Source organism: Podarcis pityusensis (assembly GCF_964106645.2).
Source record: "Podarcis pityusensis genome assembly, chromosome: 9".
NCBI classification, from domain to species: domain Eukaryota; kingdom Metazoa; phylum Chordata; class Lepidosauria; order Squamata; family Lacertidae; genus Podarcis; species Podarcis pityusensis.
In genome coordinates this window covers 62,359,964-62,420,911 of record NC_138034.1, presented here as the reverse complement: position 1 = coordinate 62,420,911, position 60,948 = coordinate 62,359,964, and the positions used below count along the sequence as shown (strand labels likewise).

At 45.0% G+C, this 60,948-nt stretch overlaps 3 protein-coding genes across 4 annotated transcripts; all 3 read left to right on the top strand.

Moving 5' to 3' along the window:
- Nucleotides 1-269: 269 nt before the first annotated feature.
- LOC308485224 (uncharacterized protein) lies at nt 270-11,216 on the top strand. 2 transcript variants are annotated; one of them, XM_081020772.1, is made up of 6 exons: nt 270-346; nt 1,507-1,597; nt 2,982-3,032; nt 7,398-8,234; nt 9,141-10,057; nt 10,136-11,216. In XM_081020772.1, exons 2-6 carry the CDS (start codon nt 1,538-1,540, stop codon nt 10,692-10,694), a joined length of 2,424 nt encoding a protein of 807 aa, XP_080876898.1. In that variant the 5' UTR covers nt 270-346; nt 1,507-1,537; the 3' UTR covers nt 10,695-11,216. The 2 variants fall into 2 exon arrangements, with proteins under 2 accessions (XP_080876898.1, XP_080876897.1); XM_081020771.1 differs by having other exon boundaries at nt 9,141-11,216.
- A 1,932-nt stretch (nt 11,217-13,148) lies between these two features.
- Nucleotides 13,149-26,616, top strand: LOC308485581 (uncharacterized protein). Its single transcript, XM_081021442.1, has 6 exons — nt 13,149-13,199; nt 15,456-15,620; nt 19,171-19,241; nt 19,417-19,464; nt 20,304-20,654; nt 22,564-26,616. Exons 3-6 carry the CDS (start codon nt 19,179-19,181, stop codon nt 24,562-24,564), a joined length of 2,463 nt encoding a protein of 820 aa, XP_080877568.1. The 5' UTR covers nt 13,149-13,199; nt 15,456-15,620; nt 19,171-19,178; the 3' UTR covers nt 24,565-26,616.
- A 4,129-nt stretch (nt 26,617-30,745) lies between these two features.
- Nucleotides 30,746-48,277, top strand: LOC308486008 (uncharacterized protein; the record flags this gene model as incomplete). The annotated part of the gene is made up of 5 exons (XM_081022233.1): nt 30,746-30,856; nt 30,947-31,073; nt 39,368-39,468; nt 43,934-44,002; nt 46,124-48,277. 5 exons carry the CDS (start codon nt 30,746-30,748, stop codon nt 47,735-47,737), a joined length of 2,022 nt encoding a protein of 673 aa, XP_080878359.1. The 3' UTR covers nt 47,738-48,277.
- Between the last annotated feature and the right edge of the window lie 12,671 nt (nt 48,278-60,948).

Genomic DNA, 60,948 nt, shown 5'->3' with positions numbered 1-60,948 from the left:
CTGGGTCACCGTGTCTGCAGGCGGCTGATTCTATATATTTAAGAGAGGCTATAGTGGCTTGATGTGAACTTTTTAATTAAGTGGAGGGAAAGCAGTCTAGTCACACTGGAACCAAGTTGATTTTCGGGCCCCTGAAAGCCTATCCTGTTAAGGAAAGGTGGGTGGTTAATATGTACTTCACCACCAAAGTTCCATCTTGCAGCGCCCCGAGAGCAATGATTGGTTAGTATCCTCCCCAATCGGAGTTTAAATTTCAGGCAGGTTCAAAGGTGAGGGGCAAAGCTTCGTCCAGAGTCGGTGAGGTGGATTCGAGGTCCAGAAGATAGTGTCTGTCTTGGAGGTCAAGGTAAGAACTCACTGTGTCAGCTGGTTAGTTTTGCTATTTAAAAATGTCTTGAGGTGCATTCGGGCTTAACAGATTCATTGTAGCATAAGGCTTTGTAGACTACTGCCTAATCTGAATCAAACTATAAGATGAAACATCGCTAGGAATCACCCAGATGGGTGAAAGTGTGAGATGACTTAGGAGGAAGCAGGAATCATTTTCTTATTCAGCTGGTCTACTCAGTGTTATCTTTCTAGGAAAAGATAACTCACCATGAATGCCTCACTTGTTCTCTTAGAATGCCGATGGTGCCCACCTGAGATGTGTTGGAACTGAGTTCTGGCAAGTTCTGGCTGGGAAAAACAGCCCTGGGTTTCCAAAGGGGTTGCAAGAAATAGATTGCAGTTTGAATGTAGAATTCCTAATATATATTAATATTCTCTCCCCCCCCCCCACATATCTTAGGGAAATATTCCAGATCTTTCATCTTCTCCAGTCCACGTGCATGTTAAAAGGAAAAGTAGAAAACACTGTTTGCATTGATGTTTTCTTACGTATGAGAGTCTTCAATTACAACAGAGGAAGTTTCTCGAATTATAATTGCTTAGAAAAGGCTAGCCTGTGCCACAAAGCTTTGTAAGTGCAATGCAGGAAATAATTCTAGTCTTGTTTGGGGCAGCGGTGGAGCTAATAGACCAACAATGCAAGCAGGAGAGTTTATTCTCCTCCTCCTCCTCCTCACTGGTTGCATACAGACCTTACATTCAGAGCACTTGCGAAGCACATTAAAGCACATTACTTCACCCAAAGAATCCAGGGAACTGTCGTTTGTTAAGGGTGCTGGGAATTATAGCTCTATGAGAGGCAAACGACAGTTACCAGGATTCTTTGGAGGAAGCAATGTATAAGCTCCAAATCTATATTAAATGGCAATGTGGGCAACTCCCCAGTGAGTTTCTTGGCTAAATGAGGATTTGAGCTTTGGGCTCCAGTTCCTCATCTGACATTGAAACTACTACAAGAAAGAAAGAAAGAAAGAAAGAAAGAAAGAAAGAAAGAAAGGGAAAATTGAAGATAATTAAATTACACCTGAACAATACACTAAGCAGTGCGTACACCATGGTACATGTAGCAATGTGTGCTTGGATTTATAATTCACTGAATGATCTGTTTATTTGCAGCCCCATTTGTAAGGTCAGGCTGTGCCTGCCTATGAAGATGAAGAGAACAATTGTGTTTCTTTGCATTGTTGCCGTAGCCTGGGCAGCCCCAGTAAGTTCTTCTTAATGGCTTGCGTATATGTCAGACATGTCCACGGGCACGAATTAGCCGTCAAATGGGCGCATGCAGAGATGGAAGGGAATATATTCTTACGTGAAAGCAACGGTTGTTGGGCAGAAGAACTCACAGGGCACATTGTACTTAAAGACAGGTGAACAGTGCATGGAGTTGCTTGAGAAACATGCGTGGAAGATTCCAGCATGGGGTCTGAGCAGCGGCGTCATTAACGCGGCAACAGGCCAGAACTCTGCACGTGCAACTCTGCACACGCAAGGCACGCTGTGGCCTAGAAACTTTCTCACGCTGCAGTAGGGCTCACAAAGCATGTGCAAAAAGCCACCAGCCTGGCATTCAACAGCAGCAGTTGCAGACTTGAGGGCTTGCTGATATGACAACCCTAATTCCCTAGGAGGGAGGAGAGGCTGAGGCTGGCACCCAGCACAGTCACTAACTGCCCCTCCTCCCAAGCCATACCTCCCCCTACCCAGAACCGCTGTAATTGGGCCTCCCTTGCTCTCCCCCATGGCTCTCCTCCTAGGCACATCCCACCAAGTGCCCTTACAGCCAGTGAAAAACCGTTGAAACACTAAAAAAAGAATTTCAAAGGCTATTAAATTTAAAAACAAGTTAAAAGAGGAAGCCCTCTCTGCTGAGCAGCAGCAGCAGTTCTTATGAAGCACGTGTTAAGGAGAGGTAGGTAGCTGTGTTGGTCTGATGCAGTCAAAATAAAAAAATTAAAAAATAGTCCAGTAGCACCTTAGAGACCAACTAAGTTTGTACTGGGTAGGGTGATACCTCTGGTTACGAACTTAATTTGTTCCAGAGGTCCGTTCTTAAGCTGAAACCGTTCTTATCCTGAGGCGTGCTTTCGATAATGGGGTCTCCCACTGCATGCATGCCTCCGGCACACAATTTCCGTTAGCATCCTGGGGCGAAGTTTGCAACCAGGAGCAGCTATTTCTGGGTTAGCGGAGTTCGTAACCTGAAGCGTTCGCAACCAGAGGTACCACTGTATAAGCTTTCGTGTATGTGAAGAAGAGTGCCTGCACACAAAAGCTTATACCCAGTACAACCTTAGTTGGTCTCTAAGGTGCTACTGGACTATTTTTTTAAATTTATTAAGGAGAGAATTGACTCAAATTACAAATGCAAATTATTTTTGGTGGGACATTCTCAAATTAAATTGGTCCTTTTTCCATAGCCTCTTTAGTTTAAATCTTTCCCTCCTCCCGTTTTGCAGAATTTTCTGTGTCGTTACATAAATTCCCACTACACATCAGACCAAAAAAACCCACCAATCTTGATATTCTCTGTTGGTTAATTTTAAAAAAGTGAGCTTCGATTGCCTTTTCAACTTTGTTTTCTGATTTAAAAGCTCTCACAGAGTGAGCCAAGGGACAACAACAGTAGCATCGGGAGAAATCAGGTGAGTTCATCTTTGCGAAATTTCTTGGCTATGTGATTTGATTCTGCAAAGTTGAATCAGATTTCAGATTTCCTTTGACATGTATTCAAGATCCACTGCTCCTAGTAAGGGCTTAACCATATTGCCCCCTACTATGAGCAAATGGGGAGCCCAACTCTCTCATTCCAAATGCAACATAGCACATAAGGTATAGCCTGGGCAGAGAGTTACTCCAGGGCTGACCCACCCATGAGGCAAGGTGAGGCAACCGCCTCTGGCGGCAGAATCCACAGGAACAACTGATCCTGATGTAGCTCTTTATTCCTCCCTTGTTCCTGATGTAGATCTTCACTCATGCACTGGAGGTGGGGAGGGGGGATTAAGGCACCATTTTGTGATTTGCCTCAGGTGCCAAAATGTATTGGGCTGGTCCTGGGTTACTCTGAACATTGTAGCTCTGTGAAGGGAACAGATATCCTCTAACAACTTGTAGCACCCTTAACAAACTGCATCTCCCAGAATTCCTTGGGGTGAAGCCATGACTGTTTAAGCAATATAACAGTGCTTTAAATGCATGGTGAGGATGCGACCCTACTGTGCTCCCACAATACTCTGGCTGGTTTGTTGCAGATTAAGATGGAGTGGTGAACATTTGGATTATTCTAAGTCTGAGGACCACAATTCCTTCTTACATACCAGTGTTGGGCAGTGGCAGAGGCAAAACGGGGAAGGGTTCCCTAGAAAGAGGGAAACCATGATTGTCCAAGCGTTATAACAGTGCTTTAAATGTTATACTGTGTATGCAGCCTAATAATGGCAGCTATTCCTCAGTGAAATAAACAAGACGATCAGGTGATGCTATCTTTACACCCAACCGTGTCGTTTTGATCCTGCACTCCTTTGAAATCTGACATTCCGCCCAGGCCTAACTTGGCACTTCCTGAAAAACTAATATTTAAAGAACAGCGGTTTTCCTGTCTGTGCCAAATTAAGCTCCCGTTTTAGCTCTTGTCACAGGTGCCAGCATGTGGCCTGAAGCCTTGAAAACAGCCCACCCACCCACCATTGTCGCTGTCAATTAAGGCTAAGCAAGATCAACAGCAGTCAAGCAAAACGTGTCAACTCCTTTTATTTCTGGTCACCGGGGAGTGACCTCTAGCAGAATATTTTTAAAAAAAATGTGTTAGAAAAGGTTTTTTTGAAAATGCATTGACAAATATGTTGCTTGAAAAGTTATAGGAATGGGTAATAGAATGTGACAGATAGACAGGTTTTGGTGTTTTCTTAAAAAAGGAATTGAAAGAGCAATTGGATTATGGACAGAAGACCACAAACCCATCTTCCCCAAATTTAGGCAACCTATTCTTCCTCTGTAGATTTCTGAAAATGATAGCTAAGAGGGTTAGATCACCTCTGGCCATCCTGCAATTTGAAAACTGGTTGGCACCCTGCTCTGAAAAGCATTTAAAGACATGCTAGCCCAGGGGGTCAGCAAACTTTTTCAGCAGGGGGCCGGTCCACTGTCCCTCAGACCTTGTGGGGGGTCGGACTATATTTTGAGGGGAAAAAATGAATGAATTCCTATGCCCCAAAAATAACCCAGAGATGCATTTTAAATAAAAGCACACATTCTATTCATGTTAAAAACACGCTGATTTAGAAGGTGATTGGGCTGGATCTGGATCTGGCCCCCGGGCCTTAGCTTGCCTACCCATGTGCTAGGCTTATTCCAAGAAGAAGGGGAGGGCCCTCCCTAGCCACACCCCCTCAGAGCATCACTGTTGACAGTTGTATTGCCCCTCCATGTATTGGGGGCTGAACTTTCTGCCGTGGGGAGGATTCCCTGCTTGTGGCAGATCCCCACAATTTAGAACCCTGGAAGGTCAGGATTCTAAACCACACGAGGGACCTACACAGGTAGAGAAGGCTCCCTGAAGTGGCATGTAGAGGAAATACCCCCAAAGAGACCTATTTATTTATTTGCATTGATTTAAGATCACCGTCTTAGGTTCCAGTCTCCTTTTGCATCAGATTCGTTTGTGAGACCCTTTCCACCGTGGCACCTTCAATATGGAATTTTCTCCCTGGGCAACTCCAACAAGCCCTCTCTCATTGGAAGTGATTTTATTCAGGAAAGCCTTTTAGGATACATTTCCCTTCCCCCTCACTCCCATTGCCTCCAGGAATTGTTTGACATCTCTCTGGGCCATCTGCGGGCTCAAGCCCTCCTGTCACATGACTGCCACGGACCACATTATGACTGCCACCGCATGGTGCAATGTCAATTCTTTCCCACATAGTCTCAGTAACACAAAGCCAGCCTTCAACTGAGTATTGCATGGTTCTTGCTTGGAGTCTTCCCACTTTTCTTTGAGCAAGGGTTGCCGCTCTGTGGTAGGACAGCTGCTTTGTAAGCATAAGGTCTCTGGTTCAACCCTGGCATCTTGTGCTGGTCCCAGGGAGGGGGGGGGGTTACCGTGCGGCATGGTCTGAGGCCGGTCCTAGGTCGAGGGTATGGAGGCTGTCCGTCAAGGGCGAAGCGGAGCCGGGCATGGTCAGGAACTCTGGAGGAGCAGGACAGGGTGCTGGCAGGAACAGGTTACCAACAATGTTGCTCCCGCAACCTGGGACTGGGCTGACTGGCCTTTATTTCCTCTGAGGCCAGGGGCGGTCCCAGCCCACAGGTGACTCGCCTCTCCTGGCCTTAAGGCGAGCACTCCTTCTGTGAGAACTTAGTTCCCTCCTCCTCTCTGCCCTGAGCCTCTGCAGCTCCGGAGAGGCTGGATGGTTACTGGACCCAGAGGCAACCTCACCTTCCCCTGACAGGGCTGGGAGAGGAGCACCTGCAGGCAATGGGTCCTTGATCACCTCGGGAGCCAGAGCGGATTCAGCTGGTGTCTGCTCCTGAGGATCCAGCACAGGTGAGGGCCCTTCAGGTTCAAGCCCCTGCCCCAGCTCAGCCGGCCCTGGAGGCAGGGACTCCTGTGCAGGCTGGGACTCCTCAGGTTCAGCTTCTGAATCAGATTCCCAGGCCATCACAGCGATGTTATTCAGGAAAGCCTTTTAGGATACGTTTCCCTTCTCCCTCAACCCCATTGCCTCCAGGAACTGTTTGACATCTTTCTGGGCCCTCTGTAGGCTCAAGCCCTCCTGTCACATGACTGCCACGGACCACATCTCCAAGTAGGACTAGCAATGTCCAGTGAAACTCTGGAGGGCCACTGCCAATCACTGTTTGAAACTCCTATTGTGCCGGAATCTCCACTCGGCCAAGCTGATAAAGCTCACCTTCCGGCCGAGTCCTTCGGAATCGCCCTCCAACGAATAATTAACGACCTGAGCCTCTGATAAGGCTCCAAGGCACGTTCCCCAATTCAGCAGAGTTTCAAAGCAGCAGAAGTGATGAGATTTATGGCTACATCGCAATGCTTTATTTCTTACTACACAGACATCCTCTCTCTGTGAGAGCAGAGAGCAACTGAAACAAAGGAGCAAAGGAACAGCGAAACCAGTATGTCACATCCGCCTCCCTTCTCCCGTGAGACTTCCTATAGCTTGGACTGTCTCTGGAATGTAAACAGAGCCTTGTGACTCTAAGCAGCTGCTCAGTGGCAAACAGAAACTAACATATTGTTCTAGGCGCGTTTTGTGACAGGGAATTTCATAAACACGAGCAGTTTCTGAGATTTGGGTGCAGTACTGCGCCTAAGATTTCACATTAAAACTGCCACTGCTGGTACTGAGAGTGTGGGAGGAGAAATTCCTTCCCGCTAGACTTCCAGTAGATCTAGGGGTCATCTTATACACAGAAAAATACAGTAAGGTTTGTGAACTGGACACTCAAGGTGGGTGTCTCTGCCCTAAATAGGCCCTAAATACGTGTTGATTCTGGTGCCAGAAAGATATATTTATATGAAGGAAAGGGGGCGTAAGAAGAATCCAGGGCTTGTCTGCAGAGTGGAAGGAAAGGAGGACCTTTTTCTGCCTCCCCACTTCCAGCCACTCTCTGAAGACTGGAGAAGAGACCCTCTTAAGAATATTAGGGAGGCGGGCAAGGGAAGCATGGCTTTGTGTTTTGCAGTCTTCTGGTGAGGACTAGATCATGTGAAAAATGAACATAAGATTTTAGCTGCAGTTCATTCACTTTCAGCTTTGTATTCTTATTATAAAACAGTGTGCCTAGACATTTTGCTGTTGTGCCCATAACCTGGGTTTAAGGTGCACTTTAGCTCCTAGCTTTCATATCTCTGTTTCTAACATTTCTGCTAGTGGAGACAACATTGAGCTAGGAGGACCTATGACTTGACTCAGTGTAAGACAGGTTCCTATGTTCCCTGTTCATTTCTGTTCAGTTCCTGCTTCCTGATTATGTGTTTCTCTCCATAGGATGAATCAAACGTGGGCCATACCAGCAAACACGATGGTGCAGAGAATGACGAGGGATTTTATGAAAGTGGAAACAGTGGAAATACCAGTGGAAATACCACTGGCTGCATCAACAGAGGAGATGTTGGCCATGAAGAATGTGAAAGAATCGAATCTGCCACACAAAGAGATATAATCAATGGAGCTGATGATTTAGTGAATGCTCTTGGAAATGTTGGCAGAAGACCTGAGAGCATCCCTAGTCATGCCACAACAAATGGAAGCAGAGAAAGGGATGTTACTGGAGAGGGAATCCTTAGGGGTAACTTGGAAGGTGGAAACTCAAGTGATGCCAGTCGCGGGACTGGAGATGGGAGTGTTGATTATACCATCCGAACAGACCTTTCGACAGTCACTCAAAATGATGATGGAAAGGAAAACCACATTGGTAACATGGTTGCAGAAGGATATGGTGGCACCCCAGGAGACCAGAGTAACAACATCCAAGGCCTAAATGGTGCAGGTGGAGGTGGATATGCAAATGCTGCACCTGAAGGAACTATAACAAGAGCATCTATGATAAATATGGTCCATGGAGAAAGCATTCACTGGGCGGATGTTAATGAAGCTGGCAGTGGTAATGGCGGAGATCCAAGTGAAGAAGGTTCTAGCGATGGCTGGGGGGATGGACGTGATGAAGACACGACAGCTCTGGGGGGAAATGAGAGAGGGAAGCATAGCAATCAGACTTGCGACAATGACAGAGATGTTGGTGGAGATGCTGCAACCAACGGAACTGTGGAGCTGTGCCTCAAAAAGAAACAGAATAACACTCTAGATTCAGAGGGTGTTGCTACGGTGAGTTGGGACCCATGATGGGGCAATGTCAAGTAGAGAAGGAGCAGGTGGGAGGAGGCCGCTGAACTATTCTGCCAAGCCCTGCCTTTGCCCCTGCCACCCCTCTCATTTCTGCACTCTGAGACTAGAAATAAGTAGAGCAGTAGAGCAGCTTGAGGGAGGGGTTGCAGGAACCAAAAGTTGGAGCCGGGGGAAGAGTTTAGCACTGCCTCCCAGCAGCTGCTTCTCTGCTTGGAATTGCCACTTTATACCATTTTAGCACAACCCTCTTCTCAGATGCCATTCTCCTAGTGGACAATTGTTCACTACAAAACAAAAACAAAACAAAAAATGAAGGCAAATCTCCCTTCCCATCTGGAAGGGTTGTTGTGGGGCTTTAAGCCCCTTTGCCTTCGGTTGTGGGTCCTGATCCAGATCCCGCTACCTGCACTGCAGCAAAAGCTCCCATTTACAGTGGTACCTCGGGTTAAGTACTTAATTCTTTCCAGAGGTCCTTTCTTAACCTGAAACTGTTCTTAACCTGAAGCACCACTTTAGCTAATGGGACCTTCTGCTGCTGCCACGCCGCTGGAGCACGATTTCTGTTCTCATCCTGAAGCAAAGTTCTTAACCCGAGGTACTATTTCTGGGTTAGCGGAGTCTGTAACCTGAAGCATATGTAACCTGAAGGGTATGTAACCCGAGGTACCACTGTACTCTAATGAGAGCTTCCCTCCCTCAATTGCAAACAGCAAGTGCATGGGCCCAGTCTGGAGTTGGGCTCCAGTGGGGGGCAAAGGGTTCAAGCCCCTTCAATCTACACCAGGGCCCCCCATCTGCCTGCAGTTTAAAATCCATTCATGGAATTGCTAACTGAATGATTTCATTTGGGATTTGCTTGCATTCTCCTTTCCTTTTGGTCTCCAGGGCGCTGGCGGTAGCAGTAACGGATCAGTTGTGAACCACGCAGATGGCAGCAATGTGAATGATACTGGCAGGGATGGGACCCCTGACAACAGAGAGGCCATGGATGGGCTTCCCAATGCAAGCAGCTCTCAGGACGCCAGTGAAGGTCGCCTAGAGGATGCCAGTGACCACGAGGACACCAGCGAAGCCGAGAGCAATAGCGTTTATAGTTTGAGTTCTGAACTCATGCAAGGGGACGAGCCCGACAAAAGCCCTGAGTCTGAAGGCAGCCAGCAAGAAGCGTCAAGTGAGGCAAGCGATGGGGAGGACTCAGAAGACGAGTCTCAGGGAGAAGAGGAAGAAAGTGCCAGTGAGAACGAGAGCAGTGAGCAGGCCGAGAGCAACAGCGAAGACAGTCAGCCGGAGAGCAGCGAGGGTGACGATCAGTCAGACAGCGGCGACAGTGACAGCCATCCAGACAGCAGCCAAGGTCAATCTGATAGCAGCAGTGGGAGCGAGTCAGAAAGCAATGGAGAAAGTGAGTCTGAGAGCAGCAGTGAGAGTGGGCCTGACAGTAGCAGCCAAAGTGATGGCAAGGCTGACGAAAGCAGCAGTGAGAGTGAGTCGGATAGCAGCAGTGGGGGCGACAGCAGCAGTGGGAGTGAGAGTAGCAGTGAGAGTGAGAAATCCAGCAGCGAGAGTGAGAGTAGCAGTGACAGTGAGAGTGAGAAGTCCAGCAGTGAGAGTGAGAAATCCAGCAGTGAGAGTAGCAGTGAGAGTGAGAGTAGCAGTGAGAAATCCAGCAGTGAGAGTGAGAAGTCCAGCAGTGAGAGTAGCAGTGAAAGTGAGAAATCCAGCAGTGAGAGTAGCAGTGAGAGTGAGAAGTCCAGCAGTGAGAGTGAGAAGTCCAGCAGTGAGAGTAGCAGTGAGAGTGAGAAGTCCAGCAGCAGCAGTGAGAGCAGTAGCAGTGAAAGCGAATCTGATAGCAGCAGTGAGAGTGAAAGCAGCAGTGAGAGTAGCAGTGAGAGTGAGAAGTCCAGCAGCAGCAGTAGCAGCAGTGAGAGCAGTGAGAGCAGTAGCAGTGAAAGCGAATCTGATAGCAGCAGTGAGAGCAGTAGCAGTGAAAGTGAATCTGATAGCAGCAGTGAGAGTGAAAGCAGCAGTGAGGATGACAGCGAATCTGATAGCAGCAGTGAGAGTGACGCCACATCCGAGAGCAGTAGCGAGAGTGACAGCAGTGGTCCATCGGACACCAGCGAAAGTAGCAGTCAAGCGGGGAGCAGTGAAAATGGCAGCCAGTCAGACACTGATAGCGAGGACGGTGGTGAGTTAACGGGCAGTGAAAGTGAGAGCGATTCGGCAAACCAACCTGACGGCGATAGTGAGAGTGCACCTCTGAGTGCGGAAAATGGTGCTGCCAGCGACGGTGCTTCAGATACAGCGGAAATGGCAAGTGACGATGAATCTGTAGCAAGCGAGGAGAGTGACAGTGATGCTCAGTCAGAAGGTGGAGACACTGAGAGTGAATCCATAAGTGAAGGCAGTCAGAGCAACGACCTAACCAGTGATTATTAACGCAAGGTTGAGGAAGGATCAAATTACGGCAATGGGAGCGCTCATGATGGCGGAGGAAGACTGGACAATGACACAGAAGCCAAGCCAACAGGCCGAAACATATTTGTCAGGAAGTTACCACCACAAGATCTCTGTATAAGTGTGATTAGGATCAGGGTCAAGGTTGAATTGGGGACACATTAGCAGGAAAGCTGCCCCAGTCCTTATAGTCGCAGGGGATCAAAAATGCTGTGTTTATACATTTTTGAGTGCTGCAGTTTTGGTTGCAATAAATTATATGCCTTTGCACAATGGGTATTCAATTGTTGGTAAACAGATACAAAAGCCCAGGTTCTGATACACATGTTCATTCATCAAAGACCTCCAGGGTTGGTTCTTATAAGTGTTATTCATTACTTGGCTGCAGCATCCTGACTTGCATGTGTGAATGAAACATTGCAAATAGAATTCCTGGTAAACACCACCTGGCCCGTTTTTTTTGGTTTACTTGTTCAATATCATGGTTCTTAGAAGATTATAAATGTGCCCTGTGTGTAAACTGTAAAATAAATTATTATTTTTCATGTTGTTTCATATATTTTTCTTGGGAATGGCCCACCCAGCTTTTACTCTCTGTTTCAAAAGGAAATCAGAGAAAGGGATGCTATTGAGCCACATCAATTTAAGACTGTGCAGGAGGCAATCGTGTTTTGCCTTGAATCCAGTGGTTGAGTTCCTATTTACAATTGTACATGAGTAAATATACTACTTTATATAAACATCATTTGGTCGCAGGAAATGTATTTTCAATTTGCAGCCTTGTACAGCCACATTTCAGTGAGCGCCACAACTGAACAAGAACAACAAGAGTTCTTGTTATTTAACTTATAGGCCACTTACATGCCCAACTGGCTTTTAACGTGTTCACAAACAGGAAATCAATCCAATAACATTAATATACATTTAAAAATCAGTTAAAACAATAAAATCACAAGTTCAACTCAAGGGAATGCTTCCTAAAGAGCCGGTGGAATGCCAATGTTGATAGGACCTCTAATATTTCAGCAGAGAAGGCATTCCACAACACAGGCACCACCAATGAAAAAGCCTGCTTCCATGCTACCACAGGCCAATAATCATCAGGCAATGGCAAAATTAAACAGGTTTCATATGCTGACTGTAGGAAGATTCACCCCGCCCCCCAGGTAAGCTGGTTCAGAGTTATTTAGGGGTTTGTATGTAAGTAGCTGAACCTACCACTACTGGTGTGTTGGTGGCTAGGGGAATTTTTTACATTTCCTGAACTTTCCAAAGTATGTCAAAAACATATTGTTTCACGTTCCTCTTTTCCTGAGCCCTGGTCAGGAGGGATAGCTCTGCTTCCCTTTGAAAGATAGAGTAGATTTACAGAGGTACCTCAGGTTACATATGCTTCAAGTTACATACACTTCAGGTTACAGACTCCGCTAACCCAGAAATAGTACCTCGGGTTAAGAACTTTGCTTCAGGATGAGAACAGAAATCGTGCTCCAGCGGCGCGGCAGCAGCAGAAGGTCCCATTAGCTAAAGGGGTGCTTCAGGTTAAGAACAGTTTCAGGTTAAGAACAGACCTCCAGAACGAATTAAGTACTTAACCCGAGGTACCACTGTATATACAAATGGACAGGTTGAGCAGGTATTGCGGACCTGCAGAATCAAGCACACCAGCAGTGCTTTCCAAAGAAACCCCCCTTCATTCCTCAGTTCAAAACAGCTCTGTGTATTACAAAATCCAAAATGGGATCTTGGGTAGTCAACCCCCAGGCTACTTGTCCACTTAGCACCAGTACTGTCTGCTCTGATTGGCAGTGGCTCTCCAAGGTGTCTGGTTGATGCCATTCATGCGGTTGTGGCTCAGGTGGTCAGGTGGGTCTGTTGTCCAGGATGGGGATGGGGCAGGGCAGCTGCAAGGTTTGGGGTGTGGGGATGCACCAATTTTCTTCCAAGTTTTGCAATGCAGTTTTCATTGACAAGTAACATGGGTAAAAATGCATGTATCGGGGCAAAACGTGCATATAATGAGTGAGAATGACATGCAAAATATTTTATACTCAGGGAAATTGCTTTGCAAAATGCATATAGTAGGCAACATTGCATACAAACCTGTGTAAGGGGGAAATTTGCACCTGGATCCTGAAGGATTTTTACGAGGGCTTTCAAAGTGGTGTGGAATTGTGGAGGTCTACATTTAAGTCTGGAACAATAAAAATGGATGGATTTGGCCACTCCCAGAGCCTCAGGTGGAAGTCCCACTTGGAAGCAATGCATATGCCCCCTTTATGCCAGAGACAAGTTTGTGAAGTTTTTGTTTTCTTAAGCACTTCTTCTTAGCAATTTATATAAAGCTTGGTTTCTCAAGCAAGCTTGGAGAAGCCCTTCCTGGCAGCTATTCCTAACATTCCTTGTGGGTGTCACGAGGAAATGGCTGAGCTGAGTGTGAGGAAGTGGGGAAGCTGTAGTTGCCGTCATGGATTTTCTTCTGCTTGGGTAAGCTTTCTCTGCCTCCAGTCCCTCATGTCTCACTAACAGGATGTGGCAAGGTTTTATTTAGGTCCGAGCTGGGCGCAGTCATTGGTGTATGTTTCCCCAGCACCTCTTCATAGGGATAGACAGTATTATTTCTGGTCTGTGTTGCTTTCACATGATTTCATGTCCAAGTCCGTTCCGGCCCATTTCCATGTTAATCCGTGATCCGGTGGAAACTTACACTCGGATCAGCCCATTAATTTGGGAGGATCAATTCACAGCAGAACACGCAAAGAAAACTACCTCTATATAATGCCACTATACACATCTATGGTGTGACCGAATAATAATAATAATAATAATAATAATAATAATAATAATAATAATGTAATATTAATAATTTGTAACTTTTACCTTGCCCATCGGGTTGCCCCAGCCACTCTGGGCAGCTACCAACAGAATATAATCATTGGAGAATAAAAATATAAAGGTAAAGGACCCTTGGATGGTTAGGTCCAGTCAAAGGCGACTATGGGGTTGCGGCGCTCATCTCGCTTTCAGGCCAAGGCAGCCAGCGTTTGTCCACATTCAGCTTTCTGGGTCATGTGGCCAGCATGACTAAACCGCTTCTGGTGCAACTGGACAGCATGACAGAAACCAGAGAGCATGGAAACGCCGTTTACCTTCCCGCCACAGGTACCTATTTATCTACTGGCACTGGTGTGCTTTCAAACTGCTAGGTTGGCAGAAGCTGGGACAGAGCAACGGGAGCTCACTCTGTCGTGGGGATTCAAACTGCCGACCTGGAGGATACAGCTCTTGGAATACTGTGTACAGTTCTGGTTGCTTCACCTCTAAAAGGATACAGTAGACTTGGGAAAGGTTGAGAAAAGGGCAAGCAAAATGATCAGGCATATAGTAACATAGCCTAAATATTAAGAAAAGGACTAAAGAAAGACTATAATAGCTACCTATTCTGGTAGGGGGCCCGTGACAACGCATCAAAATAATATTGATTTGATCTTGAAAGAAAATTGCAATCAAGCTTTCTTAGTTCAGTGTTATCCCACTAGAGTGCATGAACCAGAAACCTCCAAGTACGAAGCTTTCTGTCAGTTAGCATGTCGCAAGTTCCTGCCGACTCCGGATCCTAGTAGAATATTCGCAAGTAGCCGAGGGACGCGGGTGGCGCTGTGGGTAAAACCTCAGTGCCTAGGACTTGCCGATCGCATGGTCGGCGGTTCGAATCCCCACGGCGGGGTGAGCTCCCGTCTTTCTGTCCCAGCTCCTGCCCACCTAGCAGTTCGAAAGCACCCCTGAGTGCAAGTAGATAAATAGGTACCGCTTTATAGCGGGAAGGTAAACGGCGTTTCCGTGTGCTGTGCTGGTGCTGGCTCGCCAGAGCAGCTTCTTCACGCTGGCCACGTGACCTGGAAGTGTCTCCGGACAGCGCTGGTCCCCGGCCTCTTAAGTGAGATGGGTGCACAACCCTAGAGTCGGACATGACTGGCCCGTACGGGCAGGGGTACCTTTACCTTTACCTTTAGCCGAGTAGAAGCATAAATATTGCTTGTTGTTGCTCTTGTGAGGCCTCACCCCACCCCAATTTTGACTGCCTAGGGGCCTCCACAGGGTTTAATCCAGCACGGTGTCTACCGCACACTGAAGAGACAACCTACTTTTCAGTTTGAAATTTTAAGCTGAGTCTGAAAAACGGCTTGCCTCTTCCACTGCCTAAGCTGTCACAGCAGACATGCTAAAGAAACTCCTAGCTGGGCGCAAACTTCTTTCCCTTGGCATCTATAACATGCCAATTGGTTGTATCACAGCTGCAAAGGGCAAATTCAGCAGTTTCATTTCAGTGTTGCAGCTGTTCTAAGCATCCTCCCACATGGTGGCTGTAAGGCGAGAAGATATGGTAGCCCACAGATCTTTTTATGCTAAAGACGGTTCTCGGAAGCACTTCGGTACAAACTGTCTACTGGTATAATACATATATTAGCAGGAAGCGAGTCCGACTGGGGATGACAGCACTCTGGGTATAAATGTGGGTGACACTGCAATTGTTTACACTCATAAACCTGCAGGCATGAGAAGTGGCATAAATTTAGAAATCCAAATGAACCCTTAGCAAGATCCCTCATTAAATGCAAACTGGTCTAGTCATTTTGAGAACCACAGCTTATTTTTAGGGAAAACGTCCATTTGGAGGCAGAAGGGAAGCGGGGGCGGTCTGGATGCCTGATGACACCTTATGACATCACTCTCTTCCTCAAGGCTGCTGATTGGTCCTTTTGTAGCTGAAGCAGAGTTTAAATTCGTGCACCGTCATAGAAGATGTCAAAAACTGGTGTTCAAGAAGTGGATCTTAAACTGATGTGCTTTGGGGAGCAATTTTGAAAAAGGAAACCCTGGAGCAACCTCATTGAGACAGACACAAAGGTAAAATCTTAAATTATTTTCCTTTTTCCAATGTTGTTAAGAGTTAAAGCCAGCACAGGGGACACCTGCTAGAACTTAATGAGAAGTCTTAAAGATGTGGGAGATTAATGAAGAAGCATTAATGAATGAGGAAAAAGGAGACTGCTAAGTCCCTGTTCTCATTATCTGATGTTTATGAGATTTATGCAAAAAGGGGTCTTTAAATCATTTTGATACTCATTGAACAATGGATATGAGTGTTTTATAAAAATGCAAATTTGGATGAATGTGGAGACAAAACAATAAATTGGGAGCTCTTGCCTACAAACTTTGCCTCCAAAATACAAGTTCTGCGTGTCTTGCTGTTAACCAGAAGGTTGGTGGTTCAAGCCTGCCCATGGATAGCTATGAGGAGGAGTCCTGCATTGGACTAGATGACCCCTGAGGTTTCTTCCAATGCTACTATTCTGTAATTCTGTAATATTAATGCCATGTTTGCTAATAATACGTACCTGGTTTCCATTATTTATTATTGAAATATGTGTGGCCCCCCTGGCTGAACAAGGCTTAGGGCTGATTTGTATGCATCATCTCTTGATATTTCATCACTTCTTATCTAATCATTTGATGAATCTCAGCATGGTGTCACCATTCAAAAGGATTGTGCTTCCATGTTTATCAGGCGATACAAAAGCTCCAGCTGCAGTGATGCTGATGAATCTCTGATAGGAGATCGATATGCTACACATGCACCAAGAAGGAAAAGGCCAGCTCCAAACCACAGTGCAAGGGCGCATGTACACTTATCGCTAACAGTAGTGACTGGTGCCCATCAGCACCAGTAAGGCAAAAGGCAGGGAGACCAACAGTAGGGGGAGCCAAAGCCAACAATAGACAGTCACCCCCGACAAGTAAAAAAAGTGGGGAAGTGCCCCTTCTCCTAATAGTCCACCATCCAGGGATCATTAGTCCCAATGTGTTTTGAGAATACTGTGTGCAGGTGATCACTTATCTGGAGCTGCTGCAATTGTTTCCCCAATGTTGTTGTCTTCGAGGTAGCATCTACAGCTAACTGTACATAGGTATTGTGTGTGGTTGTGTGAACAGGAATGACCTGGGGGGGATGGTTTACTTTCCTAATTGCGTTTGTTCTCTTTATTTTATACAACTCAATCGTGAAATTTACTAAGTCATGCTTCAATCGACTTAGGGTCATTCTTGTCCATTTCTTTTGGCGGGGGGAAGCTTAGCACTTAAAAATAAAGAAGGCACATTATTTATTTATTGCATTTATGTACAGTGGTACCTCGGGTTACATACGCTTCAGGTTACATACGCTTCAGGTTACAGACTCCGCTAACCCAGAAATAGTACCTTAGGTTAAGAACTTTGCTTCAGGATGAGAACAGAAATCATGCACCTGTGATGCGGTAGCAGGAGGCCCCATTAGCTAAAGTGGTGCTTCAGGTTAAGAACAGTTTCAGGTTAAGAACGGACCTCCGGAACGAATTAAGTACTTAACCCGAGGTACCACTGTACTTCCTTTTCTACAAGTCACTCAGACATGGTTCTCCCTCTCTGCAATTAATCCCCAAAACACCGTGCCTTAGCAACTCTTATCTTTGGACATAGACTTGGGCTCCACACTGCATCGCGGAGAACTAGCATCCTTCCTACTGACCACAGCTCAATTAGCAATAGCTCCACAGCGGAAGAACCAGACTGAAATACCCCGGAACATATGGGAAAATAATATCTGGGATCCAGCAATGTCTGAGTGCCTTACCAAACACAGGGGGACAATTAAAGGCATAACAAATAGGGACACCTTTCAAGAGACGTGGAACCCCTTTCTTTAACTATGTTAAGGACCCAAATCAGGACTTTGTTATGCCAGCCGCTCAATATTCTCAGTGGAGAAGTTACGTTAAGTAATATGTTTGAAGATTGAATGTGTAAGTTTATGTCTAAAGTCAATGGATAGGGCAAACATCATTAGAGGCATTGCTGGACAAGTGTTTAATGTTTAATGGTGTTTAATGGTTCTTTTATTGGTTTAAAAACCAATAAAATTTGTTTTTTAAAAAGAAATCAGCCCCCACCAGCCTGTGAGGTAGGTCAGGCTTAGAGGCAATGACTGGCCCAATGCCACCCAGTGAGCAAATGTGAATCCTGGTATCCCAGGTCCGAGTCCAATACTCTAACCATTACAGCACACTAGTTCTTATGAGTGCTTATGTGGATGTGTGAGATATACCCTTGTTTCTTTCACATACTTAGGAAACAGAATTTACCGTATTTTTCGCTCTATAAGACGCACCAGACCACAAGACGCGCCTAGTTTTTGGAGGAGGAAAACAAGAAAAAAAATATTCTGAATCTCAAAAGCCAGAACAGCAAGAGGGATTGCTGCACAGTAAAAGCAGCAATCCCTCTTGCTGTTCTGGCTTCTGGGATAGCTGCGCAGCCTGCATTCGCTCCATAAGATGCACACACATTTCCCCTTACTTTTTAGGAGGGAAAAAGTGAGTCTTATAGAGCAAAAAATACAGTATTTATTAAACAATCCTTTAAATACTATTTCTGTAGTTTTTAGGGGCGGGGTGTAGTGAGTCGCCTATGAGTCATACCAAAATGCAGGTGTTGGGTCCCGATTCTCTGTTTCCCTCTCAGCCTTTTCAGGGGTACCGTTTGAAGTGTTATGAACGCACGGTGGGACACAAAGCAATGATGGCTCTATATGTTTTATTTATTCAGCAGAATTTGTACGCTGCTTCATTGCAAAACCCCCAGAGCCGTTTATAATAAAATATACTTCCACTACTCAGAAAGGCAGTCAACATTCTGTGCACAACCACTAGATTATGTGCAGGAGGACACATTTTGCAAACGAAGTTCCAGACGTGCCCTCTCTATCAAAACGCAGTTTTGTTTGTCCATGTGGTGTGGTTTAAAGTGCAGACCACAGCCAGACCGATACATTTTGGCACCTGAGGCCAATTGCAAAAGAATGCCCCCTTCCCTACCACTACCAGAGAAGAAGGGTTGAGTGAAGATCTACATCAAGAACGGGGGCGGGGGAAATAAAGATCTACATCAGGATATGCTGGCCCTGGGGATCCTGCCACCTGAGGTGGTCGCCTCATTTTGCCTCACGAGTGGTGCAGCCTGTGTGCTCAAAACACATGAAATAATAATTGCCTGGAAAAATAAAACGTACATGCAAATTTGGTTTTCCACTATCGTTGCATAGTTGCACATCATACATCGTTTTAGCAAGCAACACTGATTTGTTGCTCTAAACTGGCATGAAATTGGCAGCTGGCTGCGTGTGGGTTGAATCCACTTGCTAGCAACATGCAGTGGGCCATTCTGCTTGCTAAAAGAAATGACTAACCTTAGCAAGCCTGGTCTAGGCCTTTCTGCATAAACCAGCCAGGTGTGTACTCTGGCACCAGCATGGTGAAAAGGAGCAGTGATGAGGGACTCTTTACCATCTCTGACCTAAAAATGGCCAATACAGTTGCTGCTCATTCTCTATTTTTACACACTGCTTTTGATGTTGTTACAGAAACTAAAATGAATACGAAGAGGACGGCACTCTTGTTTATCTCCCTCTGGGCTCTATCCTGTGCTCGTCCTGTAAGTATTTTTTTAAAAAATGCATTGCAACACTGACATTTTAAACATGTTTGGTTTTAAGTATGTCCTCAGCTCACCCGCTGAAATCAGCAGGATATAAAAACATGTAACTTCAACTGGCTTGTGTCCTTTGTGCTGACTTTCTTCTGAATAATTTCTCTAATATTATATCCAGGTATCCAGACACCTAGGTGCACATCACAGGAGCTCTGAGGAACATTGGGTAAGCAGGCCATTGTGCTTTCTCTTTCATCAAATGATGAATTCTGCTACAAAATTGTTTTAGAAGTCAAAAACAGGAAAGAACTCTCCCTAGTACCACTTGAGATCATCAAGTTACATTGAGTGCAACACAACCAACCCCAAAAACAATTTCCCTCAGATTTTGAGTTGTGCTGTGGATGAAATCACCTGGCCATCTGCTGCACTAGAATTATTTAGGCAGCATTTCTTGCCCTCCTCCTTGGTTTTCCCAAGTGTTGCCTTTTGTTGTCTGTCACACAGCCCACTGATGACCACTGAGGCAAGCTAGAACTCAGCCCTCGATAAAAGCAAGTCTTTCTTTGCTACCAGTTGCTGGGGAGCAGCTTCCACTTAGGTCTTCTGAGGCAAAGGCTCAATACATTCTGCTGCCTGAGGCAGATCAGCAAATGGTGGCTCCTCCCAAAGTCAAGGTGCATAGTACCCAAGGACATCCAAGTTATTCTGGTACCTGAGGCAGAAAATCCCAGGAGTTGCCCCACTTTACCTAATGATAGGGCCAGCCCAGCAAAGGAGTAGGTCACACAAACAAACAAAATTTGTTAGAAATACACCTGTGCACATGTGCCCCTCCAAATGTTGTTGGCCTTCAACTTTCATTAGCCTAGCCACCATGGCCAATGATCAGGGATGACGTAAGTTGGAGGATGAAACAGCTGGAGCGTTAGGGGTGGCTGATATACTACCATGTAATAGGAGCCACGCTATTTTTGACATTTACTATAATATAACAAAGGCATAAGAACAGAAGCAACAACAAAACTGCAACCAGGCATTCCTTAATGTCCCTCTTTTGTACAGGCTACAGCAATTGAAGGAAGCTTGAATGAGGTAGCTGATTCCACAGATGTTAGTGATGAAGATACAGAGAGCAGGCCAAGCACAAGCATGGAAAACGGAAGGAAAGATGTCAGTGAACGTGTGAGCACTAGCCATGAGAGCAGTGAAGGCAAGAACTTCATCAGGAAAGTTTCCAGTGGAAGCCTAGAGAGCTCTTCAGAAGATGACCATGAATGGATCACTCGGGACAATGATGACGGCAATTATTTCAGAGTCCACCACCAGACAGTTCAGAGGAAATGGGCAGATGACAAGGACTACCGTGACCATGGGGACAGTTCTGATGATCAGTCTGCTGACGGAACATCTCTGGTAGGTATTTAAAAGGTTACCGTATAAACCTTTGAATTGAAGTAGCCAGAATTATTTCCCCATCATAAGCAGCTGAAAGTTCAGTCACCTCAATTCAGTCGGATTCAGTAACATGAATGTTCATAAACTCATCCCAGATCATTTACTGTAGGCATGAAAACATCTCCGTTCTTGCATTATTCTTGTGGTCTATGCTGCTCTGAATTCCACTCCTTCTGAATGTTGGATTAAAAGGAGACCTCTTCATGTACTATTTGCATGAAGGGTAGCCCTACATACAACAAAGGGTGGGGCTGTGCTGTTAGCCCCACCCCTGGACCAGCACTGTACCCCATTCTTCTACAATCCTTTCCTATACAATGTACCAACATTTCTGTCCTCCTTTTTGATGGAGTCCTTTTTGGTGAATTGGTGTTGCCTGTGTGGTACAGCAAGGTGATGTTCCCAATGCAACCCACTCTCTTCCTGCTCCCAGATCCTATGCTGTCCCTTGAAGCTTAGGCTTGAGCACTTAGCTCCAAACTCCCCTGCCTGCATATAATGTTTGATCACAGCTCCCGCTTCAATAGCTTCACTCCCTGGTGATGTTCCCACCTCATTTTTCCTCTTTAGTTTCTTACGCCTTACCTTTCTTTCTCCCCTACCCAATTGCCAAGTCTCTCTACATACTAACAGCTACTTTCCCCACCCAGCCTTGACCTCCATCTGGCTGAGTCACAGCAGCACACCAGGACAGAGAGCAGCATGGCAGTGGTGTGGTTGGCACGGTGAAAACGCGTCAGCAGGAAAACCAGATTGACTGCTCTGCTGTATTTGCACTGCGCCAACCTTGCAACTGCCATCTCCTGCCCCATCCTGGTATACTGCAGCAACTCACCTGGATGGAGGTCAGCTGAGCTGCACAGTCTTACCCTGCTCCCAATTTCACTGCCTGAAAGTATAGAGTTGAGAATTTCAGGAGGCCATTTTCACTCAGTTGTAACATTTTGATAGATACAGCAGCAAAACGCTATGTTGTGGTGCCGAATGAGAAACGCATCCGGAAGACAAAAATGTATTGAGGAGTTAGTGGTCTGACACGGAGCCATCCTGCCTCTGTTCCTTCCCCCTCCCTCTCTCTTGTTGAGTTTTTTTGATGGAATGTATTTTGGCTTCTCATTGTTATTTTGTAATATGAATGTTTTCAGAACAGTCTTAGATGTTTTGGGAACATTGGGAGGAGGTGAAGCACTGCCCCCCCCGCCAGCTACCTTATCAGTTTGGAAGGCTAGTACTTGGTACCTTCTCTCATGTTTGACATGTTTTGAGAAAGTGAGGTCTTGAGAGGGGGTGGTTAATGGAGGATCTGCATGTAGCCAGTCTTAAAAGCTACGCAGGTTGTCTATAAAATCTGACGGTTTGGGCAGAGTTTCTTTAAAGCATGTGCACAGACTGATTGGCCGCAGGGCGGTGAAAACTGAGGCTGTGGGAATCGCTTCTCTGATTCTTGAGGGCTTCCAAGTGGCAAATTGAAGTGCTTGCTTGGTATGAATAGATTGCTTGCTGTTTTAGAATAAAAACTTTAATCTTCTCTCTCACTTGTGTATTTTGTATAATAATAATAATAATAATAATAATAATAATAATAATATTTATACCCCACCCATCTGGCTGTGTTTCCCCAGCCACTCTGGGCGGCTTCCAACAGAATATTAAAATACAATAATCTATTAAACATTAAAGGCTTCCCTAAACAGGGCTGCTTTCAGATGTCTTGCTTCTGAATCTCATTGTAAAAGAACCACCTTGCTTTTGGCAAAACAGGTGCTTGTTGGGGTAGAAGCAAGAGTGCCACTTGGCCTATGAAACTCTAAAAACAATGTGAAATAATAAAGTTTTGTTCCCCCTTCCCATTTGTCGTCTTTTATAGGAGGATCAAAACGAGGTTCATGAAGACCACAGCGATATCAGAAAATCCAAAGAACAATTTGATGTTGAAAATGATGGCATGCTTTATTCCCCTGATCAAGTCTTGTATACTTTCATGGGGAAAGGAGGAAGTGATCTGACCAATGATGAGGGTGCCAGTGGTGATGATGGACATAATGAGGAAGGCACTCATGGGGTAACTCCAAACAAAGGAAACGATCAGCAAACATGGGTGACCAACGGGGAGCAAGATGGTGACAATGCTATCGGCCAACGCCATGATGGCAGTAGTAGCAGCAGTAGCAGCAGTAGCGAGAGCAGAGACTTTGAAAAAGAGAATAACCACATTACTGATTACAGCAAAAAACAAGGAAGTGATAGTTACAGCAGCAGCCAAGAGGATAGGTATGATTTTGATGACAAAGGAATGCAAGGTGATGACCCAAACATCTTTGAGAGCCATGACAGTGATTCTCACATGCTTCACGGAGATGTCCATTCAAAAGAAAGCAGCCAGGAAAGCAGCAGAGAAAAGGGGCAGAGAAAAGCCAAACATCACAGCAAATCAGTGGAACAGTTTGCCAGGAAAGTATACCATTATGTTGATGCTGATTCAGATGAAGATCACAGCCCTGAAGAGGAAAAGTCCCTGCAGGAGGAGGATGCTGATTCCAAAGAAGAAAGCCAGTCTGTAGAAGACATTAGTCAATCAACAGAAAATGTTCCCAGTAGATCCAGAGAGCATGCAACCAGTCATTCCAGAGAGACTGTAAAGCCTTCATCCAGAGGGCACAGCCGCAGTCAGTCCAAAGAGACCTTTGACAGCCGGTCCAGGGAAGATGTGCACAGCCAATCCAGGGAAGATGCGCACAGCCACTCCAGGGAAGATGCGCACAGTCAATCCAGGGAAGATGCACGCAGCCGCTCCAGGGAAGATGTGCACAGCCAATCCAGGGAAGTCAGGCACAGCCAGTCCAGAGAAGATTCTCACAGTCAATCCAGGGAAGATGCACGCAGCCGCTCCAGGGAAGATGTGCACAGCCAATCCAGGGAAGTCAGGCACAGCCAGTCCAGAGAAGATTCTCACAGTCAATCCAGGGAAGATGCACACAGCCACTCCAGGGAAGATGTGCACAGCCGATCCAGGGAAGATGTGCACAGTCAGTCTAGGGAAGATGCACCCAGCCACTCCAGGGAAGATGTGCACAGCCGATCCAGGGAAGTCAGGCACAGCCAGTCCAGGGAAGATGTGCACAGTCAGTCTAGGGAAGATGCACCCAGCCGCTCAAGGGAAGATACGCACAGCCAGTCCAGGGAAGATGCAGATAGCCAGTCCAGAGAACTCAAGGATAGTCAGTCTAGAGAGGATGACGACACTGCATCTGCAGAAGACGTAAAGAGTGAATCCACTGAAGACAGCAGGGACTCCTACGAGAAGACTTTGAAAAAATCTGTAGAGATAAGCGACAGATCAGATGAACCCATTGTTAGCAGATCTAAAGAGCAGGAGAGTGACTCTACTGAAGAAGTAGGAAAAGTGCCACCGAGGGGCAGTGAATCCAGAGAGTTTAAGAGACAACACAGCAGATCAGGTGAGAAGAGCACATCTACAGAAGAGAGTGAAGAATCATCCGAGGACACAGATGAATCCAGCCAGGGTGACAGCAGGTTGTCTCAAAGTGCGTCGTCTGAGAGCAGCAAAGATTCCCAAGACAGCGCCAGCAGTGAAGACAGTGATTCGAATGCTCTCCGGTCCGAAGAATGGCAAGGCCAGCAGAGCAGATCAACAGAAAGCAGTGAATCCAAAGGCGAGGAGAACAGTCGTTCTATAGAAGGGGAATCCAGCCAATCCAGAGAGGACACAAAGAGCAATTCTGAAAGTACAGAAGACGACAGCTGGTCAAGGAGCATGGAGCTAGAAAGCCGAAAGTTAATGCTTGACATTTATCATAATAAGCCTTTTAGCGATTACGATGATAACGATTGCCAGGATGGGTATTAAAGCATTAAAAACAAACCCAACTCTACGTAATATTTTGAGGCCAAGATGCAACCTCATCTTTTAATTTATTTTATCATTTTTAGCAATGTGAATATTGATAACAGGAAATTAGAGTCACCGCTGAATTTCAGTTAAAGTGAAATTCGAGATGGATCCTATCTGAGGAGTAAGATTAGCAGAACAAACCACGTGAGGTTCGACACACTACCAAGTTGCCACGGAATTCTATCTAAAGCACAAGTCAAAGCAAATGTTGAGGTTCCTCCTCAGGTAAAACACCTGAGTAATTCTGAGGGAGACTAAAATATTTCAAAAACACCTCAGAACCGTGGAAGCCACCAGGAATTTTGCCTGACACGGGGCAGGTCCATGCAGAAGTGGGGACAGCCGAATAAGCTTGCCTCAGGCCTCCAGTGACCAGCTGCATTTTTGTTTGAGTTTATAACTTTATTCTAACAAGACTCACGTTCCAGGCCTCAGACAAGGTCTGCACTGGCCTGCCACACAGGTTGGGAATCTGGGGCTGCCCCCGTGTTGCTCTCCTACAACTCCCATAATCCCATTTGCCATTCCGACTGGGACTGATGGGAGTTAGGAGTTCAACAACATCTAAAAGAGGGTTCCTCACCCCTATCCTGGTAATCTGTTTCTGCCACTACCACTGAATTTTTGGGGGGCTGTTGTGTATGTGTCTTGCAAGGTAAAGGTTAAGTCCAGTCAAAGGTGACTATGGGGTGTGGCACTCATCTTGTTTCAGGCCAAGGGAGCCGGCATTTTTCCACAGACAGCTTTCCGGGTCATGTGGCCAGCATGACTAAACCGCTACTGGTGCACGGAGGACCGTGACGAGTGCCAGAGTGCATGGAAACGCTGTTTACCTTCCCAGCGCAGCAGTACCTATGTATCAACTTGCACTGGTATGCTTTCAAACTGCTAGTTTGCCAGAAGCTGGGACAGAGCAACGGGAGCTCACCCCGTTGTGCAGATTCGAACTGCCAACCTTCTGATTGGCAAGTCCAAGAGGCTCAGTGGTTTAGACCACAGCATAGCCTTATTGGAAACAGTAATCCACAGAATTGGCAAAATAAAAGTCCCAGGACAGGTTGTCATTGTAGCAGATGATGCCTGTTCCATTCAAAAGAAGGTCTTTCAGTAAAGTACTTGGGGAACCACCTGCACTATGGACCTCAGCTACATTTTAAGAGCCCCTAGATCGTGTCCCTTCCATTCAATAAATTAGGTCAGTAGTGACGTAGCAGAACTTACTTTAGCCCCTGCCCCACAGCAGTGAAATCCCCTGCTTGTCTGCATGCTGCTTGGGCCTTGTTACTGGCATCAATTGGCCAGTTCCTGTGACGTCACTGAAGAGACAACAAGGAATATATTTCATTTCCTCCATTCTTGGGCATTTATTTTTTGCTGTTTGGAGAGTGGAGTTTATTTTTCTTTTCTTTTTTGAGGGTGGGTCCTCCTCTGCCTTATAGCATGATTGCTCCTTCCACTATTTAAATGTGGTGAATGCATACATGACTGTTTATTTCCTTGGTGCCAATGCAGTCTCATTTTTAGAGGACAAAGAGGGAGCTGGTCTTTCTACGCAGCAAAGTTGCTCACATACAAAAAGGCTTCACACACACCCATCCCCAACTTTCATTTGAATAACTGAAGCACCCCAAATACAAGACTGGTTCTTGAGGGATGAGAGATCTAAAGGAGGACCTATTTTCCGTTGTTTGTACAAAAGAAAAAGATCACAGCCATGCACAGCCTAGGGCAAACACTGATTCCAAATATATAGTAGCCAGCTCCTGTACGCACCTGTGTGGTAATGAAAAGACATCTGTTAACTGTAGCAACTGCACAGATAGAAAGCAAATAAGATATTTGCCACCTGCCTGTGCACATAAGCTGTTCACACAGCCTTGGAGGTATAATTAATACAGGATGTATGTAATATTTTGTAATAAATGTATAGCAGTATTGGGTAAATGTTGTGGGCTATTTTCTAATCCCTTTTTTATACATGTGGTCCTAAGTTAAAAACAACAACAACACAACTCTGTATTTACTAATAAAGAACTTTAAAATGTAAAAGAAAAATTAGTTACCTGGTTTAATACATATCTGCTGAATGGTTTTGTTATATTGCCTGTTGGGTGCAGGTGTCAGAGAACAGAAGCAGGAGTGTGACAAGTTTGTAGGTGGAGATAAAAGACAACAAACAACACACACCCCTCCCACCAAACAACCTCCCCAAAAGCTAAACCCTCTCAATATAAACATACAATATTTGGGGCCAGGAGGCATTGATGGGCACCAAGGGGGTATCTGAGAGCAGCATGATGCCCAGTATATGCAATCCAGCCACATACCTGCTTCTTCTGAATCTCCAAATTTTGTTGAGCTTGCAAACGGGGGTTGGATTGGGGAATATGTCCAATCTTCTGCTTATGTTACCAGCCCCCAAAACTCATATCTGGGCCTGAACCCAATGAACTTTGCCAGCATGTCTATTTGTGTCGCCAGACAACCATTGGACTTAGAACCACTGCTTAGAGTATCACCTCCTGTACAATAGCAATAAACAGGCCAGCTGCTCCCTCTTCTGGCGAGCCAACCCACGGGTGGACAGAGCTGCCTGTTGTTGACAAAAGTCCCCAGTTTAGCACCCCCAACCCTTTACACTTTCCCAGTTTAACTTGATGTTCCTCAGCTACGGTTCCCAGAGCGGTTTAACAGTCCATCCTGCTTCCAAGGGAACTCTGGGAATTGTAGGTCTTTGAGGGGATTAGGGGTTTCCCAACAACTCCTAGCACATTTCACCAGGGTGTGCAGCCAGCATTAGCGCCAACTCTATAGGCAGGGCTGTTGTAAGCAAATGCGGTGCTGGGATGCAAAGATCCGCCCGGCGTCCCCCCCAGGTTGCCCAGTCCCAGGCGTGTAGGATGGCAGAGCTGGCCACCAGCCTCAGTGTCTCGCTAGCTCGGTTGCCCCCGAACTCATGGCGCAGAGCCGCCTGCAGCAGAAGAGCCCGCCACGGCACTCTGACCGATGGGCGGGCTCTTCCCTAGACTCAACTCTCGGGCCCCAGACTCCTGGCCTGGTGCCCCTGAGAGCCCGACGCCCAGGTGCCCCGCACCCCTAGCGCCTATGGGTAAGACGGCCCTGTCTATAGGGCTGAAATGTCTTCAGCCCCTTTAATATCTGCAAGAGAGGAGGAGCCACCAGCCATTGAAGCTGCGCCTTACTGGGCCCTGGGCTCAGCCTCCTCCTGATGATGCGATGTTGTGCATGCGCCACATGCATGTCTCACACACACACGCATCATGCATTGTGCACATGATGACTCACACACTGCATGTCATCCATGGGTCAATCCTGGGTGCAAGTCAGCGTCTCTGGCAGCCAAGGAATTGTGCCTTTGTGGAAGAAGGGGCAGGAGGGTTCAGCACGAACGGCCTCTTGTGTGCCAAATATAAACTTAACTCTCAGGTGCTTCTGAGGCCACGTAACACTGCAGGCCCCCCACAGCACGTGTGCCAAAAAAGCACCCCCACAGATCTCTCTTCCCAAAAGGTGGCAAATGGTAGGCTCCTCACAAGCCAATTGAAAACACACTCCCAACCTTGCAGGAATGGCTCTTCCCATATCTCCTCCACCTGTCCACACCACTGTTGTCCTCTACATGTTTGTTGGGCTAGAATTCCCACCATCCCTGACCATTGGCCATGCTGGCTGGGGCTGATGGGAAATGTAGTCCAACATCTGTTGGTGGCAACCGCTGTCCTAGAAGCTGCTGCGAAAATAAACTGTGATGCTTTTTAATGGCCAGCAAGTGGCACTGCCGCTTAATGTCAAAAGAATCATGCCGGTTGCTTTCAGTTTGAATTGAAGATCTGCTGTGCAAACCTTCCATGTAAGGTTGTCAAAAGAAGCAATGTTTTCAGAGAGAAAAGATGAAATGGGGTGAGAGGGGAGCAGTTTTCCAGAACTGAGTCCTGATGGAAATTTGTAGAAACCACTTCTACGATAATCTACACGGAGCTTAGTTGTGTAAGGGGGTAAAAAATATATATGTACTCTAGAAGGAAGACTTAGGAGTCAGGAGTAGGATGAATTAAGGAAATTGCAACAGATCTACAATATTCTCGCAGTCTTTAGGTATAAAGATGATGCTTCAGGACTGGCAACTAACTGAACCTTGAGTAGGATAGGATAGTAGAGATCTCAGCTACTTCTATTTTATTCTTTATGGGCATCCTGTTACTGAGTCTCAGAGCTCTTTCCCCCTGCCAGCCAACACACCTGATTGCCCCTTACCTGGGTTGTCAAAGTCTCTGATGATTATGGTGCTTCTGCCTCCTTTTCTCACATCCTGTTGGCCCCACCTGTTGCCATCAGGAACTGTAGAACGCTGGGTCCTGTGGTTGGAAGAGCATGCCACGCACAAACGGAAGACCTTCAGCAAACACTGAACAGACAATGAAGAGAGCTCCTGTCTCATACTTAATGGGAGGGAATGCCCAAGGGTAATTCAGTAGGAATTACATCTGAGTAGGCATGGTTAGTATTGCTGCCTTAGTCTCATTCCCCCTCCTCCCATATTTTACCATCCATATTTGAGTTCCAGTGGGTGTCTGGAGTTCACGCAAGCCCTTTGCACTCCTAAGGCTTTTGGGAAGCTAACTTTAAGGTATCACATTATTTTTTGTGTGGGGTGGTGGTGGCATCAGGGTGAAAGTAGTAGTAATAATAATAATAATAATAATAATAATAATAATAATACAGTGGACACTCGGGTTGCGAACGTGATCTGTGCGGGATTCACTTTTGCAACCCGCAGCAGCATGTCTGTGCACGCGCGGGTTGCACTTCAGTGCTTCTGTGCATGCGCAAAGCGCAATTTAGTGCTTCTGCGCATGCGCGACCGCCAAAACCCAGAAGTAACCCATTCCGGCACTTCCGGGTTTCGGTGGGTGCGTAACCCAAAAAAACGCAACCTGAAGCGGCTGTAACCTGAGGTATGACTGTAATAATAATAATAATTTATTATTTATACCTCGTCCATCTGGCTGGGTTTCTGCAGCCACTCTGGGCGGGTGAGCACCCTAGAGCAGAGCTTTCCTAACTGTGTGCCATGACACATTAGTGTGTACGTGTGTCGTGCGAATGCTCCCCACTCTCCTCCCAGAGCTGGTAAAGGGGTTAGGTTCACCTCTGGTTTGCTAGTAAAACTGAATTACTGTGTCGCGAAATGATGCATGTCTTAAAAAAAAAAAAAAAATGTGTCACCAACATGAAAAGTCTGGAAAGCTCTGCCCTAGAGTTTGTGCAGCGAAAAATACAGCCGGTCTGATTATTGTAGCAAAGTTTCCTTGAGAAGTTACGACTTCCTAAGTCAAAGAAGCTTTTAAGGAGGAACCTTAAAAGTCGGCTTTGTCTTCCACCTGTCCTGGGGATCACAGAAGGTGAGCTGCCTCTGGATGTGGCTGGCTGGAGTATTTATACCATCAGGCATCCTTCCTGGATGACTGAGGTTAAGGTGGTTTGCCTGCCTGTCCTGACCATTTAAATAGATCAATAAAGCCAGAAGAAGAGGCTCATTGAAATTTCTGGAAGGGATACCTTTCAACCTGTTTCAAAGGCACATTTTCTCCATTACTAATCCCCCAAAATAAAGGTGTTTCCATTAGGGGTGTTCCAAAAATTCCCCTGAGACTTTCAGTATGGTTTGGCTACTTCCAAGAGTTGCCACAAATATTTAGATATTATATCTCTGAATTATTAATGTTATTAAATCTATTAATATTTAGATATTATATATATTATATTATGTCTGGAAATGGTTAATATGTGGAAGTATATTTTTAATTGTCTTTTAGATTGTTTTAATCTGTTTTAGAACATTTCTTGGGAGCAGCATATAAATATGATTATGATTGTTATGATTATACTTTGTTTTCATTTTTAAATTGTATATTTGCTGCCCTGTGGCTCCTTAGGGTGGATCAATTAATCAACCAACCAACCAACCAACCAACCAACAATATATATATCCAAGTCATAAGTCAGGGGCACAAACTACCAATATAATTTCCTGCATCCATTTTGAACCAGAGGGGCTTGAATGAAAAGGTACTACCCAGGTATTTTTCCAGGTGGTGGTGGTAAATTGCCTGCCATGGTATATCCCTACCCAGACCTGGAATCTGAGGTGTCTTTAGATGAGGACCAAGGAGAGCAGCACTCTCCAGCAGATCTCTCCACGACCAGTGATCTGAGAAGTCATTGGGTTTGGATCTTCCAATCCCAGAGATGGACATCACCATACTAGCTGTCGGTATTCTCCATCAGCTCTCAGACTCATTCTCATCTTCCCCAGAGCCACAGCAGCAGAGGAGGCAGTGAGCCGGACAGGAGCTTCAGGCTAGCTACCTGTGAAGCTGCTCAGAAGGAGGGTGAAATGCAGGGGAACATCACAGTGAATTGCCCTGAAGCCACTGCAGGAGGTATGACAAGAGGCTGAAATAAAGGGTCTGCTTCTTATGACTAAAGCCTGAAAGGTTTTTTTAATTTAAAAAAAAAAATTGAGTGGACCCCTCTCCTTACCTTACTAGGTACCACTTAAATGCAATGTATATTTTACCTTTATGGCAAATTGCATGTTCTCCCTCTACTTAAATGGAGCTGACACCAGCTGTTGACAAAGCAAATGATGACTCTTTCCTTTTACTCCTGGGTTGGGCACATAGGAGAAAAATAAGGGACAGTAAATTTGCTCAGGTCTATTGGATGAAATATTGTTTTGGTGATTCTCCAGGGGATTGCCTTCACATTTATTAAAAACACACAGTCATTTGTTTCATTGAAGCACCATAAAAAATTGTTTTGTTAATGAAGCGCATGTAATGCTAAGACAAACTATGGCTTAGCAGGAATATGTGAACTTGCAGGCCCAGAGCGGATGGTTTGTCAGGAGATGACAAACCATGAGTTAAGGTTTGGACGGCATGCTAAGCCAAACCAATGCTTATACGTTCATAATAAGCTATGGCTTGGCTCAGTGCTACATGTGAATTATCTCCCAGTGGTTTAAAATGTGAATCTTCAAAATTTTCATACTGAATTTTAAATTGCTTCAAATTTGCATTTCTCCTGTAATTCAAGCCCACCAAACCACCCTGGCAACACAACTCTTGGGATAATACAATCTTCGCCATCAATTTATAAAACTTGAAGCATTTGCCTCAGAAAGCATGCCAGAGTCTCACTGAAGTACCCACTCCAAAACGTCCTACAGAGTTCTAAATATGTTTCTTGTTTTTGACCACAATGCTGCGGATTTAAAAAAGAGAAGTTCTCAAGCTAAGGTTTGTTACACATGGCTACAGCTCTCTCTTCCATCTTCGGGAGCCCAAGAGGACTCCATGGCAATAGTCAACCTTTGTGCTTTCAAACTGTTTCGGCAGACAAATGTCTTCCCATTGCATGGAGCCCCAGCTTCCCAAGTATAATAACACAGCGCCAAGAGCGAGATGAAGGGAAAGTAAGGAAAAGGATTTCAAAGTGTTCTTTACACAAGACCACTCTCTCATTTTGCCTTTTAGTGAGAACCATATTTTTGGAACACCACAGGAATGCAGCCGAGAGAGAGAGAATGAGAGAATTTTCTCCTCAACCACTGCCCTTACTGTTACACCTTGTACCCTTGGTCTAAATCAGTAGCCAAGCCTGCCACAACTCAAACCCAAAGTTTTAAATACAGCAACTCTAATGTTCACTACAGTGCTTATGCAAGGTTTCCCTTATCTCTTGGTGGTACTATGAGGCCCTTGCTCTGCCTTTCCAAAGGTGGGTAAGGAGACATCAGGCTTTGGGAAGGAGGTGTGAGGGCTCTGGCAGAGTCCTAGAGCCCCCCACCTCCTTCCTAAAGCTGGGAAATGCTAACTAGACTTTGGGAATGAGGACCCTGCCAGAGCCCTCACACCTCCTTCCCAAAGCCCAGTCCCTCTTTCAGCCCCCTTGGCTCAGAGCCCAATATGTCTGAACCACTCACACAGCCCTAAATCCACCCCTGTTCTGGTCTAGGGATGGACACCCTTCAGGCTTGTGCCATCAACTTTGTGTTTTTTGCTAGAACCCCAAGGGATCTACTAAGGCCAGGTGCAGAATGGTGATTTCGGGCAGTGGTGGTGAATGTTCAAGAGCCATGTGAAAAATGGTTATGTTTAAATGACACACTTTCCTGCTTAGCAATGACCATGGTCTAGTTTGAGGACTATACCATCTGGAGATCAGGTTGACCTTGCTGCAAGGCTTCTAGCTCTTTTTGTTTTAAATAAATGGGCCTGTGACAGGCTTCGGGGAATCAGATCCCTCCCACGGAGGCAGCCAAGAATCAGAGAAACGATAAAAGTTCTTACCACGCAATAATTCACAGAGAGTGATGAAGGAATGCAGCCTTCCCGAAATATGGCATTGCTCCAAGTAAAGTCCCACCCCTCCTACGTCCACCCTATTCGTCATCACTCCTGCGTTGGCTAATCTGAGCTTTCTGCCTCTGAGCTCTCTGTTCTAATACCCTCAATGCCTGTCTGGTCTTGGGAGTGTTACGCTATTCCGTTCCACCTTAACAGATGTGTGGAGTTGTTGTATGTCACATGTCTGTTTACATTCCAGCACAGCTTGCTGGGAACTTGTGTATACTGTGTGTATAGCTTTTGCTTATGCTGCTTGGACCATAAAGAAGGCTGATCGCCGAAGAATTGATGCTTTTGAATTATGGTGTTGGAGGAGACTCTTGAGAGTCCCATGGACTGCAAGAAGATCAAACCTATCCATTCTTCAGGAAATCAGCCGTGAAGGACAGATCCTGAAGCTGAGGCTCCAATACGTTGGCTGAGATGAGAAGACTCCCTGGAAAAGACCTTGATGCTGGGAAAGACTGGGGGCACAAGGAGAAGGGGATTACAGAGGACAAGATGGTTGGACAGTGTTCTCAAAGCTACCAGCATGAATTTAACCAAACTGCGGGAGGCAGTGGAAGACAGGAGTGCCTGGCGTGCTCTGGTCCATGGGGTCACGAAGAGTCAGACATGACTAAATGACTAAACAACAACAACATGCTGCTTGTTTGGACACGAAGGGGAGAAGACATGTTTTTCCCTTTGTCCTGATGCTGAATAAAATGCCTGTAAATACGCTTTATACAGCCTCTATCTGCCCTTCTGTTGCGAAGAGTTTTATTCTCTGCTGGCTTGCGTGCTCAGCTTCTGAAGGTTTCTGAAGCTTGCGTCGCAATTACATGCTGATCCAAGAACCGGAGATCACCCGGCTGCTGGCCGGTGCGCTGGAGCCAGCTGGGGGCCTGCCAATTGCTCCCGTCTCCTTGGACGCATCCCAACAGGGAGGGGGTGGGTCAGGAATGCTCTCCCAGGACACTGAGTCTCTCCTCTGGTGCTTCTTTTTCCTGATGTTCCTCTTCCAATATTTCCCAGCTTCTGCCCTCTGCAGCCTCTGAACTATGGCCTTCTGCAAACCACTGTTCTAAATCTATACTGTCCTCCTCTTCTTGGGACGGTGCAGGAAGAGGGGCGGCTGTCCCCACCATTCTTCATCAGTCCAGCCCCTGACAGCCTGAGAGCCAGACTTTCTTGAAGCCCCAAAGAGCATTATGATAAACAGCTGCCTGTCAAAGGTGTGGCATAAAGGCAAGAGATCATAGCTGTCAAGTGTCCCTTATTTGGCAGGACAGTCCCTTATCCCAGCGCCATGTCCCACTGCTGTCCCTTATTGATGATGTCCCTTAAATAAGCTACTGAAGGTAATGGGGCCCTTTCTATGTCCAGCTGTCCTTTGTCAATAACAAATTGTTTTTTTTTTGTATTGAATATATGCTATATGGTAATTTATGGACCTAATAGGTATCTAAAGCCATTTGCACGCAACAAAATATGTATTTTATCAAAGTAATTGTTGATCCCTTATTTTGGCTGCTGATCCCTTATTTTTGAGACTGCTGGTCCCTTATTTTCAAATCTGTAAGTTGACAGCTATGCCCTGGTGTTCCCCAGTGAGTGTTTTCTATATTAAGGAAGACACCAGCCCTTTGCTATTCAAAAGCCTTATGCAACATCTCACCGGTCTTGCTACTAACACCACCATGTTTTAAATCAAAAGGCTCTTCAGTGGCTGTAAACAAGTCCAGAGGTTTGGCCATCTGTTTGGTTATGTGATGTTATTTCCTTGCCATCCCTAAACTTGAAGAATTTGTGCCCACACTGTTTGACGTGCAGAAAAAGTCCCCTGTCATATTTGCTTGCGGCTCTATTTAAGTTCATGCCTTGCATTGAGATGTGAACATTTACCTGGCACCTGGTATTTTAGGAGTCTGTGCTGGAGATGCCTATCCTTTTCATTTTGGAGGGGTGGGGGTATTTTTGTAACCTTTTGCTTGTTGCTCTTGGGAAATACTAATTCAGGATAAGGACTTGTATAGAAATAGAAAATCAATCCAGCAGAAAGGAAAATGTTTGAACAGCTCTGGGTCAAACCCATGGGTGTATTTTGATACGTTGAAAGGGAAAATGCTGTTTTAAGTAACTACTTCACACTCCCTGTCAGAAATATTTGCTATCCAAACAAAGCAGGTTTCAAACAAATACAGTGCTTTTTTTCTTAAAAAAAATGTTTAGGGGTACTCTCATTTTCCTACTCATATTGAAATACTGCCCCTCAATGAGGCCAAACTTAGATTCACAAAATGTTTAGGGGTATGTGTACCCCTGCGTACCCCCAGAAAAAAGCACTGTATCTATATGAGACACAGGGGCAGAACTCCACAACACTGCATAAAAATTGCAATGACTAATTAATTGTAATTATTATCAATCTTATTAACTATTATTAAATCTCAGAAATATAATGTAATTACAACAAATACTTAAATACATGCTACTATATATATGTCTATTTATCCACACAGAGAAACTTTACCTTATATCTATTCTTCATAAATTTAGTTAGAAGAGTTCACTTATCTTTAAAAATTATCTCACTTGTCTGCTACTCACCCTCTAATAAATTCTGTGTGTTTATATTTATTTGTTTATTTAATTAATTCATATCCCAACCTTCCTCCCAAAGGGGTCCATGGTTGCCAACGTACAGCAATAAAACAATAAAATGTGGAATACTGTAAGTAGCCTCATAGAACCATCACACTTTAGTCTAATTAATGCATGAAGGAGTTAATAACATAGAGCAAGGTTTCCCAAACTTGGGTCTCCAGTGGTTTTGAACTACAATTCCCATCATCCCTGACCATTGGTCCTGCTAACTTGGGATGATGGGAGTTGTAGTCCAAAAACAGCTGGAGATCCAAGTTTTGGAAACCTTGCTATAGAGTAATCTGCCCAGCCAGGCTTAGCGATCTTCACTTCCTCTCACATTGCAAAGAACTAGGTAATCAAGCCTTTGTTCCCTCCCCAGTCTACCTGATGAACTCAGCATGTGAAGAGGCTAAGCTGGTATGGTTCTCAACAGCCATTCTTGTGTTCCTATGCCAATAATTTAGGAACTTTCACCACTTTGTTAACTAAATCAGGTTTTACTGCCTGTGCAACTTTTCTGACTGAGGTATAGAAAAAGCACATGAACCAGACCTTTGAAGAATTTGTAAGTAAACCATTTTACTAAATGTGTAGTCTTTTTTGACGCTAGGGGAAGTGAGAAACATTCAAAGGAGCTTGGAAGGGTGTAATTGGAAGGTCTAACAGCCTATATTCCCATGCTTTACTTTGCTGCATATTTTGTGCTTTTAAATCTCTGCTGGGCTTATCTCAAAAGAGAGTACTTGCCCCAAACCTGGATTGTGGCATCCTGGGAATTCTCCTTTCTACCCCCAACCCTGCCCCTGTACCAACAAAAACATATTCAAAACAACTCTGATACAGACTGCGAAATATCATAGGGTTGCCATATTTCAAAAAGTGAAAATTCCGTTTTTAAGCTATTTTTAAAGGAAATTCACCAAAAAACAACACTTCTGATGCCATACGCCTGGACATTTCAACTGGTTACTGTAAATTCCGCCCAGACACTATTTTCGGCTCACGAATCTCATATATGTCCAGGAAATTCCAGACACAGGACAGCTACCACACCAAAGGCCTAGACATCTAGAGGGCAGCTGGGGAGGCTGGAGGGGATAATATGAGCACAATCAGCCTCCTCCAAACTATTACTGTCTAGATGTTTTGGACCACAGTTCCCATCAGCTCTAGCCAGCACCTGTAGGACACTAGGTTGTGAGAGGCACTGGGGTAGATGAACAAATATGGCAATTCCATCTCTTCCTACTCACTCAGCGCCACAGATTTAAGAGAGCAGAAATATCTGAGCAGCTGAGGGTGGCTTGTCTTATATCCCTTCAATAAAACCTGGGAAATGGCTGTTTGTTAGCAGAAGGGACTCCTACAAACAAGCACTTTGTCTATGTGCTGAATGGTGGCAGACTTCCCTTCCTATTTGAAGCCCTGGCTTCCTGAGAATGCAAATCTATAATTTCATCAGAGCCTCCAGGGCTTTGCTTTTCAATAGTGTAATGACTACTGTTCGCTCAAGGGTGCCCATTAGGTATATATATATATATCACATACCTGTGAAATCTACAATATAGTATATAATAACTATTTTGAACAAACACTTCAGTGGCTTTTAAAAAAGAAAAAGAAAGCAGGGCCAGGAGCTACTTTGCTAGAAAAAAGGGCTTTATATTGTATATTTCGTTAGTATGATTTTTTTTATTAAAACGAACGGGAGAGGCTGAAAAGTTAATGTGAAGTCAGAAATGAGCAATAAATATGTTAGAACAGTTTCACACAACCCTGTGCTTATTTTTTTATATTTTTATAGCTGCCCCACAAAAAGAGTTCCCTGGGCAGCTCATAGAGCAAACAACATACAAAAAAATTAATAGAATCATAGAATTGTAGATTGGAAGAAACTATGAGGGTCATCTAGGCTTGTAAAGAATGGATGCTGTTCACACTGTAACTAGGTCTGTGGCCTTCTGTGATTGCTCTGCCCAGCAATCAGAGATCTTTCTCTACTGACCAAAATTTTTGGGTTGCCATACGTCCGGATTTTTGCCGATTTTTGGTTATGTCCAGGAAATTCAGTTATGTCTGGGGAAACCTCAGGAAGCACTTATTTAAATGACCGGTTTATGGAATTTGCTTGCCCTTAGCATTAAGTGGATTCAAAAGTGTATAAGGCAAATTCATGGACAAAATTCATGGACGTATGCCCAAAACTGAAGGGACACAGGTGGCGCTGTGGGTTAAACCACAGAGCCTAGGGCTTGTCGATCAGAAGGTCGGTGGTTTGAATCCCCGTGACAGGGTGAGCTCCCGTTGCTCTGTCCCTGCTCCTGCCAACCTAGCAGTTCGAAAGCACCTCAAAGTGCAAGTAGATAAATAGGTACCGCTCCGGCGGGAAGGTAAACGGCGTTTTCATGCGCTGCTCTGGTTCGACAGAAGTGGCTTAGTCATGCTGGCCACATGACCTGGAAGTTGTACGCCAGCTCCCTCGGCCAATAAAGCGAGATGAACGCCACAACCCCAGAGTCGGTCACAACTGGACCTAATGGTCAGGGGTCCCTTTACCTTTATCTTTATGCCCAAAATTGAGGGAGAGATCATTGACTACATATTCAGTACTGTTTTGTAATGTTGTGAGCATGAAGACTCTGTTTAGATTTTTAACCTGAACATTCAATGATTAGATCTTTTACATTAAAAATATAACCCTCAATTATCGGTTAGAGTTTGTACAGTTAAATATATAACAAACACTTTTTTTTTTAAGTAAGTGAAAACTATTTGGTGCAAAAAAGAGAGAAAGCTTTATTGACAAGCTGACTCCCAATGAGTTTTGGACATTGTTCTTCTGGGGGAAATTCTTTTCTACGGTACCTTCTTACTTTCAGAGATTTTGAGGCCCTAAATACGTGAGACTTTAGTGAAACATGGCTTCATTAACAGGGCTGCTTCAAAGCCCTTCCACATTCCAATTGTTTGGTGAATATTGAAAGTTTGCTGTGCCACCACAAAGGTTTCCAGCGGTTTGTCAGCTGTGACATCGCAAAATGTCAGCATGCACTGAAAAACCAGGACCAGGTGTGTGGTGAAAACACAGTTTGTTTGACTGCATGTGCGAAAACCTAGCGTGGCTAAAGTCTATCATCTATTCAGAGATGGGATGCTAAATGATGTGTAAAAAAAGTAGCTGCCGAGAAGGCTTTGATGACTGCAAAAATCAAGGGACATTGCAGTGGGAAACATGGTTGTCTGAACAAGTGGAAGGCTTGTGACAATAGCCAGGCTAGAAGATTTGATTATGGAGCATCACAAAAAATAGCTATTAAAGGGTAGGCTGATGTATAAGTTAACCGGATCAGAAGTGCCACTAAAATTTTACCTTTCAGTTAGAATGCACCTGAATATCTCAAAAGGAAAAACGTAGGTAAAGGAATATAGTAATCACAGAAGCGGGGATTTGCCTGGCATTCATAATATATATTATCTTGCAAAAACAAGCCATGGAATATACTTATCTAGCATTCTGCCTGAGTGGGGAAGAAGTGGAGAATTTCAATTTAGTGCACAAGGCACATAATCATTTCAAGGACAAACGGGGGGGATTAGTGGGTTTTCGCTTAAGACCCTGTGTGAAGTCACAGTTAAGTTGCTAGGCTTTGATTGGTTGCCTAGAAGCTAAAACACTATTTAAATTCTTGCAGGGTACTTCCGTGGGTCCTTACCTCAGAGAACTGAGGCACAGAGGCATCAAAAAAACATCACTAATGATTTTAAGATTGTTCACTGCAGCACAGCAAAGAAGGTAAGTGGAACATGCTTTACTTTGAAACAGACGGTTTCTTGCTGAATTTATTTAATTTGGTAAAAGGACAAACAATGTATACATATCAAATATTTCCTACAACCAATACAGTGATCATTTGTATGAGTGCATTGACATTTAGCAGGTAGCAAAGCTAGTTTTTTTATTTAACCATTTTGCATAGGAAGGTTAACAGCAATTAGCATTCTGTGGTTTACTGGAAGGAGGTAGAGGTACTTTGCAAATTTATCACACAATTATATGTGTCATCAGTTTACATGATCATTTCTACTCAGCAGGCAGAAATCTCAACAGCTTCAGCTTTTCCCAGCAGGGAGAAGTTGTGAAGAGGGATGCTCCCTGTTGAATTTCTGTTTGCTGTAAATGCAGATAAAGGCACAGGAGCCATATTTTTTAAAAAATGTGGCATCCTCGGATAAGGACAGGTTGGTAGGAGATCATCACTATGGCAATAGCAGCCCCTGTGCTATTGTCCATTCAGAAGGTTCCAGGTTCCATCGCTGGCATCGCCATTGAAAAATAAACTTTCTCAAGTAGCAGAACTGGGAGAGATACCTGCTTAGTGCGGACACCACCAGAGCAAGCAATTCTGGATCAGAAGAAGCAATGGTCTTACTTAGGTCTACAATATGTTGTTGTTGTTTCGTCGTTTAGTCGTGTCCAACTCTTCATGACCCCATGGACCAGAGCACACCAGGCACTCCTGTCTTCCACTGCCTCCCGCAGTTTGGTCAAACTCATGCATGATATCAAATGCATCATTGCATCTAAAATGTCTCTGGGTTGTTGTTGTTTTAATAAAAATGCAAATAGCATCAGCTGGTGGTGCCGACATTGGGACAGAGGTGAAATGTAACTCTTTTCTCCCTCGCTGTGGTCTTGAGGAAAATCCCCCCTTTGGATGCTGCTCATTGACATCACTCAGGGACTTCCCCTCCAAAGCAAATGCTGGCTTCAGGGGCAGGATTCTCTTCATGACCACAGCAGGGGAGGAAAATGTTAACTTTTCCCACTGTGCGTGCTGCAATGTTGATAATTACCAGGCTCCCCATGATGCTATTTGACTTTAAAAGTAAACACACACACACACACACACACACACACACGCACGCACACACACACACACACACACACACACACACACACACACACACAGTCTCTGCACATGAAATCCATGTCTAGATTGCCTTGGTGGTGCTAGACAGGGGGCAAGCAGCCCCCACAAGCAATGAGCTCATCCCCCACATGCCCTCCATTTCTGAATTCCTACCAGTTCAGGTTCAATGTGTTACCATTAGTATAAAGGTAAAGGTAAAGGGACCACTGACCATTAGGTCCAGTTGTGACCGACTCTGAGGTTGCGGTGCTCATCTCGCTTTATTGACCGAGGGAGCCGGCGTACACTTTCCAGGTCATGTGGCCAGCATGACTAAGCTGCTTCTGGCAAACCAGAGCAGCGCACGGAAATGCCGTTTACCTTCACGCCGGAGCGGGACCTATTTATCTGCTTGCACTTTGACATGCTTTCAAACTGCTAAGTTGGCAGGAGCAGGGACCGAGCAACAGGAGCTCACCCCGTCGCAGGGATTCGAACCGCCAACCTTCTGATCGGCAAGTCCTAGGCTCTGTGGTTTAACCCACAGCGCCACCCGTGTCCCTTATTACCATTAGTATACGAAGCCCTTAACTACTTGGGACCAGTTTACCTACAAGATTGCCTTATTTGTTATTATTTTTTTGTCCACCTAGAAATATACTTTGCTCCTGCTGTGCCCTCCAGAATTCCCCCCCCCCCCGATTTGTTTTTTGAGTTTGATTTGATATCCAGCTTTGTCACTACCCGAAGGAGTCTCAAAGCGGCTAACAATCTCCTTTTCCCTTCCTCCCCCACAACAAACACTCTGTGAGGTGAGTGGGGCTGAGAGACTTCAGAGAAGTGTGACTAGCCCAAGGTCACCCAGCAGCTGCATGTGGAGGAGCGGAGACGCGAATACGGTTCACCAGATTACGAGTCTACCGCTCTTAACCACAACACCACACTGGCTCTCTAATAGGTTTTGAGTGGGGGAGTTACCCAGGTTTATTGGCAGGAAGCTTACCACATTAAGATGTGGCCATCTGATTCAGTGACTGATACTACAAAGAATGCAAACTTTAGATTTCATTAAAACTTGGTTCATCTCGGGTTCCCCTTTCTAATGGTTCCTTTGAAGCATCTGCTTACATTTCCATTTGGAACATATGGACATAGGGAGCTACATTATATGGAATCAGATCCTTGGTCCATCTAGCTCAGTATGGTCCACACTGACTAGCCATGACTATAAGACTTTGGACCAGGGTCTCTCCCTGCCCTGCATGAAGATGCTGGCGATGGAAATTTGGGATGCAGATGTTCAACCACTGAACTGTGGCCCTTTGGGTAATGCTTACCAACAAAACCCACTTGACTCCCTTGGCGATTGCTTGTGAATCACCCACCCGTCTGTGGAAACTGTAAAAGCCAAAAATGGTTTGAAAAGAATTTCTCAATAGGTACATTGATTTAAACCATGCACAATAATTAACTCTTAGCTACTTTCAAAAGAGAACGTTGGTTTCTCCCAGCCCTCCTTTTTTACCATGTGGAATAGTGGATTTTCTCTTGTGTCTGGAGATTTCCCCTGCAGCTTGCTTGCTTTCTTTCCAGCCACAGAAGGAGAGCATTTTCTCCACCTAAATGGGAATGTCACACTCATGACCGAAGGAAACCCATTATTATGAGTTTTCTGCCTCCCCTGTGGTTTTGCAACGCCTAGAACCCTGTGCTAGCTGGGAAATGCCCAGCTAAGATTGCCCTTTGCTTCATGCAGAATCCTCTAGTCAGCCATAGAAGTTATGATTAACCAACTGATGTGGCTTCTCTGGTCTTGGGTGGCACATCAAGCCCCAGGCCTGGTGTCAATAATTGAGGCCTAGATGTGTACATTTAGTGCTCTGCTGCTAGAGAACAAAAAAAAAGAGTAAAGCAAAAAACCTCTGCCAGCTGCAGCAGTGTTTATTGTTACCCCTGCCAGATGTTTTCAGCATAATTTACACTTTTGGAAGAATGGGCAGTGAACATTAATCAGTCTAAAAAGTGACTAGGTTTGTTTGTCATTGTGTCACTCTCTCAACACAAGAAAGGAAACCCAGATCCTGGACTTTGCAAGGAAAATGTATTATTACTCAGGCAGTAAAATTATTACTCTGTATCATATTAAGTAGTCTCAATAGGCTTATTGAGACCGGCAGGTGAGCAACAAAGAGGATTTTATAGGATTGCATGCAAATACCCTGCACTTGCAACATACAGTTCTCACCCTAATTCCCGTCAAATATTCTAGAGAGAGGAAATAACAGATTAGGAGCCCTCACAGTCAGAGGTCAGTTTCAGCCACCCAGGGGGCTCTGTCCTATATATAAACGACATGGTAGAAGCAAGGACTTAATGTAATTGTGAGGGCTACATTTTGCATTTAGCAGACTTCGACATTTCCAGGAATTATGCCCCTTTTTGGAGAGGCTGGTATATTTTCAGACGGGTGGTGGCTTGTCTCAGAATAGTACTGCCACCTTTCAGTGAGCCGTGGGAGTCTGTGTTACACGGAATGATGTGCCAAACTCTGTCCTTCGTTGTCTCTGATTCAAAATATAAGGTAAAAGGGAAAAAATAGTAAAGGTAAAGGACCCCTGGATGGTTAAGTCCAGTTAAAGGCGACTATGAGATTGTCGCGCTCATCTCACATTTCAGGCCAAGGGAGCCAGCATTTGTCCACAGACAGCTTTCTGGGTCATGTGGACTAAACTGCTTCTGACGCAACGGAACACCATGACAGAAACCAGACTGCACGGAAACGCCATTTACCTTCCCGCTGCAGCGGTGCCTATTTATCTACTTGCACTGGTGTGCTTTCCAACTGCTAAGTTGGCAAAAAAAATCAAAATATAAACAATAATAAACCATAAAATAAAATTTTATTTTTCGAAATGAAACGAAGCCTACAGTAAGATGGAAAATAATGTTCATTTTTGTATACGTCCACTTTATCTATATTTGAAAAAATTATCCTGCTTTTTCTAATTTCAGAGGTTTTGACCAGATCCTCAAAACTAATCTTACATAACACATCTGCTTCTATACTTGCTGCATAGTTGTTCTGTTGGGATTTTTTATATACTTCAACTGAGGGTGCTATTTGCATTCTATGGCAATATTATAATGTCAGTTTTGATTGCTGGTCAATATGAATAATATGTTTTCGTTATTTAGTTATTCCCCCTAATGGTTCACTTGTTGGTTCTTCTGGTATAGCCCCCCTGCCCCAATTCAGGCTATATGAGCCTTCCTTGTATATCTCTGCTATGTAATTAAATACTCAGTGTTAGTAGTGAAATATATAATACACTTTCCATTTCCTCACAGAAAGCAATCTCAAGCATGAAGACTCTGCTTTTGCTGATATATATCATTGGTATAGCCATTGCTTCCCCGGTAAGTATACAAAATATGAAAAGTCTTAACACCAGATAAATAAAAGATTTAAGGAACGTTCTGAGCTTCTGCTTAGCCTACAAGAGCAGGTCTTTCATGACTGACCAGTGCCTTCCGCCTTGCTTCCTTTCACAGCTAAGCTCTGTTGGATGCAATCCAAAATGCTCCAGTCTTTAAACATCTTAAGAGTCCTGCAAATTGCAGTACTTGCGTGCTTGAAAACTAGGTGGCTTGCATAAGTTCTTTGCAGAAAATGGACTTAATTCTTTGGGAAACCCAGGAGTTCCATGGTAGCGCCTTTCAACAAGAATGGAAAACCTGTTCATTCTGACGTGCTATTGACATCCATTTGATGGACTTTGCTATTTTACCCACAATCACAGAATCATAGAGTTGGAAGGGACCACAAGGGTTATCTAGTTTTCTCCCTGCAACGCAGGAATCTTCTGCCTAATGTGTGGCTCAAACACATGAACCTGAGATAATAATAATAATAATAATAATAATAATGTATTATTTAATACTCCGCCCATCTGGGCAGCTTCCAACCGAATATTAAAAACAATACAGTGTCAGACATTGAAAACTTCCCTAAACAGGGCCGCCTTCAGTTGTCTTTTAAAAGTAAAATAGTTGTTTATTGCCTTGACAACTGCTGGGAGGGCGTTCCACAGGGCAGGCGCCACTACCAAGAAGGCCCTCTGCCTGGTTCCCTGTAACCTCACTTCTCGCAGTGAGGGAACCACCAGAAGGCCCTTGGAACTGGACCTCACTGTTCAGGCTGGACGATGGGGGTGGAGACACTCCTTCAGATATACTGGACCGAGGCCATTTAGGGCTTTAAAGGTCAGCACTAATACTTTGAATTGTGCTCGGAAACATACTGGGAGATTAAGTGTGTCACGCTCTACCGTCTGAGTCATCTCAATTTCTTCAGTTTTCTTTTTTAGCTGTGTATCATATATTGCATTCAAATTGTTTTAATCTTAGAGATTGGTTTCTAGGTATGTTTCTTGTTGTTGACTGCTACTTGGAGTATGACTGCAGAACAGCAGGATATAAACAATAGCTGACTAATGGGCTTCCTGGCCCTTCTGCAGTGTATATTTAAAGCGGTATCAAACAGTCATAGTTTCCCTATCCCTAAGAATACTGGGAACTGTAGCTTGTTAAAGTTGCTGAGAGTTGCTATTCCCCTCCCAGAGCTACATTCCTTGGTGTGGTTTAACAACCAATTCCTCTTCCCAGGGAACTCTGGGAATTGTAGTTCTGTGAGGGGAATAGTGGCCCCCTAACAACTCTCAGCACCCTTAACAAACTACAATTCCCAGGATTCTTCGGCTAAAGTGGTATGATGTTGCTTTAAAAGTACAATGCAGATGGGGCCATATACTGCCTTTCTGCTCAGCATCAATAGCGCTTTACAAAAAGAGACAAGGGCAGTATACAAAATACAACCAATAACGGCAAATATAAAGAAGCCTAAAACAGCAGCAACAAGTTTAATAAAGCCGTTAAAAGCTGGGGGGGGCACACACCTTTGCCTAGCGCTGGAAAGGTAGGAAATGTTGGCCCTGGTGAGTTTCATAAATGTCCTGGTAAAGGTAAAGGTAAAGGTAAAGGTAAAGGGACCCCTGACCATTAGGCCCAGTCATGGCCGACTCTCGGGTTGTGGTGCTCATCTTGCTTTACTGGCCGAGGGAGCCGGCATACAGCTTCCGGGTCATGTGGCCAACATGACTAAGCCTCTTCTGGCGAACCAGAGCAGCGCACGGAAACGCCGTTTACCTTCCCGCCGGAGCAGTACCTGTTTGTCTACTTGCACTTTGACGTGCTTCTGAACTGCTAGGTTGGCAGGAGCAGGGACTGAGCAACGGGAGCTCACCCCGTCATGGGGATTTGAACCGCCGACCTTCTGATCGGCAAGTCCTAGGCTCTGTGGTTTAACCCACAGCTCCACCCGTGTTCCTAAATGTCCTGGTACTTAGGAGCAATTAGTGAGTCAATTAGTGTCAATATGGCAAGATTTAAACTGACTATCTCCTCCTTTTCCTGGAGATTCCATATATACCTTTGAATTGACTTAAAACACTGATGTTTTATTTTACTTCCATGTCGCAGATCCAAAGAAGTGGAATTCTATTCAGGAGAGGCTATGAGGGCAATATTAATTCCATCAGTGCAGATAAAGGAGTCTTAGAGACCAGCTCTGCCGTTGCGAATGGGAACCAGCAGAATGGAGATGAGGGTCTCCAGGAAGGAGAAATATTTCTGGATCTCACCAAAGAATATGCCATTGCTGAAGAAGTTTCTACTGTTGATCCTATCCGTTCCCAAGGAGGCTATCTGCACAAAACTGAGAGTCTGCTGCTCCATGAGGACAATGGCTTTGTGCAGGCCGAAGGCCACAGTCAGCCCAACACAGAAAAAACCAGGGAGACCTATGTTGAATATCCAACAGAGAAAGAGGTTGGCAGCCAGGATGTAGCGCTTCTTAAAACGATTAGCAATGCGGAACAAAATGGCTCGCAGCATTTGAGAGAGAAGAATGCAGTTCATGGTCCAGTGTTGACCACAGAGGGGTCCATTGTTTCGGAAGTAGATCTGTTTGCTGGCAAACAGAACATCAAGGATTTCCAGGCCAGCCATGAGTTTGATGTGAGAAAAAATGTCCCTTATCATCTGAACGGCTACCATTTCAGTGATGAAGGCATGCAAGGAGATGACCCAGGTTATACTGATGACTCTGAGTCTAGTCAGCAGGTAGAGAGCCAGAGCAACTTCAGTCAGCAGCCTGGAGAACCAAATAGTTCAAGTGGTTCAAACGAGGAAGAGGTGAAACAGGACAGCACTTCAGGAAACTCTGGAAGCCCAGAGTACTCCAATGGGTCCCCTGACTCCAGCACCTCCAGCGATTCTAGTGACTCCAGTGATTCTAGCACCTCCAGTGACTCCAGCAGTTCCAGTGATTCTAGTGATTCTAGTGACTCCAGTGATTCTAGCACCTCCAGTGACTCCAGCAGTTCCAGTGATTCTAGTGATTCTAGTGACTCCAGTGATTCTAGCACCTCCAGTGACTCCAGCAGTTCCAGTGATTCTAGTGACTCTGGTGACTCCAGTGATTCTAGCACCTCCAGTGACTCCAGCAGTTCCAGTGATTCTAGTGACTCTAGTGAGTCCAGTGATTCTAGCACCTCCAGTGACTCCAGTGACTCCAATGACTCCAGTGATTCCAGTGACTCCAACAGTTCCAGTGACTCTAGTGGCTCTAGCAGTTCCAGTGACTCTAGTGACTCCAGCAGTTCCAGTGACTCTAGTGACTCCAGCAGTTCCAGTGATTCCAGTGACTCCAGCAGTTCCAGTGACTCTAGTGACTCCAGCAGTTCCAGCGACTCTAGTGACTCTGGGAGTTCCAGCGACTCTAGTGACTCCAGTAGTTCCAGTGATTCCAGTGATTCTAGCAGTTCCAGTGACTCTAGTGACTCCAGTGATTCCAGTGACTCTAGCAGTTCTAGTGACTCCAGTGACTCCAGCAGCTCCAGTGACTCAAGTAATACTTCTGAGTCTAGTGATTCCAGTGACTCTAGTGATTCTAGCAACTCTTCTGACTCCAATGACTCCAGTGGGCAAAGTGATTCCAGCAGCTCCACTGATTCCACTAATTCTGATAGTTCCAATGACAGCAGCAGCTCCACTGATTCCACTGATTCCAATAATTCTAGCACTTCCAAATAAGTGAGAAGTTGCTCAGATAGTACTGGTGCCACCCATAGATATCAGTACTAATAAGGCAAAATGGTAGAATTTGGGACAAAATTGCAATAGGGGGAGTGAATGGGGACAGCAGGTCCTGTAGTACTGAGGCAATATTTTGTGGCGTTCCAAAGCGCCTTTCACAATTGAAATGGCTGCCTTGCTCCACGAGGCACGGAAGGCGAATGTGATGATTCTGTCTAAAGATGAATTTCCAACCATTTCAAATGACGCATGAACCCTGCTCAGTTGTATGAAGGGGCAGTAAAGGAGCTTTCTCATTGTTGTCACATGGCTCCTTCCAGCTTCCCACGCATTCGGTACCAATGTTTGCAGCATGGAGCCTGCTGTACTCAGGGGACCTCCTTGCACAATTTAGAACCTTGATTGTGCAGGGACTGTGCATGAGAGGAGCTGGAAGTGACATGTGACAACCGTGGTGGACCTCACAGCCACATTGGACTCAAATATCCCCTTCACGTATCCATGAGCAGATTTTGAGCATCTTCCATCTTGATTGGTCTCTTGGCCACAGCAAAACGGAGGGCGTCTAAAGAAGAAACATTTGCCATCATTATGAAATTACATTTGCTGAGTGTTAGGGCAGGAGGGAGAAGCATCTCCACCTACCTTTCTGAGCAACCTTCCAGGAGCCGCATGTCATTGGTGGGTGTGGCCAGAGGCAAAAGTGGGTGGAGCAATGAATGATGATTTCCCTTTTATACAGCAGGCTGGTTTCTACACAGAACTCACACTCCCCTCCCTACCCTCCATCCAGACCAGTGAGAGGATCATCAGAGTCCTAGGACACATTCCAGCCCCACAAAAATACCTGAGGGTGCAAAGCATGTCTAGTGGTTGAGGAAGTATAACTAGGCCATGTCATTCCTCACCTCCAGCCTGTCACTATTTTGCGGGAGGGATTCAATATAATATAATATAATAATAATAATTTATTATTTATACCCCACCCATCTGGCTGGGTTTCTCCAGCCACTCTGGACGGCTTCCAGCAAAATATTAAAGGCTTCCCTAAACAGAGCTGCCTTCAGATGTCTTCTAAACGTCAGATAGTTGTTTATTTCCTTGACAACTGCTGGGAGGGCGTTCCACAGGGCAGGTGCCAGTACCGAGAAGGCCCTCTGCCTGGTTTCCTGTAACCTCAGTTCTTGCAGTGAGGGAACTGCCAGAAGGCCTTTTGAGCTGGACCTCAGTGTCTGGGCTGAACGATGGGGGTGGAGACGCTCCTTCAGGTATACTGGGCTGAGGCCATTTAGGGCTTTAAAGCTCAGCACCAACACTTTGAATTATGCCCAGAAACGTACTGGGAGCCAATGTAGGTCTTTCAGGACTGGTGTTATGTGGTTCAACGTCTTGGCAAGTTTAGGGCTCAAAGCACTCCAGTCCTCTTGTGCAACAAGCCAGCTTTGAAAATCACCAGACTTCTTGTGGAAATGAAAGTGATAGGGAAATCCACCAGAAAGTGTGGGAGAACTATGGAGTGGTGGTCAGGCCATATAACCTCCATGCAGACAAGTCAGAATAAATGCTCATTAAACAAATAAATAGTGGGCATTGTATGCAGAAGCCTTTTGCAAACAAATTAGGACACATGCTCAGTGAGCGGTTCATCTGCAGGTACCTGTCAGGCTTCAGGAAATCTAATCCCTCCCTCCAGTGGGCAGCCAAGAAGCAGATAATAGGAAGAGTTCTTACCAAGTCCTTTATTCAATATGCCTCTCCATCCCAGTAATGGCATTTCTCCGAGTAAAGTCCCACCCCCTCCATCTCGCCTATTGTACATCATCCCTGCACCGGCTGATCAGTGCTTTCTGCCTCTGAGTTTTCTGTTCTACTACTCTTGATGCACGCCGGGTCCCAGGAGGAGCAGGGTCAGGAATGCTTTCTAATGATAACTTGTCAGCCAGCTGCTCCAGCTCTGCTGCTTCCTGCCTTTCTCTTCCGTTATCTCCCAGCTTTCCCCCTCTTCTGTCTTAGAGTCATGACCTTCTGCAAACCACTGTTGTAAATCTATACAGTGGTACCTCGGGTTAAGTACTTAATTCGTTCCAGAGGTCTGTTCTTAACCTGAAACTGTTCTTAACCTGAAGCACCACTTTAGCTAATGGGGCCTCCTGCTGCCGCCACACCACCGGAGCACGATTTCTGTTCTCATCCTGCAGCAAAGTTCTTAACCCGAGCTACTATTTCTGGGTTAGCAGAGTCTGTAACCTGAAGCGTACGTAACCCGAGGTACCACTGTACTAGCCTCCTCTTCTCGAGAAGGTTCAGGAGAAGGAGGGTGGGATGTCTCCACCATACCTCCTCTGAGGTCCAGTCCCTGACAGTACCCCTTAGTGCAGAATGGATGTTGCTCATAAGCTTGTCCTGCCATGCATACCCACCAAACCCTATGGACATATATCCCTGCACATTGTTACCACCACCGATTCAGGTGGATTTCTATTATCAGCGTAGCTCCTTCAAACAAGCTTTGGACACACACAGAGAGAGATCTCCTCCAAATACTACAGAGAGAGGGAAAGGGACCTGCTGGAATGGGACGGCAGACAAATCCCTTACTCTTGTATTCTCTGTGGTTTTCTGGAGCATTTGTTTTCTTTTTACTTATTTTGGGGATTGTGGCTTCCTTTTTTGAGCTAGGGCGTGGAAACTTGACAACACAACAAAGCTAGTGTGCTGAAGCTGTCAGAAGGACAAGCCCAGGCTATGCTGTAAATATCCTGGCAGAAAAGGAACAACAACAAAAAAACCCCCTGCTTTCAACATGCTTCGGAAAAGTAATAATAAAAAATTAAATGTCCAGATTGCACACTGTGCCGTGAACAAAGGTCTTTTGTAAGCCTCAGTGGCTGCTTTATTCAAAGCTTCAGCTATTAAACAAAATAGTACCCTATTGTGTATTTGGCCACATTCATGGTTTAACCAGTCCAGTTACAGACTGGGTCATAATCTTCAGGAAGCAAGAAGAAGTTCCCACCAAAGAAGAATGAATAAGTAAGGTGGTGGGCTGGTAATTGGCAAAATTACCAGCCAAAATAAGAGAGCCTAATGATGATAATCTTGTGGAAGAATGAAAGCCTTTCTTGGATTACTTAAAGAAATACTATAGTATGATGAATTCACGGGCAGGATTTGAACCACGAGCAACAGAAGGAATTAGAGATTATTGTATTGTTGATATGGCATAGAAGATAGAAGCTAGGGTTCAGCAAAGGGGGAGAAATGGGGGAAAAAGCACCATGGAAAACCGGGTGGGAAGTTGATGAAACAAAAGAAAACTGTATTATGTATTGGAGTGTATATGTGAAACTTTTGAAATTTAATAAAATATAACTGAAAAAAAACAAAAAACCCCAGTGAGGTCCTGAACAGGTGAGATGCCAATAAATAAATAAACAAGCCAAACACTGGAAAGGAAGAAAATGGTGGTGAGGAAAACCCTCTGAGGATGGAGCTACATTTTACAAAAAACAAGAAGCTGGGAAAGTATATGTAGCAATGAGGTCTGGGCATCAGGTAGGTTGACCTAGCTGTTACCGGGGGGGGGGGAGCAGTAATAAAATGGGGAAGGAATTTTACATTGAAAGGCAATCTGTTCACATTGAAAGGCAAATCTACCTAATTTGCACATCTCGGAAGAATACATAGACCAGCCATCCTTGGAAATCTGCACTTCTCTGAATTTTGCAGTCCATCCAAATAATGTGCACAAAAAATGCATACGCTTGATTAAAGTGTGCAGATAAATGCGTATATTGGTGGAAAATAAGACGCAGAAATGCATGAATTGGGGGCAATTACTTTGCAAAAAGCATTTGTATTAGGTGAAATTGCATACAAAAACGTGCAAGAGAAATTCTCACCCAAATGCGGGCGAGTATTTTCTTTTTAAAAAACCACAATAATTTCAAAATGATGTGGAAATGTGAAAGACTGGACGTTTGGTTTAAAAAATGAGAAACAGAGAGAAAAGACAAGATTGACATGTCCTCCGATTCTTGGGAGGTGGGCAGAGTTTATTTTTTAAAAAAACACGGCTGAGGAGGGGTTATGGTATGGGTATTTAAAATTGCCAAGTTATGCCCAATGTAGAGAAAGTTAGATGGTTAGGTGGAGATTTGGTCTGATCCAACAGGACACTGGTTCTGCAGCTTCCATAACAGTACACATCCTGCCTTCTTTATAATACATGGTTCTGCCCTGAGTAATGTTGCCTTTTCCCCCTCCATGTAAAAGACTTGGTTTCAGAAAGCGTTTGATTCCACCTCATAGGCGTTTGATTCCACGAGAGTGGAACCCAACCCACATTCCCCTTTCCTTTCCCTCCCTAATTTTCTCACTAAAATGCTTACTTTCAGAAAAAAATGGAGTATTTATAGACAAGGGGTAGGGATCAAGAGAAAGCTGAAAGGGCAGTTAAGTATACAAGCAGATCCTTCCATAGAGCCATATATAATTTGGAGAGCTTCCCTTTACTTTGCAGGAGTCGTCAAAGTGATCATGGGTACTCGGTAATGTTTTCCAGCGTGGTGCCATATTGCCTTCAGGCAAATCACCAGCACTGAACATGGCTTCAATATACAGGTTCCAGAGCTTACTGGAAGGGACAATTGATTTGTGTATTCTGGGTTGGCTTCAGGTTTGAGGACAAACTGGGCAAAGTGTCTTCTGGTGAACCCCCTACTCTGTTAGGGTTGGTTTTCCTTGCTGTGGTGACTCTACTTTGTGTCAGTTTCTACCAGCCTGCTACCTTCCAGATTTAGGTAAAGGTAAAGGGACCCCTGACCGTTAGGTCCAGTCGCAGACGACTCTGGGGTTGCAGTGCTCATCTCGCTTTATTGGCCGAGGGAGCCGGCATACAGCTTCTGGGTCATGTGGCCAGCATGACTAAGCCGCTTCTGGCGAACCAGAGCAGCACCCAGAAACACCGTTTACCTTCCCGCCAGAGTGGTACCTATTTATCTACTTGCACTTTGACGTGCTTTCAAACTGCTAGGTTGACAGGAGCAGGGACCGAACAACAGGAGCTTACCCCGTCGCGGGGATTCGAACCGCCGACCTTCTGATCGGCAAGCCCTAGGCTCCGCGGTTTAACCCACAGTGCCACCCACGTCCCCTTCCAGATTTACTGGACTACAATTTCCATCGACCCCAGGAAGCACAGCGAAGGCTGCTCTATGTAGCACTGCACTCCCGGGCCTAGCCCATTTTTTAATGTCCCACAATGCACTGAGCAATGCTAGATTGTGGGCATCATAGGAAATGGACTGAAGGCCTGGCACACTTGGTCATTGCTTCTTTTATTACTCTTCAGCTTACCCCCCCTAAAAAAAAGAAATAACCTCCAGCATTCATATTCTTAAGTCATTGGGAAGGCTTAAAAAGGACTCAGTTTGAAACAATGGCATAGCAAAGTTTGGGAAATTGCTTTGATTGAAAAGCTTCTTCAACATTTACGAATAGTTAGAGGTCAGAAGAAAAGGGGCTCTTTTGCAATAGAATGGTGGAGATTCATTGCCATTGCAAACACAGTAAAGACGATGACCCCAGTGTTCAGCAACATCTGCCTTCTTTGAGTTCTTCTCTTATATTTATTATTATTATTATTATTATTATTATTATTATTATTATTATATCAAGTTTTATTCATTTTCTATGCCCAGTACTTACTTTGATATCCATTACTGGGATATGCACCGCTGCTGTGTGGGGGGTGAGCTTTCATTATCTGAAAAATGAATTAAACAGTCTGATGATAACAATAAGAAATATTCTCTCTTTTTATATATAAAATTTATTGATTTGGTTTTTCAAATTAAAATTTTACATAACATAAATCATAAAAACAAGGTCCCAAGGAATCTCCTGGACTTCCATCCTCCCCCTTTGTGGGTCCTATTATTAATTCTTTCCTCCCGCATCTTTTATGGTAATCCAAATCCTTTACTTCTTCTGTTATGTCCAGAATTCAGCCTTAAACTACAAGTGATAAAGGTAAAGGTACCCCTGCCCATCAGGGCCAGTCGTGACCGACTCTAGGGTTGCGTGCTCATCTCGCTCAAGAGGCCGGGAGCCGGCGCTGTCCAAAGACACTTCCGGGTCACGTGGCCAGTGTGACTAAGCTGCATCTGGCGAGCCAGCACCAGCGCCGCACACGGAAACACCATTTACCTTCCCGCTAGAAAGTGGTCCCTATTTATCTACTTGCACTTAGGGGTGCTTTCGAACTGCTAGGTAGGCAGGAGCTGGGACCGAACGACGGGAGCTCACCCCACCGCGGGGATTCGAACCGCCGACCTTTCGATCGGCAGGTCCTAGGCTCTGTGGTTTAACCCACAGCGCCACCCACATCCCGCCACCCGCGTCCCGCGTTACTTCTTCTGTTATGTCCAGAATTCAACCTTAAACTACAAGTGATATTCCAATCCTATTCATGATTTTAACTGTTTACAATGATTTTTAAGGTAAGTTATAAATTTCCCCCATTCCTTGTTAAAATTTTGGTCTTCCTGATTTCTGACTCTTCCGGTCATTTTAGCCATTTCAGCATAGTCCATTAACTTCATCTGCCATTTTTCTCTGGTAGGAATTTTATCTTCTCTCCATCTGTGGGCCAGTAGCATCCATGCAGCTGTGGTTGCATACATAGGTACATTGATAACTCTGGTTGTGGACGGAATCTTTTCTGGAGGTCCGGTCGGATCCCAAGGTTTCCACAACCTGAGGACTGCTTCTACTCATGGGCGTGCGGCGAAACCTAGTCAAATACTTCCAGGTTTGCCACTTTCGCATCCTGAAGTTTACGTAACCAGAGGGTTACGTAACCGGAGGTACTACTGTAGTCTTTTCTGCTCCTTTGGGATTTCGGCACCTAGAATTCCTAAAAAGAAGGCTTCAGGCTTTTTAACAAAAGTTATTTCAACTCATTAGATATCATTTCCCAAAATCCTTTTACTACCTTACAATTCCACCACATATGATAAAAGGTGCCTTCGTTTTCCTTACATTCCCAGCATACATTTGAGCATGTTTTATACACTTTATTGCTAATTTACTAGGAGTTAAATACCACCGGTACATCATTTTCATATAATTTTCTTTCAGTGTGTAACATGCTGTGAACTTTAACTCCCAATTCCATAAACAATAAGAAATATTCTCAATGAATGCTCAGCACCCTTATTTTCAAGAGAAAATATGTAGTTTCAACGTCAGCTGAAGAAAAAGACAGATGTCTGTGGGCTTTCTTATTGTTCTTGAGTGTGGTGAAGTTGTGCATCTGTCAGGCACCTGTAGTCTACCTGTTTTTCATGCAGAAGGTCCACGTTTCAGTCCCTAGCATCTTCAGGTAGGGCTGGGAATGCTCCATGTCTGAAATCCTGCCAGCCAGGGTAGACCAGGGGTCAGCAAACTAAGGCCCGGGGGCCGGATGCGGCCCCCCAGGGTCGTAAATCTGGCCTGCGTTGCAAATCCGGAACACACCACAAAGCCAAGACTCCTGGTGATAGCAACAGGAGGGAGAGGCCAAGCGGTGGTGGCTCTGCCACTCAAAAGCCTGGTTTACCTCAGTGGCGTTTGATTGGCAGAAACGTCCACGCACCACACTGAGGTAAACCAGGCACAGCGTTTGATTGGTATAGCCGCCGCCTGGCCTCTTCCTCCTGCCGCCAGCAGAGCCACCGCCGCTCAGCTTCTTCCTCCTGTTGCCGGCAGAGCTGCCGCCGCTTGGCCTCTTCCTTGCCATAACCGGGAGTCTCAGCTTCACGGCGGGTTCTGGCTTCGCGGCACAGCCTCTTCCTCCCATCACCGTCACTGCCCTGGTGCTCCTGTGGGCCAGAGAGTGGAGCAAACGAGCTCACTTTGCCTACCCACGAGAAGCAGCAATGGTGTTGGTGGTGGCAGGCCCCGGGAAGGTAAGCGCAGCGGCTGGGGCTGGGGGATGGGGAGCAGGACTACTTGCCCCCCTTGCCTCTTCTTCCAGCTCCCCCCTGGTGCCGCTTCCTCGGCCCACCACAAGGTCTGAGGGACAGTGGACCAGCCCACTGCTTAAAAAATTTGCTGACCCCTGGGGTAGACAATATTGAGCACCCGTGGGTCAGGCTGCCCCAGAGGTTGCATTTCCCCACACTGGAATGCACTTGCATGGGGGGGGGACACAAACAACTGGCTGGTGTTTTAAAGGAAGGCTCCTTAGAAGCTAAATGTGGTCTGTCTTCTGGGAATGATGTCTCAGCAGTAGCATGGTGGTTTGGCATCTTCTGTGAGTACAGGGATATTTTTTGCTGCACCGTGTCTTCAGCTATTATTGAAATTAAAAATAAAAACACGTCCAAATAGAATTTTTGTTAATGTGTCTGTTGCCCAAGCTTTGCTCCATATTTCATTCCATGGATAAATACAGATGCCTCATTAAGCAGTTTACTTCTGCGTAAGCCCATGGAGTCAAATGGAACTGGCTTCAAAGCAGGCGTGTTTAGAAGGGGAGCTTTATGCCACAATGTTTACTTGGAAGTAAACCCAATTGAAATCAACCAGGCTGAGTAATTGTGGTTAGGATGAGGATACTTTAAAATTGGGTGTATGTGTGTCCCCTTTCTACCACATTTTTGGCATTAGCATTGTAGTTAAAGCAAACTGGTGAGCATTAACCAAAAGAAATGTGTTGACATTTCATAGAGAAACAGTGGAGGGTTTAATACAATGGGCAGCCAATCCTCTGCATGTTTACTTAAGTATGATTGATTTCAATGGGACTGTGTCCAGAACAGAAGTAAAAAAAAGGTAAAGGTACCCCTGCCTGTACGGGCCAGTCGTGACCGACTCTAGGGTTGCGCGCTTATCTCGCTCTAGAGGCCGGGAGCCGGCGCCGTCCGAAGACACTTCCGGGTCACGTGGCCAGCGTGACAAAGCTGCAACTGGCGAGCCAGCACCAGCGCCGCACACGGAAACGCCGTTTACCTTCCCGCTATAAAGCGGTCCCTATTTATCTACTTGCACTTAGGGGTGCTTTCGAACTGCTAGATGGGCAGGAGCTGGGACCGAACAACGGGAGCTCACCCCGCCGCGGGGATTCGAACCGCCAACCTTACGATCAGCAAGTCCTAGGCACTGAGGTTATACCCACAGCGCCACCCGCGTCCCTACAGAAGTAAAAAAAAACCCTGTCCAGAACAGAAGTATTAGGCTACAAATCTAAGACTCTTTGCATTTCAGCTTAATCAACATTCATAGCAATCTCTGAATCCTTTTCTGACCTAGCGTTGTCCAATCTGACTGGCTGAAACTCTCCAGGGCAGGTGTCTTCACATCACTGTCAGTTCACATTTAAAGGCAAATCTAGCAAATTCACTCTTTCTGTGAACTGAAGTTGTCCTTCGAAATTTGTGCTCATCTGAATTTTTTGAGGCAGTTGGCCGACTGAACAATGGTCAGCAGTTTAATTCTGCCCATCCCCTCACTGAAGACAAAGAAGGCAGAGAAGAAGAAGCATGCAGTGGGGATATTTGCTAGCCAAAATCCCTGATGGCTTTTGTGAGGAAGTCAAGCAAAGACCAATTCTTGCCTTTTCTTTTTAAGTACCAGCAGAGACAGGGGGTGTCTTAGTCTGCACTGTGCGAGCTCAAGATGGAGAGGAACATTAGCCCCAAACATCCTAATTCACACTTCCCAAAACAATACACGAACTATAAGAAGGGCATCCTTTGAAATTTGCACTTCTCCGAATTTTGCAGTGCAAGTAAGGTGTGCAGAAATGCATACAAGAGTGCAAATAGCATACACAGTGCATTATATAAGCAAAGATTGCTTGGAAAAATGTACACATTGGTCAAAGCTGCATATAAAAATGGGTTTGTTAGAAGAAATTTGTACTAAGATGCAGATAAATTATAATGCAATTTTTTAATAAAAAAATCCAAATTGCTGCAGAAATGTGGAGGACTGGATTTATAATAAGGAAAATGTGAAAATGAGAGAAATGGGTGGATTCCTCTATCCTGACTTGCTACCTGATCCTGTTACCTTGTCTCAGGGTTGTTACTACCATTAGGCAAAGCCTCAGATAGCAAGCTTGGGATTTGCAGCGAGGTGTTAGGAGACAGAAAGAGAGTTTGTTCCAACCAATGCACTCTGCACTTCGGATGCAGTGGGAAACAGTGGCTCACCACCAGTATTTAAATAAAAATTAACGGCCAGTTGGGTTGGCATTTGTACATGGAAAGGGAGGGGAGAATCTTGTCTTTTGTTCCTGGCAGCAAAATTTATTGGAGGCGGCCCGGTCTTGTCTTAATTGGTGTTGTCTTCACACAGCTCAGTTCCTTTTGGATCTCATCATAGAATTATTAGAATAATGTCCCATGAAGATTCAGTTTGGATTCTATTTAATAAAGTTCTTTAGCTACCAACCAACATTTTTAAACAAAAAACAATAGTCAACTCTCAATAGACTACAGTGGTACCTCTGGTTACGTACTTAATTCGTTCCGGAGGTCTGTTCTTAACCTGAAACTGTTCTTAACCTGAAGCACCACTTTAGCTAATGGGGCCTCCTGCTGCTGCCACGCCGCCGCCGCGCGATTTCTGTTCTCATCCTGAAGCAAAGTTCTTAACCCGAGGTACTATTTCTGAGTTAGCGGAGTATGTAACCTGAAGCGTATGTAACCCGAGGTACCACTGTACGTAATACCAAGCTCATAATTTACCACAAATACACAATATTTCTGCTTGGAAAGCTAAAAGAATAAACTAAAGCTATACATGTTTTCAGTGAAAGTTAAAAACAACAACAACATAGCAGTCCAGGCATTTGACTAATATGCTTGTTTAGGGTCCATGAAGAAAGCAGAACGCTGAACACCAGTTCTTTCTTTTCTCCACTTGAAGTGTGCTGAGCTGGCATCAGATGACAAGGTCTACTTTTGATTTTGTAGGATATTTTTGGCCTGGAGCTTCAATCGAAACCCAAACTGAGCTTCAGATCCTTATAATTAGGCCTCCCTTGCAACAGCACAATGGGCTTCAGCTAGGCTTTGAAGTAAATGCCTCAATAAACCAAGTGGTTTGTGTAACTGTTAACACTAGCGTGACACAGCCAACTTGGTTCCAAAAGCCTTGGGGCAACCCCAGCCATTGGAATGGCTCTGTGCGTTCTTCGTCAAAGCAGTAGACATACGGAGAGAAGAATACAACCTGAGGGGAGGCTCCATGGATGATTAAGATAAGGAAACAACAGCCCTCCCAGCTGAAACTTCTCCCTGCAATTTAGCGATTTATGGAATGTGAAATCAAAAGGATATGAAGACCTCCCTACCAATAACTGGCAGTGTTGGAATAGCCAATAGGCAGGTTAAGGACATGCTTAGGACACCAGCAAAGCAAGGGCACCAAAAGTACGAGAAATATGTTGGGAAAGAAATTGACACTTGATATTTCAGTTTTTGTGCGGGAAATCACAACTTTGTTAGACTTCCTTACGCTCCACTCCACAGTCTTCTTCCATTCTTCTGTCCTCTTTTTATTACTTATCCCCACCTAAACCACAGTTTCCTGGATTCAGAAGAATCCAGAGAGAGCCAGTGTGGTGTAGTGGTTAAGAGTGGTAGTCTCGTAATCTGGTGAACCGGGTTCGCGTCTCCACTCCTCCACATGCAGCTGCTGGGTGACCTTGGGCTAGTCACACTTCTTTGAAGTCTCTCAGCCTCACCTCACAGAGTGTTTGTTGTGGGGGAGGAAGGGAAAGGAGAATGTTAGCCGCTTTGAGACTCCTTAAAGGGAGTGAAAGACGGGATATCATATCCAAACTCTTCTTCTTCTACTACTTCCTTACGCTCCACTCCACAGTCTTCCTCCATTCTTCTGTCCTCTTCTTATTACTTATCCCCACCTAAACCACAGTTTCCTGGATTCAGAAGAAATGGAAAACTGCAGCTTGTTAGAACGTTTGACTAGAATCTTTAAATTCCTCATCTTGCATGAGTTGAAGAGAGAAAAGGAAGCTTCAGGCCTGTGGCTCTCTCCTGTGCACTAAATGACAAACCATGTTTTTGCCATTATGTACGAATCTATCTAAAATGTTGTACCTGGGCTGGGATAAGTTCAAATCCCGGCTTATTCGTGATGCTTACTGGATTTCCTTGGGCCAGTAATTTCCTCTCAACCTTAGCCTATCACAGATCTGAGGTTCAAGTGGAGAGTAGCACCATATATTGGGGGATGGGTGGGAAGTATCAAACTCCCTGGAAAGCAGGGTTTAAAACAAAAATGGCTTATAAATATTCCTGATGACGTTAAGGGTTCCTAAGCTGTCCTTGAAAAAGAACCAAAAATGCTGTGTTAGCCCATGAGCTAAAGTCCTCTGGACTTAATGCCTTTCCCCATTTTTCTTCAGCCTGGTACAGACCATGCTAATGTGATCAGATTATGCAAAGTCTCTTTATCAGAAAAGGCAACAGGGAAGTTCTTAGTGAAAAGTATAATGGAAGGCTTGTGAAAGAGATTTATTTTGTCTCTGTAAACTATTGAAAGGCATCCCCCCCCCCCCAAGGATGCTGGGTCCATACAAAAAACTCCTAAATCTACCACACACAGACACAACACCTTTCTTAGAACCAACTAACATGTCATAAAATAGTGAGTAAGCTTTCAAATTCTCCTAATTAGGCTGGATGTTAAGGTGTGCATCTGGGTAACTGAACAGGGATTCATGGTCTTGTTTATTTGTCTCATTTGCCAGCACCCAAATTTAATAATAATAATAATAATAATAATAATAATAATAATAATAATAATTTATTTCCCTAAACAGGGCTGCCTTCAGGTGTCTTCTAAATGTCATATAGTTGTTTAATTCTTTGACATCCGATGGGAGGGCGTTCCACTGGGCGGGTGCCACTACCAAGAAGGCCCTCACTTTAAAAAGTGAGTTCCATACCTGAGTAAGGACTTGAACTCAGCTCTCCTTACACCCATAACACTAAGGAATTATACCTTGTGGTTCTCATTATCATGCAAGAAGGAAGAGTGTTGTGTTTGATAATGCCATCCCTGAGGTGTGCCTTTGAAAACTCATGATTAATCATCTGTGGTGTAACTTCAGTAACTCAGCAAACTTTGAATGGGAGCAGCAAGGCTAGTGGCCATCTTTGCCAGAATGTCCCAACCCAAAGCAAGCA

What these genes read in the sequence shown, in the direction of transcription:
- LOC308485224 (XM_081020771.1), top strand. Translation starts at nt 1,538, where the DNA reads ATGAAGATGAAGAGAACAATTGTGTTTCTTTGCATTGTTGCCGTAGCC. An exon ending in GTAGCATCGGGAGAAATCAG is followed by an intron (nt 3,033 to 7,397) that starts GTGAGTTCATCT and finishes TTCTCTCCATAG; the next exon opens with GATGAATCAAACGTGGGCCA. An exon ending in ATTCAGAGGGTGTTGCTACG is followed by an intron (nt 8,235 to 9,140) that starts GTGAGTTGGGAC and finishes TTTGGTCTCCAG; the next exon opens with GGCGCTGGCGGTAGCAGTAA.
- LOC308485581 (XM_081021442.1), top strand. Translation starts at nt 19,179, where the DNA reads ATGAATACGAAGAGGACGGCACTCTTGTTTATCTCCCTCTGGGCTCTA. An exon ending in CTCTATCCTGTGCTCGTCCT is followed by an intron (nt 19,242 to 19,416) that starts GTAAGTATTTTT and finishes TATTATATCCAG; the next exon opens with GTATCCAGACACCTAGGTGC. An exon ending in GGAGCTCTGAGGAACATTGG is followed by an intron (nt 19,465 to 20,303) that starts GTAAGCAGGCCA and finishes TCTTTTGTACAG; the next exon opens with GCTACAGCAATTGAAGGAAG.